We start from the raw sequence: 72,089 nt of genomic DNA on the forward strand, positions 1-72,089 counted from the left end.
TGAGCTTAATAAGTACTTTGCTTCAGTCTTCACTGTGGAAGACACTAGCTGTATGCCAGAGGTCTGTGAGTGTCAGGGAGCAGGAGTGAAAAAATGCTCGGCAAACTGAAAGCTCTTAAGGTGGATAAGTCACCTGGACTAGATGGACTACATCCCAGAGTCCTGAGGGAGGTTGCTGAAGAGATAACGGATGCATTGGTCATGATCTTTCAAGAATCATGTGATTCTGGCATGGTCCCGGAGGGCTGGACGGTTGCAAATGTCACTCCACTCTTTAAGAAGGGAGGAAGGCAAAAGTAAGGAAATTATAGGCCAGTTAGCCTAACCTCAGTGGTTGGGAGAGTATTGCAGTCTATTATTAAGGATGAGGTTTCAGGGTACTTGAAGACTAATGGTAAAATAAGTCAATGTAACTGCAGAGTGGACAGAGGCAGTGGATGTCATTTACTTGGATGTTCAGAAGGTATTTGATAAGGTGCCACACATGAGGCTGCTTAACAGGATAAAATTCTAGGGCATTACAGGAAAGATGGATAGAGGAATGGCTGACAGGCAGGAGGCAGCGAGTGGGAATAAAAGGGGCCTTTTCTGGTTGGCTGCCAGTGACTAGTGGTGTTCCGCAGGGGTCATAATTGGGACCACTACTTTTCATGTTATTTGTCAATGATTTGGGTAATGGAATTGATAGCTTTGTGGATGATATGATGATAAGTGGACTTGTAGGTAGTGCTGAGGAAACAATGCGATGGCAGCAGGACTTAGGCAAATTGGAAGAAGTGGAAGGGAAAAAGTGGCAGATGGAATACAGTGTTGGGAAATGTATGATAATGCATTCTGGTAAAAGAAACAATAGTGTGGACTATTATCTAAGTGAGGAGAAGGTTCAAACATCAGAGGTGCAGAGGAACTTAGGAGTCCTTGTGCAAGACACCCGGAAGGTTAATTTACAGGTTGAGTCTGTCGTGAAGGAGGCAAATGCAATGATGGCATTTATTTCAAGGGGAATAGAATATAAAACCAATGAGGTAGTGCTCAGCTTTTATAGGACCACTAGTCAGGCCACACAGAGCATTGTCAACAGATTTGGCCCCTATCTCAGAAAAGATGTGCTGTCATCGGAAAGAATACAGAGGAGGTTCACGAGGACGATTCTGGGAATGAAGGGGTTAAAATATGAGGAACGTTTGGCAGCTTTGGGCCTGTACTCACTGGAATTTAGAAGAATGTGGGGGGCTCTCATTGAAACCTACCAAGCTGAAAGGATTAGATAGGGTGGATGTGGAGAGGATGTTTCCTGTGGCGGGGGTATCCAGAACCAGAGGGCACAGCCTCAAAATTGAGGGGCGACCTTTGAGAAAAGAAGTAAGAGGAATTCTTTTTAGCCAGAGAGTAGTCGATCTGCGGAATGCTCTGTCACAGACGGCAGTGGAGGTCAAGTCCGTGGGTATATTTAAGGTGGAAGTTGATCATTTTCTGATCGGTCAGGGCATTGAAGAATACGGTGAGAGTGCAGGTGTATGTGACTGAGTGGGATCCAGGATCAGCCATGATGGAATGGCGGAGCAGACTCGATGGGCTGAATGGCCTAATTTTGCTCCACTGTCTTATGGTCTATGGTTTAATGTACTGATGTGACGAAGTGATCTGTAAAGAAAGCATATAAAACAAATGAGACAAAAATAAACCAATAAATACCAATTTTACTAATTTACCAATACTTCTACCACCAAAGCTCAAGAGTTGCCATTTGCCAGGATCAGAGTGGGATAAGCCACGCAAATGCTGTATCTGCTGGGCAGGGAGGAGCATGGTGTCTCCATGAGTCGTTCAGCTCCTGATACCCACTAAAGCCTTTCCAGTAGCACCACTCTGAGAGTGTCTTCATCATTGGAACAGCAGCAAACTCAACAGATGACTCGCAACCTCAAAAGCCGATTGGAAAAGCCAATAATATTCAGATCCTGAAAATCAACAATGGATATAGGCATAGCTCGGGTCGATAGCCGGGACTCTATCCCAGGACGGATTGAGTGGATCGCCAGAGACTTTTCCCAGGGCAGATCGAGTGGACAGCTGGAGACTTTTTCCCAGGACAGATCGAGCGGATATAGATTGAATGGACACCCAAAGATTTTTTCCTGAGAGGAAATAGTTAATATTAGGGGGCATTATTTTAATGTGATTGGAGGAAAATATAGAGGTGATGTCAGAGGTAGGTTTTTTACACACAGAGTGCTGGATGTGTGGAACACTGCCAGGAGTGGTGGTTGAAGCAGATACATTAGGAACATTTAAGAGACTTTTAGATAGGCACACAGATGATCTAAAAATGGAAGATTATGTAGAAGGAAGGATTAGTTTAATCTTAGAATAGGTTAAAAGGTCAGCACAATGTTGTGGGCTGAAGGGTCCACACTGTGCTGTAATGTTCTATGTTCTGAAAGGGAGAAAAATAGTGAGGTAGTGTTCATGGATTCAACATCCATTCAGAAATCTGATGGTGGAGGATAAGGAGCTGTTTGTAAAACATTGAGTGTGTGCCTTCAGCCTTCTGTACCTCCTCGCTGACAGTAGCAATGAGAAGAGGCCATGTCCCAAACGGTGATTTTTCATGAAGGCCCCTTCACGATGATGTCATCTTCTCGAGGCATCACCTCTCGGACGTGCCTGTGATGGTGGATACTTAGAGTTGATTTTTATTCATGCGTGCAACGTGGTCACAATGTCAAGGTCAGTGTTCACTGTGAACCCACAGCAGCCCTGAGAAGGGGTGAGGGAAGCTGCCTTCTTGAACCATTGCTGTCCTTCTGCTGAAGTTCGACTATGGATTTAGACCGTTTAATGTTTAACGTGTAATGTCATTTCCAGTACACTAGTGTAAAGGAACACTAAAGTCATTGAGTATATTTAAGGCAGAGATTATAGGTTCCTCATTAGTCAGGGGTGTGACGACAAACCAAGTTATCAGAAGATTGATGCTAATAAGAGAGAGATAAGTGAGACAATGGAGAAATATTCAAAATGCTAATAAGAGAGAAGAGACAGATTAACGAGAAAGAAACACATTTCAGAATATTGACAGACCGATTGCTTTGAACCTGAACTGTTTGAAGTTTGATGGACAGGCGATACCCCAGCAGGGGGATAAAAAGAACAGGTTCGCTAAGGCATGACACACCACAAGATCACGAGATAATGAGACCCTGGAAGAGCGGTGTGCCCCCACAAGTTGGTGAGTTGGAGTTCTGGTTCGAGGGAACCAACCATAGACTGACAGGGTGAAAAGGGACGATCGGCGGGAACCTGGTGTGTGTGTCCACCCTTGCCTGGGTGCCGGGTTCACCACGGAAGAACGGTCGTATACGGAACGGAGGGGTCACAGTCGGTGACCACAGAAGACATAAAAGGGTTTGTCCGAAAGCTAACTGCGAAGAACATCAAGGGTCTGTTTGAATCAAAATTTGCATTCTCTCTCTCTCTCTCTCTCCAACGACACAACAGCGATTACTGTGAACTGTACTAAGCTGAACTGAACTCTGCATCACTTGAGACTGATCATTTTACCCCTAGACTGCGATAGAGCTTGGTTGATTCCTATTACCCGAGTTCTGTGTACGTGTGTTTTATCATTGCTAACCTGTTGCATTTATATCCTTACGATTAGAGTACTGTGTTGCTTATTTCTTTAATAAAACTTTATTAGTTTCTAGTGAACCAGACTCCAACTAAGTGGTCCATTTGTGCTGGTTTGGCAACCCAATTACGGGGTACGTAACAGGGGTTAAACATTATAGAGCATATTGTAGAACATAGAACAGTACAGCACAGTACAGGCTCTTCAGCTCTTGAATCTACTCTTAGATTTTCCCTCCACATAGGCCTCCATTTTTCTTTTCCTTTTAATCCTCCATCATCACTTTTGGCCCAGTGTTGATATTTGGTTAATGATAGAGTCACGAGGCACCCCATCACAGAGTGGAAATTGTGTAAACGGATGTCATTGTTAACTAGTTAGTGGTACAGTTTATTACTGTCTGGTGGGCACAACAAATATTGTAATACACACAAAATGCTAATACACACAGAATTTACCGGAAGTTGGAGAAATCATTATCCATGCTGTCCGGTTGGAGGCTACCCAGAAGGAATTTCCCCCCCTCCCACTTCTCTCTTCTATTCCCCATTCTGGTTCCCCTTTGACCCCTTCTAATCTCTCACCCTCTCACCTTGCCTGCCTGTCACCTCTCTCTGGTGCCTCTACTGCTTCCCTTTCTCCCATGGTTCTCCTATCAGATTCCTTCTTCTTCAGCCCTTTACCTCTTCCACCAATCACCTCCCAGCTTCTTACTTCATGCCCCTCCCCCACCCGCTCACCTTCCCCCTCACCTGCCAACTTGTACTTTTCCCCCTCCTCCCAGCTTCATATTCTGGATTCTGCTCCCTTCCTTTCCAGTTCTGATGAGGGGTCTTGGCCTGAAATATCAAATGTTTATTCCTCTGCATCGATGCTGTCTCGCCTGCTGAGTTACTCCAGCATTCTGTGTGTGTTGCTCTGGATTTTCAGCATCTGTAGAATCTCCTGTGAAATAATAATAATGGTAATTTCTTACCTCAATGTCACTTCTAACTTAAAGTTTATGAAGTATAATGATTCTGTACAGGATACAGGTGAGGCCTCACCTGGAGTACCATGTGCTGTTCTGGACTCCTGACTTGAGGAAAGATTCACTGGTTTTGGAGGAGGTTGATGCTGGAGATGAGGGGCTAGCCGGTGAGGCGAGATGTAACAATGGGGCAATACTCACTGGAATTCAGAAGAGTGAGAGGGGACCCCCATAGAAACATAAAACTATGAAAGGGATAGGTAAGATAGAGGAAACCTCTTCCATCTATCACCTCCTAGTTTCTTACTTCATCGCCCCCACTCCAACCACCCACCTGCCCCTTCACTTGGTCTCACCTATAACCTGCCAAATTCTCATTTTGGCTTCTGTCCCCTTCCTTTCCAGTCCTGATGAAGAATTTCGGCCCAAAACATGGACTGTTTATTCTCCTCTGTAGAATGCTGCCTGACCTACTGAGTTCCTCAAGCTTTGTGTGTGTGTGTGTGCTACTCAAGATTTCCGCATCTGCAGAATCTCTTGAGTTAACAAATCGATGGTGCAGGTTTCCCCAAGTGAGTGTGGGTTAGTGGCGGGTGTATTATTTTTCAGGGCGCTGTGTTTTAATCTGGGTTGAGTTGATTCCAGTCTCCTTGCTGGGGGAGGGGGAGGGTTCACCACTCACTCTCTTCTCTTCATACAGGCCGTGTGAGGCTGTCTACAAGAAGGGTTAGAGCCGTCTCTACTTCCTGAGGAGACTGAGGTCCTTTAAGATGGAGATGGGGCGCTCTCGTAGGTGAGCAGCTGAAGGAGATGGTAATCGTGCACATGAGGATGCACACGTTAGGGTTTCTTTCAAATTGTATTTAACTCTCCTCCTTTTGTTACTGTCTTGTCAAATCTTAATTGAATCACAGTGACGAGAAGGCCCCCTGCTTACCTTGGTCCATATTCCGGTTTAGATAGACACTGTTAAAGGAGCGGTGTTAATTTATCTCAAGCTTACTGGCTTTGAGCTGCACTGAACTCGTGCCACCATGTCCTCTCTCTGCCCTGAGTCCCGACACAGGCTTTCAAGCTGAAATATTGATAGTTCCTTCTCCCCTGACAGATGCTGTTCGACCCACTGGATTCCTCCAGCAGACAGTGCGTTCCACTACACTCCAGCATCTGCACTCTCCTGTGTCATAGAGTCGCAGAGTCGTACAGCACAGAAACAGGCCCTTTGACCCATCTAGTCCATACTGAACCATATAAACTGCCTACTCCCATCGTCCTGTACCAGGACCATAGCCCTCCATACCTCTACCATCCATGTACCTATCCAAACTTCTCTACAAGGTTGAAACCGAGCTCACATGCACCATTTGTGCTGACAGCTCATTCCACATTCGTGCCTTCCCTTCCCTTTGCTGCCGACGTGGTACTCTGGGCTGGAGACAGGGTCAGGCTCACGTGTACACTACAGAGAGCTGCCGGCGTGGAACTCTGGGCTGGAGACAGGGTCAGGCTCACGTGTACACTACAGAGAGCTGCCGGCGTGGAACTCTGGGCTGGAGACAGGGTCAGGCTCACGTGTACACTACAGAGAGCTGCCGGCGTGAAACTCTGGGCTGGAGACAGGGTCAGGCTCAAGCTGTTCACTTTGGCTGAGAATCACTGCAGATAGTGATCGTTCAGACCTGCTGGCCCACGCTACCTCTCTGCAACTTCTGACCCTCCTCCATCTGAAAGGTTATTATTGATTCAAGAGCACTGAGGCTGTCTACAAGAAGGGTCAGAGCCGTCTCTACTTCCTGAGGAGACTGAGGTCCTTTAACATCTGCCATTCGATGCTGAGGATGTTCTACGAGTCTGTGGTGGCCAGTGCTATCATGTTTGCTGTTGTGTGCTGGGGCAGCAGGCTGAGGGTAGCAGACACCAACAGAATCAATAAACTCATTCGAAAGGCCAGTGATGTTGTGGGGATGGAACTGGACTCTCTGACGGTGGTGTCTGAAAAGAGGATGCTGTCTAAGTTGCATGCCATCTTGGACAATGTCTCCCATCCACTACATAATGTACTGGGTGGGCACAGGAGTACATTCAGCCAGAGACTCATTCCACTGAGATGCAACACAGAGCATCATAGGAAGTCATTCCTGCCTGTGGCCATCAAACTTTACAACTCCTCCCTTGGAGGGTCAGACACCCTGTGCCAATAGGCTGGTCCTGGACTTACTTCATAATTTACTGGCATAATTTACATATTGCTATTTAACTATTTATGGTTCTATGACTACTTATTATTTATGGAGCAACTGTAATGAAAACCAATTTCCCCCGGGATCAATAAAGTATGACTATGACTATGACTATTTATCTATCATACGTACACAGAAACATACAGGGAAATGCATCAATAGTGTTAACAACCAGCACACCTGAGGATATGCTGGGGGCAGCCTGACATTCACGCATCAGCATAGTGTGCTCATTATGTCAGCAACTCTGTGTGTGTGTGTGTGTGTGTGTGTGTGTGTGTGTGTGTGTTTGTGTTTCTGAGTGTGTGTGTGTGTTTGTGGGTGTGTGTATATGTGTGAATGTATGTGTGTGTGTGTGTGAATGTGTGTTTCTGAGTGTGTGTGTTTGTGGGTGTGTGTATATGTGTGAATGTGTGTGTGTGTGTGTGTGTGTGTGTGTGTGTGTGAATGTGTGTTTCTGAGTGTGTGTGTGATTGTGTATGTGTATGTGTGTTTGTGGGTGTGTGTGTGTTTCTGAGGGTGTGTGTGATTTGTGTGACTGTGTATGTATATGTGTGTTTGTGGGTGTGTGTGTGTGTGTGTGATTTGTGTGTGTGTGAGTGTGTATGTGTATGTGTGTTTGTGTGTGTGACTGTATGTATATGTCTGTTTGTGGTGTGTGTGTATGTGTGAATGTGTGTGTGTGTGATTTGTGTGTGTGAATGCGCGCGTGTGTGTGTGTGTGTGTGTATGAAACAGTGTCTCTTGATTAATCACGTATCACAGTATAAAAATAGCTACCAGCCTTGTGACTGCAGCTATAAATAGATCTGATGTTGCCTGAAGTCTATTTGGACCCAGTTCTGTAAAATACTAATGGAATTATTCAAGTTTTGAAGCATAGTGGCACATTTTAAAAAGCATTTTTAACTCATTATTATGTCCCTTGGGTGAATTGCAGTATGGAACTGTGATATATGACATCATCATTATGTACTGTGTCGTATGACAGGATGTTTTATGACATGGCCTATCATGGTCTTTCCATGACCATAATGACATCATCAATATGTGTCCTGTCGTATAACGTGGGTAATCATGGTCTTTATGACCATGATTGCTCTTGGCAAATTGTTTGACAGAAATGGTTTGCCATTGCTGGCATCACAAGCCGGGTGATCCCAGCCGTTATCAATCCTCTACAGAGATTGTCTGCCTGGTGTCAGTGGTCACATAACCAGGATTTGTGATCTGCACCAGCTGCTCAAACGACCATCCACCACCTGCTCCCATGGCTTCACGTGACCCTGATTGGGGCGGGGGGAGGCTAAAAGCTGATTTATACTTGTGCGTCAAGCTTGCGCCGTAGCCTATTCAAGTGGGCAACGCCGTTGTGAGCATTTATACTTGTGTGTTGGTGTGTCTGCATCGCTCTGCAATTCAGGCACGTACATGTCACGCATTCGCACGTCGCGCATGCACACAAACCTGCCCGTGCAAGGCTTCATGGTTGTGGTAGTCTTTCTCAGGGTCAGCAAGTTTAAAGCCAGTGTCTTCTTTTGTAAAAGCGAAATATGTCCTCTATAATTTCGGAGGTCTGTAAAGCTTTATGGAAAGCATTGCAGCCAGAGTTCCTTCCCTGCCCTTCAGTCACCCAATGGCAAGCTATTGCAGCGTAGGAGGAAATGCGATGCTACCGAGCGGATCAATCACAGCTGTTGCGGTCTGCGTTGCCGCGACGCGTAGCTACATTTTGGGAGAGGTGCCCGTCAGGCTCTGCGTAGGGTTCGCGGCTATGCTGTACCTACGGCGTTGATTTGACGCACAAGTATAAATCAGCCTTCAGCAGGTGCTACACCTCGCCCAAGGCTGACCTGCAGCCTAGAGGAGGAAAGGAGCACCTTCCAACCTCCTTTGGTAGAGACGTATCTCCATCCCAACACCCAGAGAGGATGCAGATGTATTGATGGAAAGCCATTGACCAAAAGTATGAAAGGTTTCTCTCCCCACAGATACTAGCTGGCTTGTTAAGTGCTTTTACCAGTGTCTGTACTGTTCCAGAGTTAATGGAGTCTTGCCCAGTGATCAGACCTTCACTAGTTTGCAGTTACCTTGATTCTGCTCTCTACCCTTGCTATCTCACGTCTCCATCATGGACAGCACGGCTTTTCTCCTTGGAGCGATGGAGGATGAGAGGTGACCTGATAGAGGTGTACAAGATAATGAGAGGCATTGATCATGTGGATAATCAGAGGCTTTTTCCCAGGGCTGAAATGGCTAGCATGAGAAGGTATAGTTTTAAGGTGCTTGGATGTAGGTACAGAGGAGATGTCAGGGATAAGTTTTTTACGCAGAGAGTGGTGAGTGCGTGGAATGGGCTGCCGGCGGCGGTGGTGGAGGCGGATACGACAGGGTCTTTTAAGAGACTCCTGGATGGCTACATGGAGCTTAGAAAGATAGAGGGCTATGGGTAAAGCCTAGGTAGTTCTAAGGTAGGGACATGTTCGGCACAGCTTTGTGGGCCGAAGGGACTGTACTGTGCTGTAGGTTTTCTATGTTTCTATGTTTTTCTACGAAACATTTACCAGGGTGTTGCTAGTGTTACGTACCCCGTAACGGGTTTAAAGAACCAGCAGAAATGGGTCACACCTGGAGTCTCGTATTGCTGTTAACTAATTCTATTTTATTAGTAACTATTCAATACAGTAATATATAACCAGATAAATCAAACAGGTTAGCAAAGTTTATGCATATACAGGTGTGTAAATATAAAACCCAAACTTCTTCAAGCTTAGGTGGTAAGGGATACAGTCTTATGATGGAATGTAAGATAGTTCAGTTCAATGCTCAGGTTAATTAATGAGAGATATTTGTAATCCAAAAGGTAAATGTTGTGAGAAGGTAATTATGTCAATATTCCACAGATTCCGCAACATCAATACAAGATAACAATAGTAGTAGATTTTATCTCCGAAGTTGTTCCACTCCACACACAAAATATCACCAACAGTGATCTTCAATGACTATCCTTTCAACACAAGTGGTACCACAGCCAAATTCAGCTGCGGGTCATCCCAAAGTGGTGGCCACAGGATACTCCAACAGAATCCACGTATGGATTATCACCAACAATAGCTGATCACTGAGGTACCGTCTTCAAGTGGTAAAACTACCAACCCAGGCAAGGATTATCACACACAGGTAGTTTCCACACAAACAAACCCCAAACACACAACTGTGATAGCCACTTATCCAGTCCCATGACATACAAAATAACGCCAACAGAGGTGCCCTTCTTCAGTGAATTACCACACCCAAACAAGGGTAACATACAAGTGGTATTCACAAAGGTACTCCTCCCACTCCTGTGGATTAACTACGTGACAGTCACACCTTCGTATTCGAATGGAACTCAAACTCACCCTCACAGGCTACTTGGAGAGAGTCCAAACAGTGACCTCTTTGTCACTAGGTTTCTTCTGTTTCAGACCTATCCCTCCTCTCTTCTCTTCCTGCAAACTTGTTCTGGTTGCAGAAAACTTGTGAGAGTCATTTATCAATACTCAGGATTGATCTCACTCACTCCTTTCGGGCTACTGAAAGTTTAAACCAGGACCTCACTCACTGGTGTCTTTTGTTGATCGAATCCATCTTGACTCTGACTGTGTGTGCCGCTGCAGAGAAACCATAACACGATTGACCGTCAAATAACTCCATCTCTCTCTCTCTCTCTCTCTCTCTCTCTCTCTCTCTCTCTCTCTCTCTCTCTCGAGCAGCTCAAACAGTGTCCAAAGGTCAGTCTCATTCTCTTGACGTTTTAAAGTGACAGTCCACAGAAAATATGAACCACGGGGTACATAACATTAGACATGCTATGTTAGTACCAGAATATGTGACGACATTTGTGGGCTGCCCCCAGCACATCCTTGGATTGTGTTGTGTTGGTTGTTAATTCAAATGGTGCATTTCACTGTATGTTTTCATGTACATGTGATAAATAAGTTAATCTGAATCTAAGAATCATGTGTTTTTCCTTGAAATATCACCATGGGAACTTTGACATCCTCTTGGAAGAGTGTCTCAGAGCCTGGGCTCATCTGAAGGACACGGTCTCTGATACTGCAGCACTCTCTCAGGAGTACCTGGGAGATCCTGGAGGTCTGAGAGGTGACCTGATAGAGGTCTACAAGATGACAAGAGGCATAGATCAAACGGATATGCAGATACATTTTCCCAGTGTGGAAATGGCCAATATAAAGAGGAGAATTTTAAGGCGATTGGAGGAAGGTATTGGGGAGGGGGGATATCAGAGGTAAATTATTTACACAGAGAGTAGTGGGTGCGTGGAACACCCTGCCAGGGGTGGGTGGTAGAGGCACCACCATTAGGGATATTTACTTACACACACACACACACACACACACACACACACACGTGTGCACACACAATGTTTTAGGAACAGCTTCTTCCTCACTGACATCAGATTTCTGAATAGACATTGAACGCATGTACCTCACTAATTTTGTTCTTTTTTGCTCTCTTTTCACACTAGTTATTTAAATATATATACATATTCTTACTGTAACTTGTTTTTCATTATTATGTACTGCACTGTGCTGCTGCTACAAAACAACACATTTCATGACATATGCCAATGAGTTAAACCTGATTTTAATTCTGAAACTGTTAGATAGGCACATGGATAATAGAAAAAGTGAGGGATGTATAGGAGGGAAGGGTTAGATTGAACTGGGAGTTGGCTGAAAGGCCTGCACAACATCATGGGCGAAGGATCTATGTGCTGTAGTGATCTATGTTCTATTTGTGCACGTGTCTATGAAATGGAACTAAAATTTTAAGCACCACCTCAGAGGAACGTCCTATCATGTTGCCAAAGAACTGAAAATACAGAAACAACTCCCTAATAGCATATTCCTTGAGGATATAATGAGTGCGGTGGATAGAGGGGAACAGATGCACATTACTTACTTGGATTTTCAGAAGGCATTCGATAAGGTGTCTCATTAAAGACTTATCCATAGGATAAGGATGCATAGAGTTGGGATACATGGGATACTATGGTTGGCAGTCAGTGGTGAGTGGTGTGTCGCAGGGGTCGGTGCTGGGCCTGCAACTGTTCACGATATATATTAACGATCAGGAAGAGGGGACCGAGTGTACTGTATCTAAGTTTGCTGATAACACTAAATTGAGTGGAAAAGCAAATTGTGCAGAAGATACGAAGAGTCTGTAGAGAAATATGGATAGGTTAAGTGAGTGGGCAAGGGTCTGGCAGATGGAGTACAACATTGGTCAATGCAATGTCATCCACTTTGGAAGGAAAAATGGAAGAGCAGATTATTATTTAAATGGTGAAAGATTGCAGCATGTGGCTGTGCAGAGGGACTTGGGAATGCTTGTGTATGAATCACAAAAGGTTGGTTTGCAGGTGCAGCAGTTTATCAAGAAGGCAAACTGAATGTTGGCCTTCATTACTGGAGAGATTGAATTCAAGAGCAGGGAAGTTATGCTGCAATTGTATAGGGTACTGGTGAGACCGCACCTGGAGTACTGTGTGCAGTTCTGGTCTCCTTACTTGAGGAAGGATATACTGGCTTTGGAGGAGGGGGTTAGACTATGACGAGAGATTGAGTGGCCTCGGACTGTACTCACTAGAATTTAGAAGAATGAGAGATCTTATAGAAACATATAAAATTATGAAAGGAATAGGTAAGATAGAGGCAGAGAAGTGGTTTTCACTGGTACGTGAGACTAGAACTAAGGGACACAGCCTCAAGATTTGGAGGAGTAGATTAGAATGGAGATGAGAAGGAACTGCTTTTCCCAGAGAGTGGTGAATCTGTGGAATTCTCTGCCCAATGAAACAGTGGAGGCTACCTCAGTAAATATATTTAAGACAAGTTTGGATAGATTTTTGCATAGAAGGGGGATTAAGGGTTATGGGAAAAAGGCAGGTAGGTGGAGATGAGTCCATGGCCAGATCAGCCATGATCTTATTGAATGATGGAGCACGCTCGATGGGCCAGATGGCCGACTCCTGCTCCTATTTCTTATGTTCTTATATTTTGTTCTGCTCTCAAGTGAAGGTGAGAGGAATGTTTTTAAATATCTTTGACACTCCTCCCAGAACAACCAGTTCCCAAAGGATTTTTAAAAAATCCTGATTGACATTATGAAATGTGCCTGTTGTGGAGAGTGAGAGAGAGTGAGAATGCCTTGGTGTGCTGGGAAGAGTGAGAGGAAGGCAGGCAGTGATTGATTAAGAGAAGGGTGGCAGAATTCGTGAGCTGAACAAAGAGCTGATCATCGTCTTTTCCAATTGACCTTCTACAACCTGGTCAGGTCCCTCCAGAGTGAAAGGTCATTGATTTCTGCCTTGCTAAAAATAACAAGATTACCTTCCCCTTGTTCAGTGCCTGGATGTCTTCACACACAGAGTCTGCTGAGGCAAGTCAAGTGTAAAACGGAATTTACATTTATATAGCAACTTCCACAAGCAGTCCTCAATAGTGTGGCCACTGTTGTGATACAAGGAGTGTGGCAGCCATGTGTGCACAGAAAGCTCCCACAAACTGCTGTGACTGCAACCATGGGATAAACTTGTCAGTGGAAGGGTAATTATTGAGTGCAGGACAGGGAGGAGAACTCCCCTCCTTCATACGGGACCATTCTCATCCACTGAGAGGACACCAGGGGCTTCCTACAGGAAGAGACTGGATTTCTGGGACTGTTCAAAGTTCCAGATTCATTTGTCAGTACATAAGTGTAAGGGGAACAAAATGATTGTTACTCTGGATCCGATGCAGCATTAAAAACACAATGAGCATAAGAAACACAGTAAGAACATTACACATATAAAAGCAATTTTAGAAAACACATTGTGCAAGCAATTGTTTGAGTGTGGCCATGTATACATTCAGTGGCCACTTTATTAGGTACACCTGTACTGCTGCTCATTAATGCAAATATCTAATCGGCCAATCAACTGACAGCAACTCAGTGCAGAAAAGCATGCAGACATGGTCAAGAGGTTCATTTGTTGCTCAGACCACAATCACATTTTATGCTGGTCTCTGGGTGTAAATGGGGACTCTCGGTGTAAGTGGGGACTCTGGGCATAAGTGGGGACTCTGGGTGTAAATGGGCCAATTCCAGGAATTCTTGTGAGGATTTGAGTTCGAGTTGGGTACTGGTGTTATGTATGGAAGCAGGAAGTGAGAAAACACAGCTCTTGGTATCAGAGAGATAGAGTCTCAGAACACCAAAGCCCAGAAATAGGCCCTTCAGCCCATCTAGTCCATACTGAACTGTTATTCTGCCTAGTCCCACTGATCCTGGGCCAAAGCCTTCCATACCCCTCCCATCATGTACAGTGCGTATTCAATCTTCTTCTAAATTTGGTTTAAGGGTGAAGTTTGTACATGGAATATCATACTTCTGACTACTTCTTCTAGTAACAGTACACTCTGGTAGGGCAGTTAACTCCCTTTGGGTAAAGAAAATGGAAAATAATTCCATGCTCTTAAAGTACTGTTGCCGGAGTCACCCCTCTCCCATCAACTTGGATGGCCTGTGGATTCTGTGCTGTGAATCTATCTGAAAGAGTGGTCACCTTGTCCAGAGATGACCTCATACACCCCACAGACAGCTCCCAGGCTCAACGTGATGAACCTGCGCCATCACCTTTGTGAGATTTGAACACGTGGGTGTGTGTCAGTGATTCAGTCTGACACCAGTATGCTTTGGAAGAGGCTGCTTTACTCAGCCACACATAGTTACTGAAGTGATAGTTATCAGTGGTGAGGAACCGTACCTGATTTCAGTGCAGTCGCACCTGCGATGTTTACTGGTCACTCAATGGATCGCCCCTGACCTCGCATTTTGTGTGAGGTCAGAGAGAGAGAGCTGCACCCTTTCACCTGCACTAACACCTCTCCCAGCGGCTCACTGACTGCTCTTTGATGATTAAATCTGTGCCCCTGATGTTCAAAGTTCAGAGGACAAAGTAGATTTATTATCAATGAGCATACTGTACAGTGTCTCTAAAATGTCTTCACCCCCTGGAAGTTTTCATGTTTAATTGTTTTACAACAGTAAATCATAGTGGATTCAATGTGGCTTTTTTGACACTGAAAAACAGAAAAAGGCTCTCATGTCAAAGTGAAAATAGATCTCTACAAAGTGATCTAAATTAATTACAAATATAAAACACAAAATAATTACATAGAAACATAGAAAACCTACAGCACAATACAGGCCCTTCAGCCCACAAAGCTATTCTGAACATGTACTTACTTTAGAAATTACCCAGGGTTACCCATAGCCCTCTATTTTTCTAAGCTCCATGTACCTATCCAGGAGTCTCTTAAAAGACCCTATCGTATTCGCCTCCACCACCATTGCTGGCAGCCCATTCCATGCACTCACCACTCTCTGCGTAAAAAACTTATCCCTGACATCTCCTCTGTACCTACTTCCAAGCACCTTAAAACTGTGCCCTCTCGTGTTAGCCATTTTGGCCCTGGGAAAAACCCTCTGACTATCCACACGATCAATGTCTCTCATCATCATCTTATACACCTCTGTCAGGTCACCCCTCATCCTCCATCGCTCCAAGGAGAAAAGGTCGAGTTCACTCAACCTATTCTCATAAGGCATGCTCCCCAATCTAGGCAACATCCTTGTAAATCTCCTCTGCATCCTTTCTATAGTTTCCACATCCTTCCAGTAGTGAGGTGGCCAGAAATGAGCAAGTACTCCAAGTGGGGTCTTACCAGGGTCCCATACAGCGGCAACATTACCTCTCAGCTCTTAAATTCAATCCCACGGTTGTTGAAGGCCAATGCACTGTATGCCTGCTTAACCACAGAGTCAACCTGCGCGGCAACTTTGAGTGTCCTATGGACTCGGACCCCAAGATCCTTCTGATCCTCCACACTGCCAAGAGTCCTACCATTAATACTATATTCTGCCATCATATTTGACTTACCAAAATGAACCACCTCACACTTATCTGGGTTGAACTCCATCTGCCACTTCTCAGCCCAGTTTTGCATCCTATCGATGTCCCGCTGTAACCTCTGACAGCCCTCCACACTATCCACAACACCTCCAACCTCTGTGTCATCAGCAAATTTACAAACCCATCCCTCCACTTCCTCATCCAGGTCACTTATAAAAATCACAAAGAGTAGGGGTCCCAGAAGAGATCCCTGAGGCGCACCACTGGTCGCCAACCTCCATGCAGGATATGACCAGTCTACAATCTCTCTTTGCCTTCTGTGGGCAAGCCAGTTCTGGATCCACAAAGCAATGTCCCCTTGGATCCCATGCCTCCTTACTTTCTCAATAATCCTTTCATGGGGTATCTTATACACTACATCTACTGCTCTACCTTCATCAATGTGTTTAGTCACATCCTCAAAAATTCAATCAGGCTCGTAAGGCACGACCTGCCTTTGACAAAACCGTGCTGACTATTCATAATCATATTATACCTCTCCAAATGTTCATAAGTCCTGCCTCTCAGGATCTTCTCCATCAACTTACCAACCACTGAATTGATTGCATTGATTCATCCCCTTTAATATGACACATCAAATCATCACTGGTGCAGCCAATTGGTTTTAGAAATCACATAATTCGTTAAATGGAGATCCCCTGTGTGCATTCAAGGTTTTTCAACTGATTGTAGTAAAAATACACCAGTATCTGGAAGTTCCAACTGTTGGTGAGTCAGTATCCTGGCAAAAACTACACCATGAAGACAAGAAAAAACACTCCAAGCAACTCCACAAAAATGTTATTGAAAAGCACAAGTCAGGAGATGGTTACAAGAAAATTTCCAAGTCACTGAATATCTCTTGGAGTACAGTGAAGTCAATCATGAAGAAATGAAAAGAATATGTCACAGCTGTAAATCTGCCTAGAGCAGGTTGTCCTCAAAGACTGTGTGACCGTGCAAGAAGGGGACTAGTGATGGAGGCCACCAAGACATCCATGACAACTCTGGAGGAGTTACAAATTTCAGAGGCTGAGATGGGAGAAACTGAGCATATAACTGTCCCCCGGGTGCTTCACCAGTCGCAGCTTTATGGGAGAGTGGCAAAGGGAAAGCCACTGTTGAAAAAAACTCGCATAAGATCTCGGCTAGTGTTTGCCAGAAGGCATTTGGGAGACTCTGAGGTCAGCTGGAAGGAGGATCTATGGTCTGATGAAACCAAAATTGAGTTTTCTGGCCATCACTAAATGCTATGTTTGGTGTAAGCCAAGCACTGCACATCATCAAAAACACACCATCCCTACCATGAAGCATGGTGGGACTGCATCATGCTGTGGGGATGCTCCACTGCAGCAGAACCTGGACGGCTTGTGAAGGTGGAGGGTAAAATGAATGCAGGAAAATACAGGGAAATCTTGGAGGAAAACCTGATGCAGTTTGCAAGAGAACTGTGACTTGAGAGATTTGTTTTCCAGCAAGACAATAACCCCAAGCATAAAGCCAAAGTTACACAGGGATGGCATAAAAACAACAAAGTTAATGTCCTGGAGTGGCCAAGTCAGAGTCCAGACTGCAATCCAATTGAAAAATTGTGGATGGACTTGAAAAAGGCCTGTCCACTCACAATCCCCATGCAATCTGAGAGAGCCTGAGCAGTTTTGTAAAGAAGAAAGCGGCCAGTGCGTGAGTGGGCCAGTGAAGGAGTGGAGCTTTGAGGCTTTGACTCGAGAGATTTTGGCAGTTGGTCTGTGCAATCAAGTCAATCAAGATTTAAATAGATCAGCATAAAGCCGTTGATTAGACAATCAAGATTTGAATAGCTCAGACTCAGCAGAAAGCAGCTGATTGGGCAATCGAGGTCAGGTGACCAAGCATTTTGAAAAGCTCAAACGGATAAATAGAGGGGTAGCTCAAGCGGAGCGGCCTGTGGAAAACGGCCAGTGAAGGAGTGGAGCTTTGAGGCTTTGACTCGAGAGACTTCGACGAGAAGAGGCGGAGGACAAGCTAGCTCGCAGTTAGTTTTTACAATGTCTCCTGAGGCGGTGATGTGCCTCTCATGTGAGATGTGGCAGTCCTGGGGGAACGCCCCTCTCCCGCAGAGTCACATCTGCCAGAAGTGCATATGGCTGGGCGATCTGGAAGACCGTGTAAGGAATCTGGAGCAGCAGCTGGATGACCTTCGACTCATATGGGAGAATGAGGCAGTCATAGATGAGAGCTACAGGGAGGTAGTCACACCTAGGCTGTCGGAAGCAGGTCGTTGGGTGACAGTCAGAAGGGGGAAAGCGAAGGTGAGCAGACAGGTAGTGCAGAGCACCCCTGTAGCCATTCCCTTGAATAATAAGTTTACGGTCCTGGATACTGTTGGCGGGGACGACCGACCAGGTGTGAGCCACGGTGGCAGGGCCTCCGGCACTGAGTCTGACCCTGTGGTGCAGAAGGGTGGGCTGGAGAAGAGGAGAGCTGTTGTCATTGGAGACTCTATAGTCAGAGGAGTAGACAGGAGATTTTGTGGACGTGAGAAGGACACCCGCATGGTTTGTTGCCTCCAGGGTGCCAGGGTCCGGGATGTCTCTGACCGGGTGCATGACATCCTGGTACGAGAAGGAAAGCAACCAGAAGTCATAATTGGGACCAACGACATAGGTAGGAAGAGGGATGAGGTCCTGAAGTGTGAGTTTCGGGAACTAGGCAGAAGGCTGAAGAACAGGACCTCAAGGGTGGCGTTCTCAGGATTGCTGCCAGTGCTACGTGACAGTGATGGTAAGAATTGGAGGAGATGGCAGTTGAATGCGTGGCTGAGGAGTTGGTGCAGGGAGCAGAGTTTTAGATTTTTAGATCATTGGGATCTCTTCTGGGGAAGGTGGGACCTGTACGGATTGGATGGGTTGCACCTGAACTCGAGGGGGAGCAATATCCTTGCAGGTAGGTTTGCTAGCATGGTTCGGGAGGGTTTAAACTAATTTGCGAGGGGGATGGGACCCAGAGCGATAGAGCAGTGAAAGAAGTGCATGGAGTAAAGCCAGATCTAACATACAGAGAGGCTTTGAGGAAAGAGAAGCAGAATAAACAGTGTAAAGGTAGTAAGGTAGAAGGGCTGAAGTGTGTGTACTTCAATGCAAGAAGCATCAGGAACAAAGGTGATGAACTGAGAGCTTGGATACATACATGGAATTGTGATGTAGTGGCCATTACAGAGACTTGGCTGGCACCAGGGCAGGAATGGATTCTCAATATTCCTGGATTTCAGTGCTTTAAAAGGGATAGAGGGTGGAAAAAGGGGAGGAGGGGTGGCATTACTGGTCAGGGATACTATTACAGCTACAGAAAGGGTGGGTAATGTAGCAGGATCCTCTTTTGAGTTAATATGGGTGGAAGTCAGGAACAGGAAGGGAGCAGTTATGCTATTAGGGGTATTCTATAGGCCCCCCGGTAGCAGCAGAGATACAGAGGAGCAGATTGGGAGGCAGATTTTGGAAAGGTGCAAAAATAACAGGGTTGTTATCATGGGTAACTTGAACTTCCCTAATATTGATTGGCACCTGATTAGTTTCAAGGGTTTAGATGGGGCAGAGTTTGTTAACTGTGTCCAGGACGGATTCCTGTCACAGTATGTGGACAGGCCGACCAGGGGGAATGCCATACTAGATCTAGTACTAGGTAATGAACCGGGTCAGGTCACAGATCTCTCAGTGGGTGAGCATCTGGTAGACAGTGACCACCGCTCCCTGGCCTTTAGCACTATCGTGGAAAAGGTTAGAATCAGAGAGGACAGGAAATTTTTTAATTGGGGAAAGGCAAATTATGAGGCTATAAGGCTAGAACTTGCAGGTGTGAATTGGGATGATGTTTTTGCAGGAGAATGTACTATGGACATGTTGTCGAAGTTTAGAGATCTCTTGCGGGATGTTAGGGATAAATTTGTCCTGGTGAGGAAGATAAAGAATGGTAGGGTGAAGGAACCATGGGTGACAAGTGAGATGGGAAATCTAGCCAGGTGGAAGAAGGCAGCATACATGAAGTTTAGGAAGCAAGGATCAGATGGGTCTATTGAGGAATATAGGGAAGCAAGAAAGGAGCTTAAGAAGGGGCTGAGAAGAGCAAGAAGGGGGCATGAGAAGGCCTTGGCTAGTAGGGTAAAGGAAAATCCCAAGGCATTCTTCAATTACGTGAAGAAAAAAAGGATGACAGGAGTGAAGGTAGGACTGATTAGAGATAAAGGTGGGAAGATGTGCCTGGAGGCTGTGGAAGTGAGCGAGGTCCTCAATGAATACTTCTCTTCGGTAATTCACCAATGAGAGGGAACTTGATGATGGTGAGGACAATATGAGTGAGGTTGATGATCTGGGGCATGTTGATATTAAGGGAGAGGAGGTGTTGGAGTTGTTAAAATACATTAGGACAGATAAGTCCCCGGGGCCTGATGGAATATTCCCCAGGCTGCTCCACGAGATGAGAGAAGAGATTGCTGAGCCTCTGGCTAAGATCTTTATGTCCTCGTTGTCCACGGGAATGGTACCGGAGGATTGGAGGGAGGTGAATGTTGTCCCCTTGTTCAAAAAAGGTAGTAGGGATAGTCGGGGTAATTATAGACCAGTGAGCCTTACGTCTGTGGTGGGAAAGCTGTTGGAAAAGATTCTTAGAGATAGGATCTATAGGCATTCAGAGAATCATGGTCTGATCAGGGACAGTCAGCATGGCTTTGTGAAGGGCAGATCGTGTCTAACAAGCCTGATAGAGTTCTTTGAGAAGGTGACCAGGCATATAGATGAGGGTAGTGCAGTGGATGTGATCTATATGGATTATAGTAAGGCATTTGACAAGGTTTCACACAGTAGGCTTGTTCAGAAAGTTAGAAGGTATGGGATCCAGGGAAGTTTGGCCAGGTAGATTCAGAATTGGCTTGCCTGCAGAAGGCAGAGGGTCGTGGTGGAGGGAGTACATTCAGATTGGAGGATTGTGACTAGTGGTGTCCCACAAGGATCTGTTCTGGGACCTCCAGTTTTCGTGATTTTTATTGACGACCTGGATGTAGGGGTAGAAGGGTGGGTTGGCAAGTTTGCAGACAACACAAAGGTTGGTGGTGTTGTAGATAGTGTAGAGGATTGTCAAAGATTGCAGAGGGACATCGATAGGATGCAGAAGTGGGCTGAGAAGTGGCAGATGGAGTTCAACCTGGAGAAGTGTGAGGTGGTACACTTTGGAAGGACAAACTCCAAGGCAGAGTACAAAGTAAATGGCAGGATACTTGGTAGTGTGGAGGAGCAGAGGGATCTGGGGGTACATGTCCACAGATCCCTGAAAGTTGCCTCACAGGTGGATAGGGTAGTTAAGAAAGCTTATGGGGTGTTAGCTTTAATAAGTCAAGGGATAGAGTTTAAGAGTCGCGATGTAATGATGCAGCTCTATAAAACTCTGGTTAGGCCACACTTGGAGTACTGTGTCCAGTTCTGGTTACTATAGGAAGGATGTGGAAGCATTGGAAAGGGTACAGAGGAGATTTACCAGGATGCTGCCTGGTTTAGAGAGTATGGATTATGATCAGAGATTAAGGGAGCTGGGGCTTTACTCTTTGGAGAGCAGGAGGATGAGAGGAGACATGATAGAGGTGTACAAGATAATAAGAGGAATAGATAGAGTGGATAGCCAGCGCCTCTTCCCCAGGGCACCACTGCTCAATACAAGAGCACATGGCTTTAAGGTAAGGGGTGGGAAGTTCAAAGGGGATATTAGAGGAAGGTTTTTCACTCAGAGAGGTTGGTGTGTGGAATGCACTGCCTGAGTCAGTGGTGGAGGCAGATACACTAGTGAAGTTTAAGAGATTACTAGACAGGTATATGGAGGAATTGAAGGTGGGGGTTTATATGGGAGGTAGGGTTTGAGGGTCAGCACAACATTGTGGGCAGAAGTGCAAAGACGTGCAAAGCTGATAGTGACCTCTCCACACAGACTCAAGGCTGTAATTGCCGCCAAAGGTGTACCTACTAAGTATTGATTTGAAAGGGGTGAATACTTATGCAATCAATTATTTTGTGTTTTATATTTGTAATTTATTTAGTTCACTTTGACACAAAAGAGTCTTTTTCTGTGGATCAGTGTTAAATAAAGCCAAATTAAATCCACAGTGATTCAATGTTGTAAAACAATAAAACATGAAAACTTTCAGGGGCGTGAATAGTTTTTATAGGCACTGTATGTCGCCATATACACGCTGTGATTCATTTTCTTGCAGGAATATGCACAAGAACATATACTCAATAAACACTAAAACTATAATAGAATCAATGAAAGACTGCTCGCAACCATTGTGCAAAAGACAACAGACTGCAAATACACGAGAAAATAGTAATAACAATAAATAAGCAAAAATATCGAGAACATGAGATGAAGAGTCCTTGGAAGTGAGCCCGAAGGTTGTGAGAACAGTTCGGTGACAGGGTAAGTGAAGTTGAGTGAAGTTATCCCTCAGGTTCAAGAGCTTAATGGTTGAAGGGTAATAATCGTTCCTCAACCTGGTGGGTGGGTCCTGAGGCTCCTCTGCCTTCTTCCTGATGGCAGCAGTGAGAAGAGACCATGGCCTGGATGGTGGGGATCCTTGATGAATGCAGATCTCCTGTGACAACACACAGTTTAGATGTGTCTAAATGGTGGGGAGGGCTTTACCTGTGATGGACTGGGCCACATCAACTACTTTTTGTAGGGTTTTCCATTCAAGGGCATTGGTGTTTCCATAGCAGGTCGTGATGCAGCCAGTTAATACACTGTCCTATAGAAGTTTGTCGTCTTGAAAGACAACACTGAGGAATTTAAAGTTACTGACCCTCTCCATGAGTCTTATCCATGAGAAAGGCCACATGATGTCTTTCCCCTCACGTAATGCTGACTAATGATTTCAGACCCACAGGGTCTGTCGCAGCACGACACTCACTGTGCCTGTATTCTATCTGTCTAAATGTTTTAGAACATGGAACAGTACTGGCCCTTATCTCCTTCCAACCACCTGTCATCCTCCTTCATCCAAAGAGAAAAGCATAGCTGGTAAAGGCTCTCCTGGTAAGACTTGCCCTCTAATCTGGTTCTGGAACACAGAACATAGTTTTATTTTTATTGTGAAACAGTGCAGAACTGGTCCTTCCAGCCGTACCAGCCAGCAACCCACTGATTTAACGCTAGCCTAATCACAGGACAATTTACAATGACCAGTTAACCTACTAACTGGTACATCTTTGGACTGCGGGAGGAAACCAGAGGAAACCCCATGGTCACAGGGAGAATGTACAGTGCCAGATTTGAACCCTGCAGTCCGGAACACCTGGCGCTAACCGCCACGCTGCCATTACACCAGAGCATGGCACAGGCCCTTTAATATAGTCTACGATCAATCTTACCCTCCCTCCCAGATAGCCCTTCATTTTTCTATATCCAGTCACTTATGGTCAAGATGGTGCCTGCATATAATGCTCCTTCGGTCGACATCTCTTGCATAGATTGTGAAACTACGTATTTCCCTTTTTTTTTATCCTTTACGTTTGATTTTCATCTTGGATGTGATTCTGGAACTGTTGGAGCCTGAGATTTGCTGTTTGGAGATCATTTGGGTGTTCCAGTGCTCCGAGAAGATTCTAGGAGGCAGAGGCAGCCTGCGGGAACCTCAAGGTGGGCAGACTGCAAGCTGATGTTTGACTCCATTTCGATTTGGACTGTAGGCTTCTTGTTTTTACATATTCTGTGTTTTTCACCAGATCTTTCTCATTTTTTTGTGTGGGGAGGGGATTTTTGGGGCTGTTGATCATGCTGCCTTTCTTTTCTTTCTTGGTTTCATGGCTACCCGGAGAAGAATTTCAGTTGTATACTTTGATAATAAATGAACCTTTGATCCATGTGCCTATCAGAGTCCGTTAAATGTCCCTAATGTACCCGTCTCTACCACCACCCCAGACAGTGCGTTTCACTGCTCTCTGTGTGAAGAACTTACCTCTGACGTTCACTCCAATACTTTCCTAAATCAGTTTTAAATGACACTGCCATTTATTAGCCATTTCCGCCCTGGGAAAAAGTCTTTGACTGTCCAATCGATCTATGCCTCTTGTCACCTTTTATCAGATCACATCTCATCCTTCTCCACACCAGAGAGAAAATCCCTAGCTCACTCAACCTCTCCTCATAAGACACACTCTCTAATCCAGGCAGCATCCTGGTAAATCTCTGCAACCTCTCTAAAGCTTCCACATCCTTCCTATAATGAGGGGACCGGAACCAGACCAGACCAATTGTGGTCCAACCAGAGTTTTATAGAGCTGAAACATTTGAAGGCTCTTGAACGATATCCCAACTAATTAAGGCCAACACACCATACACCTTAACAATGACACACTTCACTGAATGCTTTGGTATTTGGATGTACATGTAACAAATAAAGCATATCTTTTGAGGAGTGGGTCAATGAATTTTTGTTGAAATGTGTGAATGATTGGAATTTTCCTCTCCGGTAGTGAGTGCAAGGTTGGACACTCGGGGAATGTCGGACATGGGAAGGTGCGAGTTAGGCTGCAGTCTCAGGGAATGGTGGGGCATCCTCGGGACAACTATGGTGAACCCCTGCTTCTTGTTCCCCCACCCTGGCTGTTCCAAGGGACTGGTGGTGAGAGAGAAAGACAGTGAGGTAAGGAGAGAAAGAATATAGGAGAGTAAGGGAGAGAAAGAATGAAGGAGGGAGAGGGAGACAGGAAGAGTGGGGGGAGAGGGAGAGCATGAGTGAGAAAGTGAGGGGGGCAGTGATGAGGGAGAAAGAGTGAGAGGAGGGGAGAGATGAGACGGACAGAGGGAGAGAGAGTGAGAGGGAAGAGAGGGAGGGTGAGAGAGAGAGAAAGGGAGGGGAAGAGTGTGGGGCAAGAGAGAGTTTGAGAGACCGAGGAGGTGAGAGAGCGAGAGAGAGAGGGAGAGAGTAAGGGAGAGAATGAGAGAGAGAGAAAGAGAGACAGGAGTGAGAAAGGGTGAGAGAGGAAGAGAGGGGGGAGAGAGAAGGAGGGAGAAGGAGGGGGAGAAAGAGACAGACAGAGAGGGAGACAGAGAATGAAGGAGAGAGGGGGAGAGAGAGTGAGGAAGGGAGGGAGAGAGAGAGGATGAAGGGGAGTGAGGGAGTGAAAGAGGGAGAAAGAATGGAGAGAGAAGGAGGAGAGAGAAGTGGGGAGAGAGAGAGTGATGGAGAGGGAGTGAGGGGGAGAGAGAGAGTTTGGGGAGAGAGAGAGGGTGGAGAGAGAAAGCAGGGAGAGAGTGGAGGAGAGAGAGTGCAGAGAGAGAGAGTGAGAGGGAGTTAGAAAGAGAGGGGATGGAGTTGAGAAAGAGTGAGAGGAAGTGAGGGAGAGTGAGAGAGATAGGGAGACAGTGGGAGGGGGAAAGGGAGAAAGAGAGAGGGGAGAGAGTGAGAGGGTGTGAGGGAGGGAGAGAGATAGGGAGATAGGGTGAGAGAGAGGGAAAGATTGTGAGGGGGAGAGAGAGTAAGAGAGAGAGGGGAGAAAAAAGACAAGAATGAGGGAGAGGGTGAGGGAAGGTGAGGAAGAGTGAGCTATACAGAGAGAGAGATGGGGAGAAAGAGGGATAAAGAGATGGAGGGGAGCAAGTGAGAGGGTGTGAGGGAGGGAGAGAAAGGGGGATGGAGATAGAGAGTGAGAGAGAAGAAGAAAGAGTGGGGAGAGAGAGGGTAAGAGAGGGAGGGAGAAAGTGAGGGACAGAGTGAGGGAGAGAGGGAGAGAGACAGTGAGGGAGAAAGAGAGTGAGAGAGAGGAGGGAGAGAGTGAGGGAGGGGGATTGGGAGAGGGAGTGAAAGAGTAAGGGGTTGGGAGTGAGAAGGGGGAGAGAGTGGGGTGAGGAGAAGAGAAGGGAGGGTGTGGAGGTAAAATCCCACCATTCTTTTATCTGTGGGAATGAGGAATAGCATTACGTCCAATGTCAGCTTGGGTCTTTCGCTTGTTCTTCCTCCCAATGAGTAACTATGGAGTTAAATTTGCTGAGCGGTCAGCAGCCAGATGAGGAGCCTGATTACCCCAGTCTTCCTGATATTGATGAGAAATGATCTGCACTTGCCATAGAGTTAGAGTTGAATGGACCTGGGCTCATCCTTTCTGGAGAATTGGGGTAGAATGAGTCTAGGCTGGTCCTTTCCAATGAGTTTGAGTGAAATGGGTCTGGGTGCATCCTTTCCAGATAATTAGGGTAGAATGTGCTTGGGGTCATATTTTCCATAAGGTTTGAGTAGAATTGTCGGAGAATTTGTGTAGAATGGGCCTAGACCCATCCTTTCCAAGGAGTTTGACTGAAATGGGTTTGGGCTCGTCCTTTCTGGAGAGTCTGAGTAGAATGGGCCTCGGCTCGTCCTTTGCGGCGAGTTTTAGTGCAATGGGACTGGGCTCATACTTTCCAGCGAGTAGGAGTAGGAAGTGTCTGGACTTGTCTTTTCCGGATATTTTCAGTAGAATTGGCCTATGCTCCTTGTTTCCAGAAAGTCTGAGTAGAATGGGCCTTAAGACCATAAGACATAGGGGCAGAATTATGCCAATTAGCCATCATGGGTGACCCTTTTCTCCCCTCCCCAACCTCACTCCCAGGCCTTCTCCCCGTAACCTTTGATGCCGTGTCCAATCAAGAACCTATTAATCTCTGCCTTAAATACACCCAACATCCTCAGCTGCCTGTGGTAACAAATTCCACAAATTCACCACCCTCTGGCTAAAGAAATTTCTCCGCATCTCTGTTTTAATGGACACCCCTCTATCTTGAGGCTGTGCTCTCTTGTCCTAGACTCCCCCACCATGGGGAAATATCCTTTCCACATCTACTCTGTCTAGCCCTATCAACATTTGAAAATTTTCAATGAGCTCACCCTCATCCTTCTAAATTCCAGTGAATACAGACCCTGAGTCATCAAACGTTCCTCATATGATGACCCTTTCAGTCCTAGAATCATCCTTGTGAACTTCCTCTGGACCCTCTCCAATACCAGCACATCTTTTCTTAGATAAGGAGCCTAAAATTGTTCACAATACTCAAGATGAGGTCTCACCAGTGCCTTAAAAAGACTTAGCATCACATCCCTGCTCTTATATTGAAGACCTCTTGAGATGAATGCTAACATTGCGTTTGCCTTCCTCACCACCAACTCAACTTGCAAGTTAACCTTGAGGGTGTTCTGCACATGTACTCCCAAGTCCCTTTGCATCTCAGATTTTTGAATTTTCTCCCTATTTAGAGAATAGTCTACACATTTATTTCTACTACCAAAGTGCATGACCATGCATTTTCCAACATTGTATTTCATTTGCCACTTTCTTGCCCATTCTCCTAATCTGTCTAAGTCCTGCTGCCTACCTGTTTCCTCAACACTATCTGCCCCTCCACCAATCTTCGTATCATTTGCAAACTTGGCAACAAAGCCATCTATTCCATCCTCTAAATCATTGATATACAGCATAAAAAGAAATGGTCCCAACACTGACCCCGGAAGAACACCACTAGTCACTGGCAGCCAACCAGAAAAGGATGCTTTTATTCCCACTTGCTGCCTCCTACCAATCAGCCAATGCTTTAACAATGCCAGTAACTTTCCTGTAATACCATAGGTTCTTAACTTGGTAAGCAGCCTCATGTGTGGCACCTTGTTAAAGGCCTTCTGAAAGTCCAAATATACAAAGTACACTACTTCCCTTTATCTATCCTACTGGCAAACTTCTCAAAGAATTCCAACAAGTTTGTCAGGCAAGATTTTCCCCTTGTCCTGTCTTGTCCTGTGTCACCAAGTGCTCCATAATCTCAACCTTAACAATTGACAGCAACATCATCCCAACCACTGAGGTCAGGCTAACTGATCTGTAATTTCCTTTCTGCTGTCTCCTTGCCTTTCTTAGACAGTAGAGTGATATTTGCAATTTCTAATCCTCTGACACCATAGTAGAGTCCAACGATTACCAATGCCTCCACAATCTCTACTGCTACCTCTTTCAGAATCCTAGGGTGCAGTTCATCTGGTCCAGGTAACATGTGCACCTTTAGGTTTTTCAGCTTTTTGAGCACTTCCACCCTTGTAATAGTAACTGCACCCACACCTCTTCCTTCACACCCTTCAACATCTGCCACACTGCTAGTGACTTCCAAAGTGAAGGCTGATGCAAAGTACTCATTTAGTTCACCTGCCATCTCCTTGGCCCCCATTGTTATTTCTCTGTCCTCTTTTTCTAGCATCCCTATATCCACTCTCATCTCTTTTTTATTTTTTACATACTTTAAAAAGCTTTTGCTATCCATCTTGATATTATTTTGTCACAACCATGGATTTGGCAGTGCAGCAGATCTGGCAATTGAGCTCATGAATGTGCACGTGAGGGCTAATTATTATTTCATCGTGGAGTATTTAACTCCATTTTTTTTGTTGCAGTTCTTGTTGAGACTTGAGCAAAGCACAGCAATGTTTCACTGCCTGCTTGCATTTGGCCTTGCCTGAGAAATTGACTGTCGAGTCAACTGGCCCTGAAGACTAGAGGTATTCATTTCATGTTTAGTTATTCCTTTCAGCCACAGTGTTGACTTTGTTTTCCATTTGAGAGTTTTAGTTAACAGCCCTGTTTGGCCTAACGTTTATTATTTTCTTTTCCCTCTAACTCTGTTCACATTAAAGTCTGTGAACTATCAACCCACTTCAGTGTCTCTTGCTCTGTTCAGGGCCATATCCAAACGTAGTGACATGTTTGGCCTTGGCTTGTCCTTTCCGGAGATTCTGAGTAGCATGGGCCTGGGCTTGTTCTTTCCATAGGGTGTGGGTGGAATGAGTGTGGACTTGTCCTTCCTGGAGACATTGGGTAGAACAGGCCTGGTTATGTCCTTTGGGGAGAGTTTGAGTGGTGTGACCCTGGCCCCATCCTTTCTAGAGAGTTTGAGTAGCATCAGCCTAGGCTCATACTTTCTGGAGAGTTGGTGTGCAATGGGCCTGTGCTTGATTCTGGAATGTTTGAGCAGAATGGCTCAAGGCTCGTACTTTTGGGGCTGTTTGAGTATAATGGGCCTGTGCTCATCCATTCCAATGAGTTTGGTTCGAATGGGACAGTGCTCGTCCTTTCTGTCGAGCTTTAGTAGAATGGGCTTGGGCTTGTCCTTTCAGGACAACGATGACCTTAATGGCCTGGGATTGTCTTTTCTGGACTGTTTGAGTAAATATGCCTGGGGTCCTCCTTTCTGGAGAGTGTGGGTTGAATGGGCTTGGGCTCGTCCTTTCTGGAGAATTTATGTAGAATTGGCCTTGTCTTGTCCTTTCTGGGGAGTTTGAGTGGAATGGGTGGGCTTGTCCTTTCCATTTGCAGTTGAATAGAATGGACCAAGGCTCGTCCTTTCCAGAGAGCTTTAGTGGAAAGGGACTGGGCTTGTCCTTCCTGGAGAGATTGGGTAGAATAGGCCTGGGCTCATAATTTCTGGCGAGTAGAAGTAGACCTGGACTTGACTTTTATGGATATTTTCAGTAGAATTGGCCTGCGCTCCTTGTTTCCGGAATGTTTGAGTAAAATGGGCCTTGGCTCGTTCTTTCTGGAAAGTCTGGAAATTCTGAGTCTAATGGGCCTGTGCTTGACCTTCCTGAATGTTTGAGTAGAATGGCTCAAGGCTCATACTTTTGGGACAGTTTGAGTAGAATGTGCCTGTGCTCGTCCTTTCCAATGAGTTTGAGTGGAATGGGTCTGGGCTTGTCTTTTCCAGTGAGTTTCAGTAGAATAGGACTGGGCTTGTGCGTTCCAGAAAGTTTGCATAGAGTAGGCCTGGGCTCATATTTCCAGAGAATTTGAATGAAATGAGATTGGGCTCATCACTTTGGGAGAGTGTGCGCAGTTTGGGCCTGGGCTTGTCCTATTGGGACAGTTTGAGTAGAATGGTCCTGGGATCATACTTTCCAGAGAGTTTGAGCAGAATGGGCCTGGGCTTGTCCTTTACAGAGAGTTTGAGTAGAATGGGCCTCTGCTCGGCCTTTCCAGAGAGTTTGAGCAGAATCGCCCTGGGCTTGTCCTTTCTAGAGAGTTTGAGTGGAATGGTCCTGGGATCATCCTTTCCAGAGAGTTTGAGTAGAATGGGCCTGGGCTTGTCCTTTACTGAGAATTTGAATAGAATGGGCCTCTGCTCGGCCTTTCCAGAGGGTTTGAGTAGAATGGGCCTCTGCTCGGCCTTTCCAGAGAGTTTGAGCAGAATGGGCCTGGGCTTGTCCTTTACAGAGAGTTGGAGTAGAATGGGCCTCTGCTCGGCCTTTCCAGAGAGTTTGAGCAGAATCGCCCTGGGCTTGTCCCTTCTAGAGAGTTTGAGTGGAATGGTCCTGGGATCATCCTTTCCAGAGAGTTTGAATAGAATGGGCCTGGGCTTGTCCTTTACAGGGAGTTTGAGTAGAATGGGCCTCTGCTCGGCCTTTCCAGAGAGTTTGAGTAGAATGGGCCTGGGCTTGTCTTTTCCAGAGATTGAGCAGAATGGGCCTGGGCTTGTCCCTTCTAGAGAGTTTGAGCAGAATGGACCAGGACTCGTCCTTTCTAGAGAGTTTGAGTAGAATGGGCCTGGGCTCGTCTTTTCCAGAGATTGAGTAGAATGGGCCTCTGCTCGGCCTTTCCAGAGGGTTTGAGTAGAATGAGCCTCTGCTCGGCCTTTCCAGAGGGTTTGAGTCGAATGGGCCTGGGCTTGTCCTTTCCAGAGAGTCTGAGCAGAATGGGCCTGGGCTCGTCCTTTACAGGGAGTTTGAGTAGAATGGGCCTGGGCTTGTCCTTTACAGAGAGTTTGAGTAGAATGGGCCTGGGCTCGTCCTTTACAGGGAGTTTGAGTAGAATGGGCCTGGGCTTGTTCTTTACTGAGAGTTTGAGTAGAATGGGCCTGGACTTGTCCTTTACAGAGAGTTTGAGTAGAATGGGCCTCTGCTCGGCCTTTCCAGAGAGCTTGAGTAGAATGGACCAGGGATTACTCTGTCCAGAGAGTTTCAGTGGAATTGCCCTGGGCACGACCTTTCTGGAGAATATGCGTAAAGTCAGCCTGGACTCGTTCTTTCCAGAGAGTTTGGGTAGAGTGGGCCTGGGCTGATCCTTTCCACTTGTTTGAGTAGATTAGGCCTAGTCTCATCCTCTCCAGAGAGATTTAGTAGAATGAGCCTGGTCTACTCTTTTCCGGATGGATTGGGCTCATCCTTTCCACTTGTTTGAGTGGAATGGGACCCATAGCTCAGAAACGATTTACTGTCATTAAGGAGGGTCCAGAGGAGGTTCACGAGGATGATACTGGGAATGAAGGGGTTAACATATGAGGGGCGTTTGGCAGCTTTGGGCCTGTACTCATTAGAAGAATGCAGTGGGGGGGGGGGGGAACCTACTGAATGTTGAAAGGACTAGATAGGGTGGATGTGGAGAGGATGTTTCCTATGGTGGGGGTATCCAGATCTAGAGGGCACAGCCTCAAAATTGAGGGGAGACCTTTTAGAGCAGGGGTAAGGATGAATTATTTTAGCCAGAGAGTAGCAGATCTGTAGGATTCTCTGCCACAGACTGCGGTGGAGGCCAAAACTATGGGTATATTTAAGGTGGAAGTTGATCGTTTCCTGATTGGTCAGGGCACCAAATGATATGGCGAGTAGTCAGGTGTATGAGGTTGAGTGGGATCCAGGATCCACCATTATGGAATGGTGGAGCAGACTCGATGGGCTGAATGGCCTAACTCTGCTCCTATGTCTTATGGTTTTATGGGTCTAGGCTCGTCCTTTCTAGAGAGTTTGAGTAGAATGGGACTGGTCTTGACTGTTATGGATAGCTTGAGAAAAATGGGCCTGGTCTCCTTCTTTCCAGAGAGTTTGAGTAGAATGGCAGAGACCGATACAGTTTGGCACTGGCAGCATCACAAGAGTTGCCAATCAGCGTTGAACTTAACGTAGGACTGCATTAGAGACTCCAGCTCTGGATTTTACCCTGGGGGTTTACTCCTGAAGCCTCCCACATGAATGGGTATAGACACAAGGCATCGGAGGTCTGAGATCAGAGTTTTCCATCTTCTAGATGAGCTGCCAATCATGGTTGGTGAGCCCCATCTGCCCGAAGTGACTGGTTTTGAGGCTCCAGAAATCCGCCTTTACCCCTTCGCCTGTCAGTTGAAATGGTTCCGCCGGGCTTAGTAGCTAAGCCACATGTGAAGGCCAGGAGCTGGACTGGTTGTCAGAGGCTATTTGAGACACGTGCCATTGAGAGCATTTAATCAGTAGTGGGAGTTTGTCCCCATTATTAAAAAACTGTAGAATAAAGCAGCACACTGTGTAAAATGCTGGAAGAACTCAGCAGGTCAGGCAGCATCTATGGAGGGGAATAAACAGTCAAAGTTCTCCTCTGGAACATTGACAGTTTATTAATTTCCATAGATGCTGCCTGACCTGCTGAGGTCCTCCTGAGTTTTGTGTGTGTTGGTCTGGATTTCCAGCATCTGCAGAATCTCCTGTGTTAAGGAGGAATTGATGGGTTTGTGCGAGAGCGGATAAATTACCCTAAGACCATAAGACCATAAGACAAAGAAGCAGAAGTCGGCCATTCGGCCCATTGAGTCTGCTCCGCCAGTTTATCATGAGCTGATCCATACTCCCATTTAGTCCCACTCCCCCGCCTCCTCACCATAACCTTTGATGCCCTGACTACTCAGATACCTATCAATCTCTGCCTTAAGTACACCCAATGACTTGGCCTCCACTACTGCCCATGGCAACAAATTCCATAAATTCACCACCCTCTGACTAAAAAAATTTCTTCGCATTTCTGTTCTGAATGGGCGCCCTTCAATCCTTAAGTCATGCCCCCTCGTACTAGACTCCCCCATCATGGGAATCAACTTTGCCACATCCACTCTGTCCATGCCTTTTAACATTCGAAATGTTCCTATGAGGTCTCCCCTCATTCTTCTAAACTCCAAGGAACACAGTCTAAGAGCAGACAAACGTTCCTCATATGTTAACCCTCTCATTCCTGGAATCATTCTAGTGAATCTTCTCTGTACCCTCTCCAACATCAGCACATTCTTTCTTAAATAAGGAGACCAAAACTGCCCACAGTACTCCAAGTGAGGTCTCACCAGAGCCTTATAGAGCCTCAACATCACATCTCTGCTCCTATACTCTATTCCTCTAGAAATGAATGCCAACATTGCATTCGCCTTCTTCACCACTGACTCAACCTGGAGGTTAACCTTAAGGGTATCCTGTACGAGGACTCCCAAGTCCCGTTGCATCTCACAACTTTGAATTCTTTCCCCATTTAAATAATAGTCTGCCCATTTATTTCTTCTGCCAAAGTGTATAACCATACACTTTCCAACATTGTATTTCATTTGCCACTTCTTTGCCCATTCTTCCAATCTATCCAAGTCTCTCTGCAGACTCTCCGTTTCCTCAGCACTACCGGCCCCTCCACCTATCTTTGTATCGTCAGCAAACTTAGCCACAAAGCCATCTATTCCATAATCCAAATCGTTGATGTACAATGTAAAAAGAAGCGGCCCCAACACCGATCCCCTGTGGAACACCACTGGTAACCGGCAGACAACCAGAATAGGATCCCTTTATTCCCACTCTCTGTTTCCTGCCAATCTATACACGTATGTAACTTTCCTGTAATTCCATGGGCTCTTATCTTGTTATGTAGCCTCATGTGTGGCACCTTGTCAAAGGCCTTCTGAAAATCCAAATATACAACATCCACTGCATCTCCCTTGTCTAGCCTACTTGTAATTTCCTCAAAAAATTGTAATAGGTTTGTCAGGCAGGATTTTCCTTTAAGGAATCCATGCTGAGTTCTGCCTATCTTGTCATATGCCTCCAGGTACTCTGTAACCTCATCCTTGACAATCGGCTCCAACAACTTCCCAACCACCGATGTTCAAGCTAACAGGTCTATAATTTCCTTTTTGCTTCCTTGCCCCCTTCTTAAATAGCGGAGTGACATTTGCAATCTTCCAGTCCTCCGGAACCATGCCAGAATCTATTGACTTTTGAAAGATCATCGCTAATGACTCCGCAATCTCCACAGCTACTTCCTTCAGAACACGAGGGTGCATTCCATCTGGTCCGGGAGATTTATCTACCTTTAGACTATTCAGCTTCCTGAGTACTTTCTCTGGCGTAATTGTGACTGCGCACACTTCTCTTCCCTGCCACCCTTGAGTGTCCTGTGTACTGCTGATGTCTTCCTCAGTGAAGACTGATGCAAAATACTCGTTCAGTTCCTCCGCCATCTCCTTATCTTCCATTACAATTTCTCCAGCATCATTTTCTATCGGTCCTATATCTACTCTCACCTGTCTTTTACTGTTTATATACTTGAAAAAGCTTTTAGTATCCTCTTTGATATTATTTTCTAGCTTCCTTTCATAGTTAATCTTTTCCCTCATAATGACCACCTTAGTTTCCTTTTGTAAGCTTTTAAAAACTTCCCAATCCTCTGTCTTCCCACTAATTTTTGCTTCCTTGTATGCCCTCTCCTTTGCTTTAACTTTGGCTTTGACTTCTCTTGTCAACCATGGTTGCATCCTTTTTCCATTCGAAAATTTCTTCTTTTTTGGAATATACCTGTCTTGCATCTTCCTCACTTCTCGCATAAACTCCAGCCACTGTTGCTCTGCCGTCTTTCCCGCTAGTGTTCCTTTCCAGTCAACTTTGGCCAGTTCCTCTCTCATGCCACTGTAATTTCCTTTACTCCACTGAAATACCGACACATCAGATTTTGGCTTCTCTTTTTCAAATTTCACAGTGAACTCAATCATGTTATGATCACTGCCTCCTAAGGGTTCCTTCACCTCAATCTCTCTAATCACCTCCAGTTCATTACACAATATCCAATCCAGTACAGCCGATCCCCTAGTGGGCTCAAAAGCAAGCTGTTCTGAAAAGCTATCTCACAGACATTCTACAAATTCTCTCTTTTGAGATCCGGTGCTGACCTGATTTTCCCAATCCACTCGCATGTTAAAATCCCCCACAATTATCATAACACTGCCCTTCCGACAAGCCTTTTCTATTTCCTGTTGTAATTTGTAGTTCACATCACTGCAGCTGTTTGGAGGCATATAAATAACTGCCATCAGGGTCCTTTTACCCCTATAAAGATTCTGCACCTTCCGATCCTATATCACCTCTTTCAAATGATTTAATATCATTTCTTACCAATAAAGCCATGCCTCCCCCTCTGCCTATCTTCCTATCCTTCCGATACACCGTGTATCCTTGGACGTTCAGCTCTCAGGAAAATTACAGGGAAATTAGGAAATGGGAATGATAGGATTTCTTTCCTGGGAGCCAGTGATGGCAGAATGGCCTGTGATAGATTCAGATGAAATTTTGGAAGAGTACTGGGTTTAGCAGAGTGTTGGAGCTGTTTCCTTACCCTTATGTGTAATTGATGGTTTTCTTATGAATGTGGTTTACCTAATACTATGCACCTGCGATCAAGGATTGAGATCGTGGATCAACGTTATTTGCCATATACGGCATCATTTAACTCTGCCATGGACGATCTCAAGCCCAGCTGTGAAAGGTGGAGGGTTGGGCAAGGGGCTCGCAACCTCATCTTGTAAAAAACCAGAGCTACAGGAACACCAACAGAACCTCCAAAGACTTCATCCCTGGGAAAGGAAGGATTTTTGAAGATGGACTACACCTGGGGACAACTGGAAAGACTGGCCCAGGATAGAGGACCTTGATGAGCTGCTGTCGGCTGTCTATGTCGCAGTAGGGGTGATAGGCTTAAGAAGAAGAATCACGAGAAAACCAGCTGATGCTGGAATTCCAAAGCAACACAGACAAAATGCTGGAAGAACTCAGCAGGTCAGGCAGAATCTATGGAAAAGTGTAAACAGTCAATATTTCAGTCTGAGACACTTCTTCAGGACTGAGAGGGAAGGGGGAAGATGCCTGAATAAAAAGTGGAGAGAGGAGAAAGAGGCTAGCTGAAAGGTCCAATCGAAGGGTCTAGGCCTGAAACATCAGCTGTTTACTCTTTTCTATGGATGCTGCCTGACCTGCTGAGTTCCTCCGGCATTTTGTGTGTGTTACTCAAGAAGAAGAAACATAGAAACATAGAAAACCTACAGCACAATACAGGCGCTTTGGCCCACAATGTTGTGCTGAACATGTCCCTACTTTAGAAATTACCCAGGATTGCCCATAGCTCTCTATTTTTCTAAGCTCCATGTATCCATCCAGGAGTCTCTTAAAAGACCCTATCGTTTCTGCCTCTATCACCGCCGCCAGCAGCCCATTCCACGCACTCACCACTCGCTGAGAAAAAACTTACCCCTGACATCTCCTCTGTACCTACTTCCAAGCACTTTAAAAGTATGCCCTCTCGTGCCAGCCATTTCAACCCTGGGAAAAAGCCTCTGACTATCCACATGATCAATGCCTCTCTTCATCTTATACACCTCTATCAGGTCACCCCTCATCCTCCATCACTCCAAGGAGAAAAGGCCGAGTTCACTCAACCTATTCTCATAAATCAGGCTCCCCAATCTAGGCAACATCCTTGTAAATCTCCTCTGCACCATTTCTATGGTTTCCACATCCTTCCTGTAGTGAGGTGACCAGAACTGAACACAGTACTCCAAGTGGGGTCTGACCAGGGTCCTATATAGCTGCAACATTCTCTTAAACTCAATCCCACGGATGATGAAAACCAACGCTCCATATGCTTTCTTAACCACAGAGTCAACCTCCGTAGCAGCTTTGAGCATCCTATGGACTCAGACCCCCAGATCCCTCTGAACCTCCACACTGCCAAGTGTCTTACCATTAATACTGCCATCATATTTGATCTACCAAAATGAACCACCTCACACTTATCTGGGTTGAACTCCATCTGCCACTTCTCAGCCTAGCTTTGCATCCTATCAATGATCCGTTGTAACCTCTGACAGCCCTCCACACTATCCACAACACCCCCAACCTTTGCGTCATCAGCAAATTTACTAACCCATCCCTCCACTTCCTCATCCAGGTCATTTATAAAAATCACAAAGAGTAGGGGTCCCAGAACAGATCCCTGAGGCACACCACTGGTCACCGGCCTCCATGCAGGATATGACCAGTCTACAATCTCTCTTTGCCTTCTGTGGACAAGCCAGTTCTGGATCCACACAGCAATGTCCCCTTGGATCCCATGCCTCCTTATTTTCTCAATAAGCCTGGCATGGGGTATCTTATCAAATGCTTTGCTAAAATCCATATACACTACAAAAAATGGCTGTACCCTCATCAATGTGCTCAGTCACATCCTCAAAAAATTCAATCAGGCTCGTAAGGCACAGGCTGACTTTGACAAAGCCATGCTGACTACTGCTAATCATATTATGCCTCTCCAAATGTTCATAAATCCTCCCTCTCAGGATCTTCTCCATCAACCTACCAATCACTGAAGTAAGACTCACTGGTCTATAATTTCCTGGGCTATCCCTACTCCCTTTCTTGAATAAGGGAACAACATCCGCAACTCTCCAATCCTCCGGAACCTCTCCCGTCCTCATTAATGATGTGAAGATCATCGCCAGAGGCTCAGCAATCTTCTCCCTCGAATCCCACAGTAGCCCAGGGTACATCCCGTCCAGTCCCAGTGACTAATCTAACTTGATGCTTTCCAAAAGCTCCAGCACATCCTCTTCCTTAATATCTACATGCTCAAGCTTTTCAGTCCGCTGCCAGATTATTATGTAACTGGAATTTGCTGTGCTGTGTTGGTCAGGGTGATTCATTCAATGAAAAATAACAGCATTCAACAATTATGCACAACTTAACCTCTAACTTTATTTTTATAGAATTCTGTATTTTTTATAATTGTTGAACCATCATGGAATAAAATGTGCATAAATATCAGTTTGTGTTTACAGTGTAAACAACGTTATAAAAAGTGATATAAAATGCTGTTACAGGGTAATAGACAGAGGGGTGCGGAGATGTGGCTGCATACGGGACTTGTGCACGTTTCAATGAACCCCACTTTGACTTTGATAAATGGTTTCCCAGACTGGCAGTGGGACCCTGAACCCTGTGATGGACACTCTGGTACCTGAATGCACGGAGTGGGGAATGTGGTGGGGGGGAGTACAGAGTGGGGAGCATAGGGTGCAGGAGAGATGACCATCAGCGCTGGGGAAGCTCTGGAAGGGACCCAGCAGAGAGGAGGTCGTGCTGTGCTGAAGCTGCAGAAAGCTTTGTATTCTGCAGCAATTCACCAATACCACCACACAGCACAGACAGCAGTAATCACTCACAGTTATATAACGCTTCTGGCATTGGGAACTTCACAAATGTGTAAGTGAGGAGGCCACCAAAATGATGCTGGCAATACACTGCCATGCTTTGCAGGCTGCTCACAAAACTCTAGATATACGGTATTTCTGAACTACTATTGCTCCTGTCTGCTGCCTGTAATTGCCCTTGAAGAAACATACTTTTGAACCATCTATTTGCACACTTAGTTGTCTTTTGCACTTTGGTTCTTTGTCCGTCTTTGTGCACAGTCCTTGATTAATTCTATTGTGTTTCTTTGTACTTACTTAAATGTCCACAAATGAATCTCAGGGTAGTATATGTACTTTGAACTTCAAACACATTCTTAGCTCCCGGATCCTTTGGGAGAAGCTTGTGGAAGTGGTTACTCTTTCTTCAAGGCAGAAATGTCTAATACAAGGGGTCAGAATTGTAAGGTGATTGGAGTAAAGTGTAGAGGGGATGTCAGAAGGTAGGGTTTTACACAGAGAGTGGTGGGTGCATTGAACGCCGTGCCAAAGGAGGTGGTAGAGGCAGATACATTAGGGACATTTAAGAAACTCTCATAGGCACATGGATGATAGAAAAATGGAGGGCGCCGTGGGTGAGAAGGCATAGGTTGATCTTAGAGTGGGTTCAAAAGTCCATAAGACCATAAGGTCAGCACAACTTCATGGGCCGAAAGGCCTGTACTGTGTTGTACCAACTATGTTCCAACGCCCTCCAGATTCACCTGTCGCCCACGAGCTAGGGGCAATTTGCAGCAACAAATTAACCCACTGACCTGCACGTCTTTGGGCTGTGGGAGGAAATTGGAACACTGGGGGAAAACCCACAGGGAGGCAGGGTTTGAGGGTTAGCACAACATTGTGGGCCAAAGGGTCTGTAATGTGCTGTACTATTCTATGTTCTATGTTGCTTGTTGTGTTCTGTGCTGTTCGGCTCTGTTGGTGCTGGAATGTGCGGCAACACTTGCAAGCTGCCCCCAGCACATCCTTGGGTTGTGTTGGTTGTTAACGCAAACAACACATTTCACTGGTTGTTTCCATGTACACGTGATAAATAAATCTGAATTTTGAATCTTGAACTGCCCCCTCCCACTCTCCTTTCAACAGTAGTCTGTAGATCTTACTGCCCTTTGAAAGGTCATGAGGACTGATTTTGGTTTGACCTCACGTGACGTCTCCCAGAGTGTGCCCCACCCTCACCACTGGCACTGGGAAGTGGGTGTCTCAGCTCGAATTGGAGTTGTGTTTACCTTCTGACTCCGTGACAGGACTCTCCCATCCATTCAGTTCAAGAGGGATTCCTCAAACTGTAATAGGACGACAAGACCATAAGGTATAGGAGCAGAATTAAGCCACTCAACCATTCCACCATGGCCAATTTATTTTTCTTCCAGCCCCATTCTCCTGGCTTCTCTGCAGAGCCTTTGATAATCTGACTAATCAAGAACCTATCAACCACCACTTTAAATATACTCATTGACTTGGCCTCCACAGCCGGCTGTGGCAATGAGTTCCACAGATACACCTCCATCTGGCTAAAGAAGTTCCTCCTCATCCCTGTTCTAAAGGCATGTCCTTTACTCTGGTCGTAGGCTCACCCATGATTGGGAACATCCTCTTCACACCCACTTAGTTGAGGTCTTTAAATATTCAGTAGGTTTCAATGAGGTTATCATTTTTCTAAACCTCAGTGAGTACAGACAGAACTATCAAGCGCTCCTCATACATTAACCCTTTCATTCCCGGGATCATTCATGTGAACCTCCTCTGGATCCTCTCCAATAACAGCACATCCTTTCTTAGATAAGAGGCCCAATACTGCTTACAATACTCCAAGTGTGGTCTGACCCATGCCTTCAGTATTACAGATCCCCCACAGAGAAATGCCCCTTCTGCATTTTTATTCAGGCCGAAGGGTCGTGCCAAGTTGCTGAGCATCTTGAGGGTTGGATGACTCCAGGCTCCTGGACAGACCTCAGGTACCTCTCCCAGTGGCTGCCTGAGGGCAGACTGTGCTAAACTGAGATGTTGAGGAGTTCTCACTCAGAAGAATTAGCTTTAATCACTACCTGCCAAACTGGCTGTCCTTCTGTCATAAACTTTAGCATCCATTGCAGCTAACCACTCTTCCCTCTGAGCAGTGTGTGTGCGTGGACATGCTTCTATGCACATAGCTTTGTTGCTGTGCAGCTGGAATTTTCTTTTCTATAACATGAATATATAATTTTGAAATTAGTTTCTTAAGGTTGTTATAGCCGAGGGTGGTAATGGGGTTAATTTCCCACTACCTATTAAATGCTCCCAGTAGCGTGTGCCTCAAATACCCTCTGACAACCATCTTCACATGTGGCTTGGCTACTAAGCCCGAGGAACTTTTCTACTGATAGGATAAGAGGCAAAGGTGGGTTACTGGTGCCTTAAAACCAGTCGTCTTGGGTGAATGGGGCTTAAACCTCTGCGGCCTTGTGGCTGTACCCACTCATGGGGAAGTCCTGAGGGAAAAATCTGGAGCTGACGTCCGAAAGACAGTTGTACCTTGAGTTCAATGCAGACTGGCAACTCCTGTGAAGCTCTTGAGCCAAACTGTATCGGCTCTGCTAATCCTCTGCTACCCTCTAATTAATTGTGCATTAATGAATAACATCCATAAACGTACCACAAAATTTACTTTGAAACATTTCAGAGCATCAATGTATTTACGTCGTCAGTGTTTCATATTACAACACTGTTACAAATTGTAACAATGAACACAGAATGGAAGTTGGTCAATCATTGTTAATAAACCACAGGCCCACTGAACACTGACACAGTTCAAAGAGCCACGCAGATTTCAGGCCATGTAAAACTTTTCTGCTCAGAGCAATGATCTCCACAACTGCAAAAGAAAATTAGAGGGAACGCTGCAGCTAACATGTTATTTTGAATTCCCTGCACAGCATCCTGAGAGCCTCCTCCTGCTCTAAAAATAGTTGCTTGTGTGAGTGTGGTTTCACTGAAATTGATTTTTTAATTGAAAGGAATTCTTTGCTGATTCTTACAGAATACAGAGCTGGCACACAGTGAAACCTCCCTGGTTACTGGCTTAAATGCTCCAAGATCCTTCCTATAAATAGACTGAATAGCAAAGCTATTTATGATTTCCATCAAGATCTATCTTTAGTGCCTCTGCCTTTCCCTCTTCTCCTTATCTCTTCCTTTCTTTTCCTGTCCCTTCTCTTTTATCTTCCTTCTCCTATTGCCCTCTCTGTCTCACTCCTCTTCTCCATTCCCCTCCCACTGCCCTCCTCCCTTCCCCTCTCCTTTGCAGTTATTTATTTTTCACTCTGCTGTGCTACAATAAATGATCACTTGGCCCAAGATGTCAATTGTTTATTCCCCTCCACAGATGCTGCCTGACCTGCAGAGTTGCTCCAGCATTTTGTGCGTGTTGCTCTGGATTTCCAGCATCTGCAGAATCTCTTGTATTAGGATAGGTAAGTTATTATCACCTGACAGCTTCTCACTGCATCCCCTCTCCCTCAATCCCCACCCACCTGCCAGCTTGTACTCCTTCTCCTCCTCCCCCCACCTTCTTATCCTGGCTTCTTCCCCCTTCCTTTCCAGTCCTGATGAGGGTCTCAGCCCAAAATGTCGACCATTTATTCCCCTCCATAGAGGCTGCCTGACCTGCTGCGTTCCTCCAGCATTTAGTGTGCATTGCTCTGGATTTTCTGTGCTAGCATTAGTCATCATTCCGGCGAGATGGATGGCGGTGCGTTTGATCGCAATAGTTTCTACAGGATCAACAAAGTGTGCCACCAGCCTTTTTAAATATAATGTTTATGATTGCAAGATCCTGCTGGACATTAAGAACTTAAAGTATGGCCGATGCCATCAGTGAGTTGCTTGTTGGTGGAGGAATTGAAGGAGTGGGCGGTGCTGCTTGTGTCAGGGTGGCTTCAGAGGAGTCACTGCATGAAGGTGGTGTGGAGTCTAACAGCAACTGACTGTCTTAGTCACTTGTCTTGCGATCGCAAGATCATTTTGGACATTGTGGAAAGCTGCAAGTTCGATTCACTGATTTATCGCTTTCACTGAAAGCGGGTGGGGGTGGTGGTTGCTGCAAGACCTTGGTTGTGGCAAGGACTAGGCCTGAAGCCGCAGTGTCGCCTATTTACAGCTGCCAGGAGAGAGGTGTTGAAACTGGTGTGCTCCACTGGGGGCAGTGTGCCATGACATCCAGGCCGGAGCTGGTTCTGCCTCCCCAGCGTGTGCTTGGCAGAAGACAAGTAGTATTGTGGTCGAGTGCAGATATCCGAGGCACTCATGAACTCAGGGCCTCAAGCTGCAGTGTTGCCAGCTTACAGCTGCCAGGAGAGAGGCGTTGAAGCCAGTGTGCTCCACTAGGGGTGGTGTGGTACAGGTCCAGGCTGGAGTCACTGGTGTCCCCCAGTGTTTGCTCAGCAGAAGACAAAATGTATGGTGGTTGACTGCAGATTTCTGCGGTATTCATGGACTCCTTTTTTTTCCTAGCTGGCTTTATTGTACTGATATCTTGTTTGTGCTACGTGTGCTTTGTGCTGTGTTTGACTGTCGGTACTATGTTTTGCACCTTGGCCCGAGAGTAACACTGTCCCTTTTGGCTGTGTTCATGAATATTCATGTCTGGTTGAATGACATTGAATTGAAATGAATCATCAACGTTATGTGCTGTGTGACCCCAGCCATTATCAATACTCTCTACCACCTGCTCCCATGACTTCCACCACCAAGATTGTCCTTGGCAAATTCTTCGATGGAAATGCTTTGCCATTGTTTCCTTCTGGGCAGAGTCTTTACAAGCTGTTGTCAATACTCTTCACAGATTGTCTCCCTGGTGTGAGTGGTCGCATAACCAGGACGCGTTATATGCACCACCTGCTCCCATGGCTTCATGTGACCCTGATGGGGGCTAAGCAGGTGCTACACCTTGTCCAAAGGTGATCCGCAGGCTAGCAGAGGCAATGGGTGCCTTACACCTCCTTTGCTAGAGACGTATCTCTACACCGCTCTCCCCACCACCCAGCAGAGCTAGGCTACTTATTTCCAGGCCAGAAGGAGACTGAGCTACAACTTGATGACCTTCGGCTTGTTAGGGAAAGTGAAGCAGTAATAGACAGGAGCTACAGGGAGGCAGTCACCCCAAGGTTACAGAAGGCAGATAAATGGGTGACTGTCAGGAGAGGGAAGGGAGAACACCAGATAGTGGAGAGTATCCCTGTGGCCGTCCCCCTCAACAATAAGTACTCTCTTATGAGTACTGAGCCTCTGGCACTGAGTCTGGCCCAGTGGCTCAGAAGGTTAGGGAATGTAAGAGGATGGCAGCAGTAATAGGGGACTCTATAGTGAGGGGGACAGATAGGTGATTCTGTGGGTGCAAAAAAGAAACACGGATGGTAGTTTGCCTCCCAGTTGCCAGGGTTCATGGTGTTTCTGAACGTGTCCACAATGTCTTGAAATGGGAGGGTGAGCAGCAGCCAGAGGTCGTGGTACATATTGGTACCAAAGACATAGGCAGGAAAAGGGAGGAGGTCCTGAAAACAGAATACAGGGAGTTAGGAAGGAAGCTGAGAAGCAGAACCTCAAGAGTAGTAATCTTAGGATTGCTGTCTGTGCAACATGAAAGTGAGCAATGATATAGAATGATGTGGCAGATAAATGCGTGGCTGAAGATTTGGAGCAGGGGGCAGGAATTCTGATTTAGAAACATAGAAAACCTACAGCACAATACAGACCCTTTGGTGTGCCGAACATGTACTTACTTTAGAAATTACCTAGGGCTACATGTACCTGTCCAGGAGTCTCATAAAATCATATCCGCCTCCACCACCATCACCAGCAGCCCATTCAATGCACTCACCACTCTCTGCATAAAAACTTATCCCTGACGTCTCCTCTGTACCTACTTCCAAGCACCTTAAAACTGTGCCCTCTTCTGTTAGCCATTTCAGCCCTGGGAAAAAGCCTCTGACTATAAACACGATCAATGCCTCTCATCATCTTATATATGTCTGTCAGGTCACCCCTCATCCTCCATTGCTCCAAGGAGAAAAGGTCGAGTTCACTCAACCTATTCTCATAAGGAATGCTCCCCAATCCAGGCAACATCCTTGTAAGTCTCCTCTGCACCCTTTCTATAGTTTCCACATCCTTCCACAAAGAAATAGCAGATGAACTTAATGGGTACTTTGCACATGTCTTCACTGTGGAAGATACTAGCAGTGTGTCAGAGGTCCATGAGTGTCAGGGAGCAGGAGTGAGTGCCATTGCTACTACAAGGGAAAAGGTGCTAGGCAAACTCAAAGGTCTTAAGGTGGATAAGTCACCTGGACAAGATAGACTACATCCCAGAGTCCTGGGAGAGATTGCTGAAGAGGTAACGGATGCATTGGTTTTGATCTTTCAAGAATCACTTGATTCTGGCATGGTCCTGGAGGACTGCAAGATTGCAAATGTCACTCCACTCTTTAAGAAGGGAGGAAGGCAAAAGAAAGGAAATTATAGGTTAGTTATTCTAACTTCAGTGATTGGGAAAGTGTTAAGGATGAAGTTTTGGGTACTTGGAAACTAAAGATAAAATAAGTCAAAGTCAGCATGGTTTCTGCGAAGGCAAATCTTGCTTGCAAAACTGTTAGAGTTCTTTGAGGAAGTAACAAACAGGTTAGACAAAGGAGAGGCAGTGGATGTCATTTACTTGGATTTTCAGAAGGTGCTCGATGAGGTGCCACTCATGAGGCTGCGTAATAAGTTAAAATCCTATAGCATTACGGAAAGATACTGGCATGGGGGACTTTAGAATGACAGACAGACAAGAAGCAGCGAGTGGGAATAAAAGGGCCCTTTTCTGGTTGGCTGCCGGTGACTAGTGGTGTTCCTCAGGGGTCAGTATTGGGATTGTTGCTTTTCACATTGTCAATGATTTGGATAATGGGATTGATGGCTTTGTGGCAAAGTTTTTGGATGACGCAAAGATAAGTGGAGGGATGGGTGATGCAATGTGAAGAAGCAATGTGATTGCAGCAGGATTTAGACAAATTGGAAGAATGGGCAAAAAAGTGGCAGATGGAATACAGTGTTGGGAAATGTATGATAATGCATTTTGGTAAAAGGAACAATAGTGTGGACTATTATCTAAATGGGGAGAAGGTTCAAATATCAGAGGTGCAGAGGGACCTATGAGTCCTTGAGCAAGACTCCCAGAAGGTTAATTTACAAGTTGAGTCTTTATAAGTCACTAGTCAGGCCACACTTGGAGTATTGTCAACAGTTTTGGGCCTCATATCTCAGAAAGGATGTGTTGTCATCGAAGGGGAGGTTCACAAGGATGATTCTGGGAATGAAAAGGTTATCACAAGGAGCATTTGACAGCTTTGGGCCTGTACTCACTGGAATTTAGAAGAATGGGGGGCGGGGGAGGTTGCGGGGTTGGGATCTTATTGAAACATACCAAATATTGAAAGGACTAGGTAGAGTGGATGCGGACAGAATGTTTCCTCTGGTGGGGGTATCCAGAACTAGAGGGCACAACCTCAAAATTGAGGGGCGACCTTTTAGAACAGAGGTGAGGAGGAATTTTTTTAGCCAGTGAGTAGTGAATCTGTGGAATGTTCTGCCACAGACTGTGGTGGAAGCCAAGTCCGTGTGTGTATACTTAAAGTGGAAGTTGATGATTTTCTGATTGCTCAGGGCATCAAAGGGTACGGTGAGAATGCAGGTGTATGGGGTTGAGTGGGTTCCAGGATCAGCCATGATGGAATGGTGCAGATGACTCGATGGGCTGAATGGCCTAATGATGCTCCTGTGTCTTATGGTCTAATATTCTAAGGATCTGTTACTGTGCTGTATCCCTAAATAAAACGAAATAAATAGGCTGCATTGAATTATAGAAAATCCAGTCACAGCCACGGTTGTAATCAGACTCAGTCTGTGGAGGAACAAAAACAACGCGGGCATTCAGTCCCTCCCTGGTGCACAGAGACATCATTTGAAGTCCTGTCTCCAGGAGGCTCATCATTCTCGCCAATCTGAATCACACAGTTCCCTGATCAAACACTGCTGCATCAAAGCAAAACGCTGTGTGATTATAGCTGGATCTACTTGTTCACCAGGCCCCAGTGATGGAGAACAACTCTCATTCATTTCAGAGAAGTTAAGATTAGTTTTATTTGTCATATGTCCATCAAAATGCAGCGAAATACAACAGCCTACCCGCCATTAGGGACATATATACAGAAAGGTGCCGGAAAAGGGCCAGTAACACCATGATGGATCACACCCACCCTGCTCATGGACTGTTGGTCCCACTCCCATCAGGGAGGAGTCTATGTAGCATCCACGCCAGGACCACCAGACTCAAAAACAGTCTAATATATAATAATATATAATATATATATATAAAAGCTATTTTATGTAATTAGATTAGATTAGATTAGATTATGAGGACACGCAGTCCTCTTTTATTGTCATTTAGTAATGGACACATTAAGAAATGATACAATGTCTTTCCAGAATAATATCACAGAAACACATGACAAACCAACTTAAAGACTAACAAAAACCACTTAATTATATCATATAGTTACAACAGTGCAAAGCAATACCGTAATTTGATAAGAACAGACCATTTACTGTATATATTTATTGTGTTCTTTATCTTTTATGGTTTTTTGTGCTACATTGGATCGGGAGTAGCAATTTTTTTCTCTTACACCACAAGAAATTATATTAAATAATCTTTATAAGATAAGAAAAGTGTCATACATGGATGGGAGGGTATGGAGGACTATGGTCCGGGTGTGGGTCGATGGGACTAGGGAGAAGTTTGGATAGGTACATGGATGGGAGGGTATGGAGGACTATGGTCTGGGTGTGGATCGATGGGACTAGGGAGAAGTTTGGATAGGTACATGGATGGGAGGGATATGGAGGGTTAGGGTCCCGGTGTGGGTCGATGGGACCAGACTAAAAGGCTGTATTATTCTATGAAAGGTATTTCCATACAAGGATGCAATCATTCCCATCAGAATCATGTTCCTTGGGTAATTACAACACATTTGTCGGATTGTAAACATGAGAAATTCTGCAGATGGTGGAAAACCAAAGCCACAGGCACAAAATGCTGGAGGAACTCAGCAGGTCAGGCAGCATCGATGGAAATGAATAAACAGTCAACGTTTCAGGCCGAGACCCTTTTTCAGGACTTGTGGGAAAATTTCTTTTGGATACCATTGTGAAGAAAGAGGTCAATCATAAGATCACAAGACATAGGAGCAGAATTAGGCCTTTCCATCATGGCTGATTTATTAACCCTCTCAACCCATTCTCCACAATTGTCAGAGAGCATTATACTCATAGGCTGAAGATCTGCAATACTGGACTCCTAGACTTTGTTTTCAAATCCCTCCACAGATTCACCTTTGCTGGTCTGTCACCTCCTGTGGCCTCAGAGATCTGCACCCTTCAACATTTCCCACCTTCTGAGCATCCCCATGTCTGACTGTTGTTAAAGCACATTCCCTCAGGGAAAATCAAAGCACAAGATAAGTGAGAAAACTGTGTTCAAAAACAAATTAAAATTAGCATTTGACGGAAGAAAGAGGTTTTTTACTGTTGCCAAGAAGAAAAGGTGATGAAAAGGAGGGTGACAGAATTTAACAAAAGATGTTGAAAAATCAGACAAAGGGAAAGATAGTGGAATGTGTTTTAACTCAAGATTCATGATTCCGGATTGTTTAATGTCATATCCAGTACACAAGTGTAAAGCAGAACAAAATCATTGTCACTCAGATCTGATGCAGCACAAAAAAACACAATAAAGTCAAGAAAACAATAATAACAGAAAAACACAGTAAGATAAAGAAGACAATAATAAAAACACAATAAATATGAATCCATAAGAAAGCATACATTGATTGCACATACATTTGACAATAGACAATAGACAATAGGTGCAGGAGTAGGCCATTCAGCCCTTTGAGCCAGCACCGCCATTCACTGTGATCATGGCTGATCATCCACAATCAATATCCATACCCGACGCAGACTGGGAGACCGCTTTGCTGAACATCTACTCTCTGTCCGCCAGAGAAAGCAGGATCTCCCAGTGGCCACACATTTTAATTCCACATCCCATTCCCATTCTGACATGTCTATCCACGGCCTCTTCTACTGTAAAGATGAAGCCACACTCAGGTTGGAGGAACAAAACCTTATATTATAGAAACATAGAAAATAGGTGCAGGAGTAGGCCATTCGGCCCTTCGAGCCTGCACCGCCATTTATTATGATCATGGCTGATCATCCAACTCAGAACCCCGCCCCAGCATTCCCTCCATACCCCCGATCCCCATAGCCACAAGGGCCAAACGAATTCTGTTATTCTGTCTGGGTAGCCTGCAACCTGATGGCATGAACATCGACTTCTCTAACTTCTGCTAAGGCCCCACCTCCCCCTCGTACCCCATCTGTTACTTATTTTTATGCACACATTCTTTCTCTCACTCTCCTTTTTCTCCCTCTGTCCCTCTGAATATACCTCTTGCCCATCCTCTGGGTCACCCCCCCCACCTCCTTGTCTTTCTTCCCGGACCTCCTGTCCCATGATCCTCTCGTATCCCCTTTTGCCTATCACCTGTCCAGCTCTTGGCTCTATCCCTCCCCCTCCTGTCTTCTCCTATCATTTTGGACCTCCCCCTCCCCCTCCAGCTTTCAAATCCCTTACTCACTCTTCCTTCAGTTAGTCCTGACGAAGGGTCTCGGCCTGAAATGTCGACTGCACCTCTTCCTACAGATGCTGCCTGGCTTGCTGCGTTCACCAGCAACTTTGATGTGTGTTGCCATCCCCATAACCTTTGATTCCGCTATCTTTAAGAGCTCTATCCATCTCTTTCTTGAAAGCATCCAGAGACTTGGCCTCCACAGCCTTCTGGGGCAGAACATTCCATATATCCACCACTCTCTGGGTGAAAAAGTTTTTCTTCAATGTCACATTGTCTGTACATAAGGTGACTCTGACAGGAAATGATAAAGTAGTGGTGGTTGGGGGTGTGAAGGGGTGGGTTAGTGGCTGGAGGTGTTGATCAGCCTTACTGTTTGGGGAAAGGAATTATTTTTGAGTCTGATGGTCCTGGTGTGGATACTACGTAGCCTCCTCCCTGATGGGAGTGGGACAGACAGTCCATGATCAGGGTGGGTGAGTTCCGTTATGATGTTACTGGCCCTTTTCCAGCACATTTCTATATGTATGTTCCTGATGGCAGGTAGACTGGTGGCAGTGATGTGTTGCGTAGTTTTGACTACCTGTTGTAAATTAAATTAAATAAGTAGTATTAAATAGTAGTATTTGGAATATATACCTATCATCTGCCAAAAAGAGAGCAAAAAATTACTGATGTAGTGTTTATGGGTTCAATCTCCATTCAGAATTCTGATGGTAAAGAGGAAGAAGCTGTTACTGAAAAGTTAAGTGTGTGCCTTCAGGCTTGTGTACCTTCTCCCTGATGGTAGCAATGTCCTGGCATGTCCTGGGTGATGATGGATGCCACCTTCTTGTAGCATGGCCTTTGAGGGTGTCCTCAATGCTGGGGTGACTGGTGCCTATGATAGAACTGGCTCAGTTTACAACTTTCTGCAGCTTTTTCTGATCCTGTGCAGTGACCCCTCCATAACAGACACCAGTTAGAATGGTCTTTATGGATGAAGGTTAAGGAAAACTGAAATCCCTTTTATGAAAGCCGTCTCTATTTTCTGAGGAGGCTGAGGTCCTTTAACATCTGCCGGACGATGCTGAGGATGTTCTATGAGTCTGTGGTGGCCAGTGCTATCATGTTTGCTGTTGTGTGCTGGGGCAGCAGGCTGAGGGTAGCAGACACCAACAGAATCAACAAACTCATTCGTAAGGCCAGTGATGTTGTGAGGATGGAACTGGACTCTCTGACGGTGGTGTCTGAAAAGAGGATGCTGTCTAAGTTGCATGCCATCTTGGACAATGTCTCCCATCCACTACATAATGTACTGGGTGGGCACAGGAGTACATTCAGCCAGAGCCTCATTCCACCGAGATGCAACACAGAGCATCATAGGAAGTCATTCCTGCCTGTGGCCATCAAACTTTACAGCTCCTCCCTTGGAGGGTCAGACACCCTGAGCCAATAGGCTGGTCCTGGACTTATTTCCTAGCATAATTTACATATTACTATTTGAATATTTATGGTTTTATTACTATTTATTATTTCTGGTGCAACTGTAACGAAAACCAATTTCCCCCAGGATCAATAAAGTATAACTATGACTATGACTTTGAGTAAAATCACAGAGTAAACACAAACTGCAAATGGATCTGATTAGCAAGTCTGTCAGTGAACACCAGAAGTTTAAACCTCAATGCTCATTAGTGCAGTCTCTCACCTGGGAGGTGATTGTGGATTCAATTAGCTGCTCAAATCACATTGTGATTAGACGTGTAACATTAAGGTGATAGGTTTGTGTGTTGGAAGTTTCAGGTATAGCCTGATGAATGGTTGGGCAAACTCCTCTCTTGGGCAGAAAGCATCACATTACCACAGAAAAGGTACAGTAGGAAGACCATTCGGTTCATCAAGTCTCTGCTTGCCCTATGTAAGTGAGGCAGCATAGTAGCAAAGTGGTGAGTATTACTTGTTACTTTATACTTTATTGTTGCCAAACAATTGATACTAGAATGTACAATCATCACAGCGATATTTGATTCTGTGCTTCGTGCTCCCTGGATTACAAATCTATAGTAAATATTACAAATTTAAATTATAAATCATAAATAGAAAATAGAAAAATGGAAAGTAGGGTAGTGCAAAAAAAAACCTAGAGGCAGGTCTGGATATTTGGAGGGTACGGCCCAGATCCGGGTCAGGATCCGTTCAGCAGTCTTATCACAGTTGGAAAGAAGCTGTTCCCAAATCTGGCTGTACGAGTCTTCAAGCTCCTGAGCCTTCTCCTGGAGGGAAGAGGGACGAAAAGTGTGTTGGCTAGGTGGTTTGTGTCCTTGATTATCCTGGCAGCACTGCTCCGACAGCGTGCGGTGTAAAGTGAGTCCAAAGACGGAAGATTGGTTTGTGTGATGTGCTGCGCCGTGTTCACGATCTTCTGCAGCTTCTTCCGCTCTTGGACAGGACAACTTCCATACCAGGTTGTGATGCACCCTAGAAGAATGCTTTCTACAGTGCATCTATAAAAATTAGTGAGGGTTTTAGGGGACAGGCCAAATTTCTTTAGTTTTCTCAGGAAGTAAAGGCGCTGGTGGGCCTTCTTGGCAGTGGACTCTGCTTGGTTGGACCAAGTCAGGTCATTTGTGATATTGACCCCGAGGAACTTAAAGCTTTTGACCTGTTCCACTTGCGCACCACAGATATAAATGCGGTCCGCTACTCCTTCTGAAGTCAACAACTAAATCCTTCGTCTTGCTGACGTTGAGGGATAGATTATTGTCTTTGCACCATGCCACCAGGTGAGTGTAACACTCTACAGTGCCAGAGATCTGGGTTCACTTCCTGCCGCTGCCTGTGAGGACTTTGCATGTTCTCCCCGTCACCGCGTGGATTTCCTGCGGGTGCTCCGGTGTTTTCCCACATTCCAAACACAGCCAGGTGAGCAGGTTAATTGGTGAGACAAGTGTAATTGTGTGGCATGGACTCGTTGGGCCGGAAGGGCCTGTTACTCTGCTGTACCTCAAAAAACATAAAGAGCACTCCAGGTCCTCTGAGATAAATACAAAACACCAGAGGAGCCCAACAGATCAGGTAGCATCAATTAACAGCCGATGTTTTGGGCCGAGACCCTTCATCAGGACTGGAAAGGATGGAAGCTAAAATTAAAGGGTGGGGTAAGTGAGTGAGGGAGGGAGGGAAGGACGGAAGGTAATGGTGTGAGAAGCTGGGAGGTGATAGGTGGAAGAAAGGGGCTGAAGAAGAAGGAATCTGATAGGAGAGGACAGTGAATCATGGGAGAAAGGTCAGTCTGAAATAAAATGGTGGAAACCAAAGTAGACCTGTGGAGTGAGGAACTCTCTGTAACTCTAACAGTACTCTGTTACAGTTTTTCCCTTTGCATTCCCTTGATTTCCTGATATATGCATGAATAACAACCAAAGTATTTCACCAGTTATCAATCAACAGCAGAAAGTTATAAACTTAACCAGCTCCATCATGAGCACTGGCCTCCCCAGCATCATGGACATCTTCAAAATGTGATGACTCACAAAGGCAACATCCATCATTACGGACCCCCATCACCCAGGACATGCCCTCTTCTCATTGCTACCATCCGGGAGGAGGTACAGGTGCTTGAAGACACACACTCAACGTTTCAGGAACAGCTTCTTCCCCTCTGACATCAGATTTCTGAATGGACAATGAAACCATAAACACTACCTCACTATTTTTTCTGCTCTTTTTGCACTCGAGGGTGGTAATCTCAGGATTGCTACCTGTGCTGAGTGTCAGTGATGGTAAGAATAGGATGCTCTGGAGGAGGAACAAGTGGCTGAGGAACTGGTGTAGGGGGCAGGGTTTCAGATTTCGGGATCATTGGGACCTCTTCTGGGGCAGGTGGGACCTGTACAAGAGAGACGGGTTACACTTGAACCACAAGGGGACCAATATCCTTTCAGGGAGGTTTGTTAGTGCTATTGGGGAGGCTTTAAACTAGATTTGCAGGGGGATGGGAACCAGGGTGCCAGAGCTGACAGTGTGGCTGGGGTGAAAATAAATGATGTTAAAAGTTCAAACAAAGCCACAAATAGAAAGGTTGTGAGTGGTGGTAAAAATCTTCTGAGGTGTATATATTTCAATGCTAGGAGTATTGCGGAGAAGGCGGATGAGTTGAGGGCGTGGATTGACACGTGGAATTATGACGTTATAGCAATTAGTGAAACTTGGCTACAGGAGGGGCAGGACTGGCAGCTGAATATTCCAGGGTTCCAATGTTTCAGATGTGATCGAGGCAGAGGAATGAAAGGTGGGGAGTAGCATTGCTTGTCAGGGAAAATGTTACAGCAGTGCTCAGGCAGGACAGATTAGAGGGCTTGTCTACTGAGTCCTTATGGGTGGAGCTGAGAAACAGGAAAGGCATGGCCACATTAGTGGGGTTGTATTATAGACCACCCAATAGTCAGCGAGAATTGGAGGAGCAAATCTGCAGAAAGATAGCAGGCAACTGCAGGAAACATAAAGTTGTGGTGGTAGGGGATTTTAATTTCCCACGTATTTATTGGGACTCCCTTACTGTTAGGAGTTTAGATGGTTTAGAGTTTGTAAAATGTGTTCAGGAAAGTTTTCTAAATCAATATACAGAGGTACCAACTAGAGGGGATGCAATATTAGATCTCCTGTTAGGAAACGAGTTAGGACAAGTGACGGAAGTGTGTGTAGGGGAACACTTTGGTTCCAGGGATCATAACACCATTAGTTTCAACTTGATCATGGACAAGGATAGATCTGGTCCTAGGGTTGAGGTTCTGAACTGGAAGAAGGCCAAATTTGAAGAAATGAGAAAGAATCTAAAAAGCGTGGATTGGGACAGGTTGTTCTCTGGCAAGAATGTGATCGGTAAGTGGGAAGCCTTCAAAGGAGAAATTTTGAGAGTGCAGAGTTTGTATGTTCCTGTCAGGATTAAAGGCAAAGTGAATAGGAATAAGGAACCTTGGTTCTCAAGGTATATTGCAACTCTGATAAAGAAGAAGCGAGAGTTGTATGACATGTATAGGGCTAAGAGAGTTGTAAAAGAGCGCCTGAAGGCTTTATGTGTCAATGCAAGGAGCATTCGTAATAAGGTGGATGAATTGAAAGTGCAGATTGTTATTAATGATTATGATATAGTTGGGATCACAGGGACATGGCTCCAGGGTGACCAGGGATGGGAGCTCAACGTTCAGGGATATTCAATATTCAGGAGGGATAGACATGAAGGAAGGGGAGGTGGGGTGGCGTTGCTGGTTAAAAAAGAGATTAACGCAATAGAAAGGAAGGACATAAGCCGGGAAGATGTGGAATCGATATGGGTAGAGCTGCGTAACACTAAGGGGCAGAAGACGCTGGTGGGAGTTGTGTACAGGCCACCTAACAGTAGTAGTGAGGTCGGAGATGGTATTAAACAGGAAATTAGAAATGTGTGCAATAAAGGAACAGCAGTTATAATGGGTGACTTCAATCTACATGTAGACTGGGTGAACCAAATTGGTAAAGGTGCTGAGGAAGAGGATTTCTTGGAATGTATGCGGGATGGTTTTTTGAACCAACATGTCGAGGAACCGACTAGAGAGCAGGCTATTCTGGACTGGGTTTTGAGCAATGAGGAAGGGTTAATTAGCGATCTTGTCGTGAGAGGCCCCTTGGGTAAGAGTGACCATAATATGGTGGAATTCTTCATTAACATGGAGAGTGACGCAGTTAATTCAGAAACAAAGGTTCTGAACTTAAAGAGGGGTAACTTTGAAGGTATGAGACGTGAATTAGCTAAGATAGACTGGCAAATGACACTTCAAGGATTGACGGTGGATATGCAATGGCAGGCATTTAAAGGTTGCATGGATGAACTACAACAATTGTTCATCCCAGTTTGGCAAAAGAATAAATCAAGGAAGGTAGTGCACCCGTGGCTGACAAGAGAAATTAGGGATAGTATCAATTCCAAAGAAGTAGCATACAAATTAGCCAGAGAAAGTGGCTCACCTGAGGACTGGGAGAAATTCAGAGTTCAGCAGAGGAGGACAAAGGGCTTAATTAGGAAGGAGAAAAAAGATTATGAGAGAAAACTGGCAGAGAACATAAAAACGGACTGTAAAAGCTTTTATAGATATGTAAAAAGGAAAAGACTGATAAAGACAAATGTAGGTCCCCTGCAAACAGAAACAGGTGAATTGATTATGGGGAGCAAGGACATGGCAGACCAATTGAATAATTACTTTGGTTCTGTCTTCACTAAGGAGGACATAAATAATCTTCCAGAAATAGTAAGGGACAGAGGGTCCAGTGAGATGGAGGAACTGAGCGAAATACATGTTAGTAGGGAAGTGGTGTTAGGTAAATTGAAGGGATTGAAGGCAGATAAGTCCCCAGGGCCAGATGGTCTGCATCCCAGAGTGCTTAAGGAAGTGGCCCAAGAAATAGTGGATGCATTAGTGATAATTTTTCAAAACGCGTTAGATTCTGGACTAGTTCCTGAGGATTGGAGGGTGGCTAATGTAACCCCACTTTTTAAAAAAGGAGGGAGAGAGAAACCGGGGAATTATAGGCCGGTTAGCCTAACGTCGGTGGTGGGGAAACTGCTGGAGTCAGTTATCAAGGATGTGATAACAGCACATTTGGAAAGCGGTGAAATGATCGGACAAAGTCAGCATGGATTTGTGAAAGGAAAATCATGTCTGACGAATCTCATAGAATTTTTTGAGGATGTAACTAGTAGAGTGGATAGGGGAGAACCAGTGGATGTGGTATATTTGGATTTTCAAAAGGCTTTTGACAAGGTCCCACATAGGAGATTAGTGTGCAAACTTAAAGCACACGGTATTGGGGGTAAGGTATTGGTGTGGGTGGAGAATTGGTTAGCAGACAGGAAGCAAAGAGTGGGAATAAACGGGACCTTTTCAGAATGGCAGGCGGTGACTAGTGGGGTACCGCAAGGCTCAGTGCTGGGACCCCAGTTGTTTACAATATATATTAATGACTTGGATGAGGGAATTAAATGCAGCATCTCCAAGTTTGCGGATGACACGAAGCTGGGTGGCAGTGTTAGCAGTGAGGAGGATGCTAAGAGGATGCAGGGTGACTTGGATAGGTTGGGTGAGTGGGCAAACTCATGGCAGATGCAATTTAATGTGGATAAATGTGAAGTTATCCACTTTGGTGGCAAAAATAGGAAAACAGATTATTATCTGAATGGTGGCCGATTAGGAAAAGGGGAGGTGCAACGAGACCTGGGTGTCATTATACACCAGTCATTGAAAGTGGGCATGCAGGTACAGCAGGCGGTGAAAAAGGCGAACGGTATGCTGGCATTTATAGCGAGAGGATTCGAGTACAGGAGCAGGGAGGTACTACTGCAGTTGTACAAGGCCTTGGTGAGACCACACCTGGAGTATTGTGTGCAGTTTTGGTCCCCTAATCTGAGGAAAGACATCTTTGCCATAGAGGGAGTACAAAGAAGGTTCACCAGATTGATTCCTGGGATGGCAGGTCTTTCATATGAAGAAAGACTGGATGAACTGGGCTTGTACTCGTTGGAATTTAGAAGATTGAGTGGGGATCTGATTGAAACGTATAAGATCCTAAAGGGATTGGACAGGCTAGATGCGGGAAGATTGTTCCCGATGTTGGGGAGGTCCAGAACGAGGGGTCACAGTTTGAGGATAGAGGGGAAGCCTTTTAGGACCGAGATTAGGAAAAACTTCTTCACACAGAGAGTGGTGAATCTGTGGAATTCTCTGCCACAGCAAACTGTTGAGGCCAGTTCATTAGCTATGTTTAAAAGGAAGTTAGATATGGCCCTTGTGGCTACAGGGGTCAGGGGGTATGGAGGGAAGGCTGGGTTCTGAGTTGGATGATCAGCCATGATCATAATAAATGGCGGTGCAGGCTCGAAGGGCCGAATGGCCTACTCCTGCACCTATTTTCTATGTTTCTATGTATAGGAAACAGGGAGTAAATAAGGTGCTTGAGGAGTATAAAAAGTGCAAGAAAATACTTAAGAAGGAAATCAGGAGGGCTAAAAGAAGACATGAGGTTGCCTTGACAGTCAAAGTGAAGGATAATCCAAAGAGCTTTTACAGGTATATTAAGAGTAAAAGGATTGTAAGGGATAAAATTGGTCCTCTTGAAGATCAGAGTGGTCGGCTATGTGCAGAACCAAAAGAAATGGGGGAGATCTTAAATGGTTCTTTTGCGTCTGTATTTACTAAGGAAACAGGTATGAAGTCTATGGAATTAAAGGAAACAAGTAGTCAGATCATGGAAACTGTACAGATTGAAAAGGAGGAGGTGCTTGCTATCTTGAGGCAAATTAAAGTGGATAAATCCCCAGGACCTGACAGGGTATTCCCTCGGACCTTGAAGGAGACTAGTGTTGAAATTGCAGGGGCCTATATTTAAAATGTCAGTGCCTACGGGTGAGGTGCCGGAGGATTGGAGAATGGCTCATGTTGTTCTGTTGTTTAAAAGGAATCGAAAAGGAATCTGGAAATTATAGGCCGGTAAGTTTGACGTCGGTAGTGGGTAAGTTATTGGGGGGAGTACTAAGAGACAGAATCTACAAGCATTTGGATAGACAGGGACTTATTAGGGAGAGTCAACATGGCTTTGTGCATGGTAGGTCATGTTTGACAAATCTATTGGAGTTTTTCGATGAGGTTACCAGGAAAGTGGATGAAGGGAAGGCAGTGGATGTTGTCTACATGGACTTCAGTAAGGCCTTTTACAAGGTTCCGCATGGGAGGTTAGTTAGGAAAATTCAGTCGCTAGGTATACGTGGAGAGGTGGTAAATTGGATTAGACATTGGCTTAATGGAAGAAGCCAAAGAGTGGTAGCAGAGGATTGCTTCTCAAACTGGAGGCCTGTGACTAGTGGTGTGCCACAGGGATCAGTGCTGGGTCCATTGTTATTTGTCATCTATATCAATGATCTGGATGATAATGTGGTAAATTGGATCAGCAAATTTGCTGATGATACAAAGATTGGAGGTGTAGTGGACAGTGAGGAAGGTTTTCAAAGCTTGCAGAGGGACTTGGACCAGCTGGAAAAATGGGCTGAAAAATGGCAAATGGTGTTTAATACTGACAAGTGTGAGGTATTGCACTTTGGAAGGTCAAACCAAGGTAGAACATACAGGGTAAATGGTAAGGCACTGAGGAGTGCAGTAGAACAGAGGGATCTGGGAATACAGATACAAAATTCCCTAAAAGTGGCATCATAGATAGATAGGGTCGTAAAGAGAGCTTTTGGTACATTGATTAATAAAAATCAAAGTATTGAGTATAAGAGTTGGAATGTTATGATGAGGTTGTATAAGGCATTTGTGAGGCCGAATCTGGAGTATTGTGTTCAGTTTTGGTCACCAAATTACAGGAAGGATATTAATAAGGTTGAAAGAGTGCAGAGAAGGTTTACAAGGATGTTGCCGGGACTTGAGAAACTCAGTTACAGAGAAAGGTTGAATAGGTTAGGACTTTATTCTCTGGAGCGTAGAAGAATGAGGGGAGATTTAATAGAAGTATATAAAATTATGATGGGTATAGATAGAGTGAATGCAAGCAGGCGTTTTCCACTGAGGCAAGGGGAGAAAAAAACCAGAGGACATGGGTTAAGGGTGAGGGGGGAAAAGTTTAAAGGGAACATTGGGGGGGCTTCTTCACACAGAGAGTGGTGGGAGTATGGAATGTGCTGCCAGACGAGGTGGGAAATGCAGGTTCTTTTTTAACATTTAAGAATAAATTGGACAGATACATGGATGGGAGGTGTATGGAGGGATATGGTCCGTGTGCAGGTCAGTGGGGCTAGGCAGAAAATGGTTCGGCACAGCCAAAAAGGGCCAAAAGCCCTGATTCTGTGCTGTAGTTTTTCTATGGTTTCTTTGGTTTCTAGTTATTTAATATACATCCTTCTTATTGTAATTTACAGATTTTAGTATTCTGTATTGCATTGTACTGCTACCACAAATGTAACAAATTTCAGACATAAGCTAGTGATATTAAACCCGAATGAGTGATTCTTGTTTAGCATTAACTGATTCTCAATCCACAGATATCACTCATCTATTTTTTCCATCTTTTTCTGTTTTTTTTATTGCAGGCTTTTTCCACTGAGGTTGGGTGAGACTAGAACTAGAGGTCATAGGATAAGGGTGAAAGGTGAAATACTTAAAGTGAACCTGGTGGGGATCTTCTTCACTGGTGGTGAGAACTGCCAGCAGAGGTGGTGGATGTGGGTTTGAATTTCAACACTGAAGACAGATTTGGATAGATATATGGATGGGAAAGGTTTGGAGGGCTCGGAGGGCTCTGGTCCGGGTGCAGGTCAATGGGACGAGGCAGATTAATAGTTGAGCATGGATAGATAGTGGGAAAGTCTGTTTCTCTGTTGTAGTTTTCTATGACTCCATGCTAATGTTTACATTTTATTTGCATTTACAATTGTAGTCATGAATAAATATTTTATGTTGAATCAGAACTGAAGTTGAGGAACTGACATCGAAGCTTCCTCATGGAAGCTCCTGGAAGGGGTTCCAGCCATCAGGAAGGACTCATTTCTAGTCTACAGGCTGTTCTGAAAGACAACCTTAGACCTTAAGACCATAAGATATAGGAGCAGAATTAGGCCAATTTGGCCCATTGAAATGTACTGCTAATTCACTGCTAGTGTAATGCTAATGTAATGGCTTCTCTGTAATGTTCACTGCTGAGGTAACAGTTTCTCTGTAGCAGCAGTGTTTGGGTTATGGCTGGAGATAACAGGACTGTGGTTATGCATGTTAGCCAATCAGAGATTGTTGCTCTGTCTTGTGAATCTGGAAGGAGATTTTTCGCAGTCTTTTGGCCAGGGAGAGATGAGGAGAGAAGACGTGAATGGAAAGAGTTGGTAGACCGCTGGACAGGGTGGACTTGGAGCGAGGGTCCAAAGGGCAGTGTCGATCAGAGGCGGTCGATGGTGGACGATCGACTTATCAGTGAGCTCCAACTTTGCGCAACAGACTGTTTAATAAGATTGGGCCCTTTTTTTCCTTTTTTTTGATTTCTTTACTAACCATCTTGTCAAAGTAAGAATTATAAAGCTTAATCGTTTAATCACATATTGTGTACTGTTCGTTATTTCAGGGTACTGATTAGTAACAGGGGACACATCATGCAGCATCCACCCAAACAAGATTTCTTTAAGTTTGGCCGAGCCGGGGGCTATCACCCCCTATACTTGGCCGCTAGCTGAAGCGAGAGTTACAGAGATATTTCCCAGGCTACCATGGGAAGCGAGGGACGAGATTGCTGAGTCTCTGGTGATGATTTTTGCAACATCAATCAGGACAGGAGAAGTACCAAAGGATTGGTAGGTTTGCAAATGTTGTTTCCTTGTTCAAGAAAGGGATTAGAGATAACCCAGAAAATTATAGACCAATGAGTCTTACTTCAGTGGTAGGCAAGTTGTTGGAGAAGATCCTGAGAGGCAGGATTTATGAGCATTTGGAGAGACATAATTTGACTAGGGTCAGATGGCTTTGTTAAGGGCAGGTCATGCCTCATGAACCTGATTGAATTCTTTGAAGACGTTACAAAACACATTGATGAAGCAAAAGCAGTGGATGTAGTGTATATGGATTTCAGTAAGGCACTTGATAATGTTCCCCATGCAAAGCTCCTTCAGAAAGTAGGGAAGCATGGGATCCAAGGAGACTTTGCTTTGTGGATCCAGAATTGGCTTGCCCAAAGAAGGCAAAGGGTGGTTGTGGATGGTTTGTATTCTGCATGGAGATCAGAGACCAGTGGTGTTCCACAGAGATCTGTTCTAGGACCCCTCCTCTTTGTGATTTTTATAAATGACATGTATGAAGAAGTAGGAAAGTGAGTTAGTAAGTTTGTTGATGACACAAAGGTTAGGGTGTTGTGTATAGTCTGGAGGGTCGTCAGAGGTTACAGCTGGACATCAGTAGGATGCAGAACTGGGTTTAGAAGTGGCAGATGGAGTTCAACCCAGATAAGTGTGAAGTGGTTCATTTTGGTAGGTCAGATTTGAAGACAGAATATGATATTAATGGTAAGACTCTCAGCAGTGTGGAGGATCAGCGGGATCTTGGGGTCCATGTCCAGAGAACACTCAAAGCTGCAGCACAGGTTGACGGTGTTGTTAAGAAGGCATATGGTGTGTTGGCCTTCATCAACCGTGGGATTGAGTCCAAGAGCCCTGAGGTAATGTTACAGCTATATCAGACATTGGTCGGACCGCACTTGGAGTACTGTGTTCAGTTCTTGTCACCTCACTACAGGAAGGATGTGGATACTATAGAGAGAGTGCAGAGGAGATTTACAAGGATGTTGCCTGGATTGAAGAGCATGCCTTATGAGCATAGGTTGAGTGAACTTGGCCTTTTCTCCTTGGAGTGATAGAGGATGAGGGGTGACCTGACAGAGGTGTGTAAGATGAAGAGAGGCATTGATCATGTGGATAGTCAGAGGCTTTTTCCCCAGGGCTGAAATGGCTAACACGGGGGGGGGGGGTAGCATAGTTTTAACATGCTTGTAAGTAGGTAGAAAGGGGATGTCGGGGTAAGTTTTTCACACAGAGTGGTGGGTGTGTGGAATGCACTGCCAGTGACGGTGGTGGAGGCGGATACAATAGAGTCTTTTAAGAGACTCTTAGATAGATACATGGAGCTTAGAAAAACAGAGGGCTACATGGTAGGGAAATTCTAGGCAGCATCTATAGTCGGTTACATGGTCAGCACAACATCATGCCCGAAGGGCCTGTAATGTGTTGTAGATTTTCTATGTTTCTACATTTCTATGAGTCTGCTCCAACATTTCATCATGGCTGATCCAATTTTCCTCTCAGCTCCAATGTCCTGTCTTTGACCTTCTGGATTGGGTGTGGACAAGGATGAAGTATTTCACCTGAGACTGGGGAGGGTGAATATAATCATAGACTCATAGAGTCATAAAAATTATAGCACAAAAACAGGCCTTTTGGCCCATCTAGTCTGTGCTGAGCCATTTACCTTGACCTGCTCCGGGACAATAGCCCTCCATACCCCTACCATCCATGCACCTATCCAAACTTCTTTAAAAAGTTGAAATCAAGCTTGCATGCTCCACTTGTGCTCACCACCCTCTGAGCGAAGAAGTTGCCCCTTAAACTTTTCACCTTTCACCCTTAACCCATGACCTCCAGTTGTAATCCCACCCAACCTCAGGTATAAACCAGCCTTAAATAGACTCACCTCCGGAAAAATGTCTCTCCCCAGGATAGAATGATAAATTCCACAACCTAGGGAGTCACTTTTGAGAACTCTACAACTCATGTTCTTAGTATTATTTATTTATTATTTGTTTTTTTTTGTATTTGCAGTTTATCTTCTTTTGCACATTGTTTGCTTGTTAGTCTGTCATGGTCTGGATCGGGGTCCCCTTAAATTTACTTTGTTTATGTTACGATCCGGACCGTTGACTCCCTGTTTCCCTTTGGTTCCCTGTTTTCCCATGTCCCTCGGCCTTGGTGATTGAAGGCAATTTACTCCTGGCTGAACCGGTAGTTTATAGTCTCCGGCTTTCAGCCGTTCGGCGTGGGAACATTTGCAAAGTCACCAAGGTATGGCGTGCCAGTGTCATCTGGCCGGAGCAAGCCTAGTCTCCGCTCGAAGCGAGTGCCGGTAATTCGCCTTTCTCACTGGAGCAACCCTGTCAAGTTACCTTGCCAAAGCGAGCCTGCAAAGTTCCTCACTGAGGTGGGTCTGTCAGTTAACCCGCTGGAGGGAATCAAGAACCGCTGTCTACTGTTCCCGGGCCGAGTTGAGAGCTCGCCACTACTCAGAGGCTCCGAGTCAAGCCCTGGCCCTGGCAGCATCCAAGTTCCGAGCCAAATCCTGGCCCTGGCGGCCTCCAAGTACCGAGTCAAGTCCTGGCCCTGGCGGCATTCAAGTACTAAGTCAAGTCCTGGCCCTGGCGGCCTCCACGTACCGAGTCAGTCCTGGCCCTGGCGGCATCCAATTTCCGAGTCAAGTCCTGGTCCTGGTGGTCTGTGATTCCTGTCCTACCCCCTGTCTGAATCCCTTCTCTGCCCCTCTCGCCTCTAGCCCTCGTCTGCAGCCCTCGCCTGCACCTCAGTCTAGTTCTATCGCCGAGCTAGATAGGTACTGTCTGGTGTGCTTTCGTGTTGGTCTTGTCTTGTCCTCGCCTCCGTGGGGTAAGTCAGGCCGTCTTGCCGTTGCCCCGCGGGGGGTCATGTCTTGTCATGTCTTGTTCTCGCCTCCGTGGGGTAAGTCTGGCCGTCTTGCCGTTACCCCACGGTGGGGGGTCATGTCTTGTCGTGTCTTGTGCTCGCCGCCGTGGGGTAAGTCAGGCCGTCTTGCCGTTGCCCCGTGGGGGGTCATGTCTGGTCGTGTCTTGTCCTTGCCTCCATGGGGGAAGTCAGGCCGTCTTGTCGTTGCCCCATGGGGGTACATGAGTCCTGGCCCTATGTCCTGTACCCAAGGAGGGGTCCTGACTCTGTGTTCTGTGTATGTGTCCATGGTTCCATGTACCTGCTCTCCTGAGACCAAGGCTCTGTGTTCCCAAGGTCGTTCTCTCTCTAGCCAATGTCATGTCCATGCCTGGTTCTGGGGTTCGAGCCCGAGGCAAGACCCAGGTACTGGGTCCTTGCCCTGCCTCTGGTTCGGAGTCCACACCCTAGCCTCTTCATGTCTCCTCTAGTTCTGGGAGCCGATTCCGAGTCCAAGCCCAGACCCCTAGTCCCAGCCTAGTCGTAGTCCTGAGTCCTTGTCCAGGTTGCTACTCCTGCTCCTGCCTTGCTCTCCTGGTATCGAACAATAAACTAAATCTAAGGAACCTCACAAGATGTGTCTTGCATTTGGGTCCACCCTTTCTCCCTATGCCCCCCCCCCCATTGTGACATAGTCTTTGTGTAGTTTTTCACTGATTCCTTTATATTTCTTTGTTCTACTATGAATGCCCACAAGAAAATGATCTCATGATATGTGGTACAGTTTGGGGCATCAGAGTCTGGAGTTCATTTTCAGCGTCCTCTGTCAGCAAGTTTGTACCTTCTTTTGCGTGTGTGCATGGTTTCCTCCGAGTGCTCTGGTTTCCTCCCTCAGTGTATAGACAATCCACTGGTAGGTTAAGTGGACATTGTAAATGGTCCAGTGATTAGGCGAGGGTTAAATCGGTGGGTTGCTGGTCAGCACGGCTCGAAGGGCCTGAAGGGCCTGTTCCGTGCTGTGTCTCTAAATAAGTAAGTAAAGGAGGTAGATGGTGACATAATGTTCTGTACGTACTTTAATAATGAATTTACTTTGATCTCCAAAGTTCGAAATGTGGAGCTTCTTCCCACTCAGGGCACTTGGTGGGGGAGCAGTAGGGATGGGTAAGAGAGAGGGGTTAGTCTCAGAGGGGATGTGAGGGGCAGGTTGCTTTGCGCAGAGAGTGGTGGCTGTCTGGGAGGCACAGCCTAGGGTAGCGGCGGAGGCAGAAGCTTTAGAGACGTTTCGATGGGCACATGAATGTGAGCAAAATGGAAGGATATGGACATTGTGCAAGCTGAAGGGATTAGTTTAGTTGGCCATTTGATTACGAATTGAATTGGTTCGGCACAGCATTATTGGCCGAAGGACCAGTTCCTGAGCTGCATTGTTCTACGTTCCATACTGTGAGATTTTGTGGTTGCATAATTTCCCAAATTCAGATTTATTCAGAATCAGAATCAGGTTTATTATCACCGGCATGTGATGTGAAATTTGTTAACTAAGCAGCAGCAGTTCAATGCGATACATAATCTAGCAGAGCGAATAAAATAATAATAAATTTAAAATAATAATGATAATTGAACAAGTAAATCAATTACATATATTGAATAGATTTTAAAAAAGTGCAAAAACTGAAATACTGTATATTTTTTAAAAAGTGAGGTAGTGTCCAAAGCTTCAAAGTCCATTTAGGAATTGGATGGCAGAGGGGAAGAAGCTGTTCCTGAATCGCTGAGTGTGTGTCTTCAGGCTTCTGTACCTCCTATCTGATGGTAACAGTGAGAAAAGGGCATGCCCTGAGTGCTGGAGGTCCTAAATAATGGACACTGCCTTTCTAAGACACCACTCCTTGAAGATGTCCTGGGTATTTTGTAGGCTAATGCACAAGATGGAGCTGACTAGATTTACAACCTTCTGCAGCTTCTTTCGGTCCTGTGCAGTAGCCTCCCCATACCAGACAGTGATGCAGCCTGTCAGAATGCTCTCCACGGTACAATTACAGAAGTTTTTGAGTGTATTTGTTGACATGCCAAATCTCTTCAAACTCCTAATAAAGTATAGCTGCTGTCTGGCAAATGATACTTAAAGGGTTGACGGTGGATATGCAATGGCAAGCATGTAAAGATCACATGGATGAACTGCAACAATTGTTCATCCCAGCTTAGCAAAAGAATAAACCAGGGAAGGTAGTGCACCCGTGGCTGACAAGGGAAATTAGGGATAGTATCAATTCCAAAGAAGAAGCCTACAAATTAGCGAGAAAAAGCGGCTCACCTGAGGACTGGGAGAAATTCAGAGTCCAGCAGAGGAAGACAAAGGGCTTAATTAGGAAGGGGAAAAAAGATTATGAGAGAAAACTGGCAGGGAACATAAAAACTGACTGTAAAAGCTATTATAGATATGTGAAAAGAAAAAGATTGGTTAAGACAAATATAGGTCCCTTACAGTGAGAAACAGGTGAATTGATCATGGGGAACAAGGACATGGCAGACCAATTGAATAACTACTTTGGTTCTGTCTTCGCTAAGGAGGACATAATTAGTCTTCCGGAAATAGTAGGGGACCGAGGGTCTAGTGAGATGGAGGAACTGAGGGAAATACATGTTAGCAGGGAAGTGGTGTTAGGTAAATTGAAGGGATTGAAGGCAGATAAATCCCCAGGGCCAGATGGTCTGCATCCCAGAGTGCTTAAGGAAGTGGCCCAAGAAATAGTGGATGCATTAGTGATAATTTTTCAAAACGCGTTAGATTCTGGACTAGTTCCTGAGGATTGGAGGGTGGCTAATGTAACCCCACTTTTTAAAAAAGGAGGGAGAGAGAAACCGGGGAATTATAGGCCGGTTAGCCTAACGTCGGTGGTGGGGAAACTGCTGGAGTCAGTTATCAAGGATGTGATAACAGCACATTTGGAAAGCGGTGAAATGATCGGACAAAGTCAGCATGGATTTGTGAAAGGAAAATCATGTCTGACGAATCTCATAGAATTTTTTGAGGATGTAACTAGTAGAGTGGATAGGGGAGAACCAGTGGATGTGGTATATTTGGATTTTCAAAAGGCTTTTGACAAGGTCCCACATAGGAGATTAGTGTGCAAACTTAAAGCACACGGTATTGGGGGTAAGGTATTGGTGTGGGTGGAGAATTGGTTAGCAGACAGGAAGCAAAGAGTGGGAATAAACGGGACCTTTTCAGAATGGCAGGCGGTGACTAGTGGGGTACCGCAAGGCTCAGTGCTGGGACCCCAGTTGTTTACAATATATATTAATGACTTGGATGAGGGAATTAAATGCAGCATCTCCAAGTTTGCGGATGACACGAAGCTGGGTGGCAGTGTTAGCAGTGAGGAGGATGCTAAGAGGATGCAGGGTGACTTGTATAGGTTGGGTGAGTGGACAAATTCATAGCAGATGCAATTCAATGTGGATAAATGTGAGGTTATCCACTTTGGTGGCAAGAACAGGAAAACAGATTATTATCTGAATGGTGGCCGATTAGGAAAAGGGGAGGTGCAACGAGACCTGGGTGTCATTATACACCAGTCATTGAAGGTGGGCATGCAGGTACAGCAGGTGGTGAAAAAGGCGAATGGTATGCTGGCATTTATAGCGAGAGGATTCGAGTACAGGAGCAGGGAGGTACTACTGCAGTTGTACAAGTCCTTGGTGAGACCACACCTAGAGTATTGTGTGCAGTTTTGGTCCCCTAATCTGAGGAATGACATCCTTGCCATAGAGGGAGTACAAAGAAGGTTCACCAGATTGATTCCTGGGATGACAGGACTTTCATATGATGAAAGACTGGATTGGCTAGGCTTATACTCCCTGGAATTTAGAAGATTGAGGGGGGATCTGGTTGAAACGTATAAAATCCTAAAGGGATTGGACAGGCTAGATGTAGGAAGATTGTTCCCGATGTTGGGGAAGTCCAGAACGAGGGGTCACAGTTTGAGGATAAAGGGGAAGCCTTTTAGGACCAAGATGAGGAAAAACTACTTCACACAGAGAGTGGTGAATCTGTGGAATTCTCTACCACAGGAGACAGTTGAGGCCAGTTCATTGGCTATATTTAAGAGGGAGTTAGACATGGCCCTAGTGGCTAAAGGGATCGGGGGTATGGAGAGAAGGCAGGTACAGGGTTCTGAGTTGGATGATCAGCCATGATTGTACTGAATGGCGGTGCAGGCTTGAAGGGCCGAATGGCCTACTCCTGCACCTATTTTCTATGTTTCTATGTTTCTTGCCTCCTTATAAGGAGGAGGAGAAGATGGCGGCACGACACAGCGCACGCGGCCTCTCCGGTGATGAATATCTGTAATCTGATAAGTAGGAGACCGTGCACAATTCTGATTTGATGGAGGCAGACGTGAGAGCACGGAGGAACATCTGGTGAAACTTCTGAAATGCCTGCTTCGCTGCTGCTGCTACTGTGTGATCCGAAATCTCCAGAGGGGAAGGCCCCGAATCCTCGGCTTTGCCTGTTGCTTGGCGGCCGGGGCCAGGGTCAAAGCGCTCGGCAGAGATGGTGCTCGGTGCTCTGTGTCGGAGGGCTGGTCAGAGGCTCGAAGTTTTCGGACGGACTCAAAGTCAGACTGTGGTCGGGTGCTTCCAGGATGCTGCATCGGCAAGTTTGTGGCACTGGAAACTCATGGCAGGGAGAGTTTCTTCCTTCTACTGTCTGCGTGAGATGTTGGGGCTATTGGGACTTTGAGAACTTTTTACCGTTCCCATGGTCTGCTCTTATCAAATTATGGTATTGCTTTGCATTGTTGTAACTATATGTTATAATTATGTGGTTTTTGTCAGTTTTAGTCTTGGTCTGTCTTGTGTTTCTGTGATATCATACCGGAGGAACATTGTATCATTTTTTAATGCATGCATTTCTAAATCACAATGAACGAGGACTGAGTGTCCTCATCATCTAAATCTAATCTAATCTATAACTACATTGACATGTTGGGACCAGGTTAGATCCTCAGAGATTATGTCACCCAGGAACTTGAAGCTGCTCACTCTCTCCACTTCTGATCCCTCTATGAGGATTGGTATGTGTTCCTTCGTCTTACCCTTCCTGAAGCCCACAACCAGCTCTTTCATCTTACTGATGTTGAGTGCCAGGTTGTTGCTATGACACCACTCCACTAGAAGCACACAGTGTAATGTATCACTTGAGATAACAACCAACGTACCTAAAGCTGTGCTGGGGGCAGCCCACAAGTGTCGCCACACGTTGTATTGCCAATGTAGCATTTCCACCATACTCAGCAGAACAAGATTACAACAGCAAAAGCAGCTTCTTTCCCTCCCTGAAGCCACTTTGGGACATGTTTCTACATTCAAGGTACTGCACCTGTGTAAGTTAGAGGCAGAGTCTAGCTATATTATATCTTCAGCTCAAAGAGAACCACTTCCCTGTGGATCCCCTCAGGCAAGGCAGTAGCACAATGCCAATAATCTGAAATATTAAAATACTGCAAAGCACATGTCAGTATCAGATTGTGATGAGACATCTGATGAAAATACAGACACAAATATTCTTGCTCCCTCTCTCAGGAGATATGCAAGCATGGGGTTTAGACAGAACTTCTCTCATCTCATGCATCTTGATTTTAATCACACTGTCTTGCTACCCAGGACCCAGGCATTTTCACTCCTGCCTTTGTAAAAGAGATCTACTCACCACTTGGATGTGTACTGTACATGGATAGGGAAGGCTTGCAAGGATTTGTTTCATTTGCACAATTTTGAACATTTGTTGTTTGTCAATCTTTGTTTATATATATTTATAAATACATTCTATTGTTCACAGTTGCATCCACCCTCTCATGGGTTGTTTGTCCCACTCCCAACAGGAAAGAGGCTATGTTTCATTCACGCCAGGATCACCAGATACAAAAACTGTTACTTTCCCCAAGCAGTAACACCTCCACCCACTAACTCAACTCCCCACCCCACTACTTTATCAATTCCTGTCAGAGTCATCTTATCTACAGACGCTCCTGAGCCTAGTGTCACTTTATGGATATCAATCTATGTAGGTATATAGACTGTAGTAGTTACTTTCAAACAAACCAAAACCACTCAGTGTGTGTTGACACTGTATGATACGCTAGCCACTATAATGAAGTTGAAAGTCAAAGAAAATACGTTCAATCCTTTATTGATGTACCTGAGGTATAAGGAAAGACTGAATAGGTTAGGGCTTTACCCCCTGCAACGTAGAAGATTGAGGGGAGATTTGATAGAGGTATACAAAATTAGAACCATAGAAACTACAGCACAGAAACAGGCCTTTTGGCCCTTCTTGGCTGTGCCGAACCATTTTCTGCCTAGCCCCACTGACCTGCACACGGATTATATCCTTCCATATCCCTCTCATCCATGTATCTGTCCAATTTATTCTTAAATGTTAAAAAAGAACCCACATTTACCACCTCATCTGGCAGCTCATTCCATACTCCCACCACTCTCCGTGTGAAGAAGCCCCCCCTAATGTTCCCTTTAAACATTTCCCCCTTCACCCTTAACCCATGTCCTCTGGTTTTTTTCTCCCCTTGCCTCAGTGGAAAAAGCCTGCTTGCATTCACTCTATCTATAACCATCATAATTTTATATACCTCTATCAAATCTCCCCTCATTCTTCTACGCTCCAGGGAATAAAGTCTTAACCTATTCAACCATTCTCAGTTACATTCTCTGTAACTGAGTTTCTCAAGTCCCGGTAACATCCTTGTAAACCTTCTCTGCACTCTTTCAACCTTATTTATATCCTTCCTGTAATTTGGTGACCAAAACTGAACACAATACTCCAGATGCGGCCTCGCCAATGCCTTATACAACCTCATCATAACATTCCAGCTCTTATACTCAATACTTTGATTAATAAAGGCCAATGTACCAAAAGCTTTCTTTATGACCCTATCTACCTGTGATGCCACTTTTAGGGAATTTTGTGTCTGTATTTGCAGATCCCTCTGTTCCACTGCACTCCTCAGTGCCTTACCATTAACCCTGTATGTTCTACCTTGGTTTGTCCTTCCAACGTGCAATACCTCACACTTGTCTGTATTAAACTCCATCTGCCATTTTTCAGCCCATTTTTCCAGCTGGTCCAAGTCCCTCTGCAGGCTCTGAAAACCTTCCTCACTGTCTACTACTTCTCCAATCTTTGTATTATCAGCAAATTTGCTGATCCAATTTACCACATTATCATCCAGATCATTGATATAGATGACAATTAACAACGGACCCAGCACTGATCCCTGTGGCACACCACTAGTCACAGGCCTCCACTCTGAGAAGCAATTCTCTACTACCACTCTTTGGCTTCTTCCATTGAGCCAATGTCTAATCCAATTTACCACCTCTCCATGTATACCTAGTGACTGAATTTTCCTAACTAACCTCCCATGTGGGACCTTGTCAAAGGCCTTACTGAAGTCCATGTAGACAATATCCATTGCCTTCCCTTCATCCACTTTCCTGGTAACCTCCTCGTAAAACTCCAATAGATTGGTCAAACATGACCTACCACGCACAAAGCCATGTTGACTCTCCCTAATAAGTCCCTGTCTATCCAAGTGCTTGTAGATTCTGTCTCTTAGTACTCCCTCCAATAACTTACCTACTACGGACGTTAAACTTACTGGCCTGTAATTTCCCGGATTACTTTTCGATCCTTTTTTAAACCACGGAACAACAGGAGCCACTCTCCAATCCTCCGGCACCTCACCTGTAGACAGCGATATTTTAAATATTTCTGCCAGGGCCCCTGCAATTTCAACACTAGTTTATGACGGATAAATTCAAGCAGGATTTTCCACTGAGATTGGGTGGGACTACAACTAGAGGTCATGGGTTAAGGGTGAAAAGTGAAAGGCTTAAGGGGAACCTTCTTCACCTAGAGGGTCATGAGAATGTAGAAATTGCTGCCAGTGCAACTGGTGCATGCGAGCTCAATTTCAAGAATTAAGCAGTTTGGATAGGTACTTGGATGGTAGGGGAATGGGGCTATGGTCAAGATGCAAGTTGATAAGAGTAGATAGTTTAAATGGCTTGGCATAGACTGGATGGGCTGAAGGACCTGCTTTATTAAGAAACCAGCAAAATTAACAATCTTGAAACAATAAAATCTAATACTGTAAAGCTAAAATTTTTGGAACGCAGTTTGTCACTGTACTTCAATACATGTGACTCTAATAAACCCATTTACCAGTTTACCAAGTGGTCGGCTAAGGTTTCATTATTACATTTTAGTTTTGAAATGTCAGTTCTTCAGAAGGAATTGTGGTTTATATTTGTGTTGTATTGTGTTGTAGATTCTGTTGTAGATTGTATTGTAGATTCTGTTGTACATTGTATTGTAGATTGTGTTGTATATTGTGTTGCAGATTGTGTTGTAGATTGTGTTGTGTTTTGTGTTGTATATTGTATTATAGGTTATGTTGTAGATTGTGTTGTAGATTGTGTTGTTGATTCTGTTGTATACTGTGTTGTAGATTGTGTTGCATATTGTGTTGTATATTGTGTTGCATATTGTGTTGCATATTGTGTTGTATATTGTGTTGTATACTGTGTTGTGTATTGTGTTGTATATTATGTTGTAGATTGTATTGTAGATTCTGTTGTATATTTGTGTTGTGGATTGTGTTGTGCATTTCCTGAGACCATTGTTATAATGCTCTGGATATGCTTTCTCCCCTCTAATTAATGTTTGTTATTCACAGATTCCCTGGAACTATGTCTTTTCCTAATAAATTATTAACACGTGAAGCAATATCTTTGTTATTTGTTCACCAGGATTTTTTAAATTGTGTGGAAGCAATGCATCTAAATCAGGGGCTTGATCTTCAGATTGTGATTTGTTCATTTCGTAAATCCACATTTCTTCATTTCATTGCCCATCTTACTATCCACCATTTCGAACTTCCTGGGAAATCATGAGACAATTGAACAATTAGGTGTCTCCTACAA

The sequence above is a fragment of the Mobula hypostoma genome, chromosome 2 (assembly GCF_963921235.1).
Source record: "Mobula hypostoma chromosome 2, sMobHyp1.1, whole genome shotgun sequence".
NCBI lineage: Eukaryota > Metazoa > Chordata > Chondrichthyes > Myliobatiformes > Myliobatidae > Mobula > Mobula hypostoma.